Here is a 69245-nt window from a genome sequence, read left to right as displayed (position 1 = left end):
TTATTCCACACCCTTTGAACACAAATTAAGTGGACAGGCATCATTTTCCCTATATATATGCGGAAGGTCTATGTTGTCTCTCCAAAAACATATCGTCCTTTTGAGGATAACATCAATATCACACTGGTTTTGCGATCAAAGAGATCGAAGCCAGTGAAGAGCGAGCGAGAGAGCTAGGAACCTAACATAACATACCACAATGAATCATCGACAACCTTTCCAAGACCACATGATGCTCATGTCTCAGTTACTCCCTGCTGATGCATACACTCAAATTATTGCTCAACAAGGTAATTAGAATACATGCGTGCTCAAACTCAAAAATGTTACTCTGGAGCTCTATTCATAAAAAACGTCACCTTTGTTTTAACTTTTCGTGTCCATGTATCACTATTTTTCAGGAGACACTAAGAAGCCAAGACGCCGTCGTAACAAGAAGAACAAAGGAGGAGAAAACGCTGCCTCGGAAGCCAACAAGAAGAGGAAGCTTAGTGATGACCAAGTTAATCTCCTTGAACAAAACTTTGGAAATGAACACAAACTTGAGTCCGAGAGAAAGGACAGGCTGGCAATGGAGCTTGGTTTGGACCCTCGACAAGTTGCTGTGTGGTTTCAAAACAGAAGAGCTCGTTGGAAGAACAAAAAGTTGGAAGAAGAGTACTCCAACCTTAAAAAAAATCATGAAGCCACCTTGCTCGAGAAATGTCGCCTAGAGACTGAGGTATACCTCTTTTTCTTTTTCATATGTAAGTTTTTTTTTTTTTTTGGTTTTCCTAGAAATTAATAATTATTCTGAGAAATTAACTATATTTAAAAGCCATAGGTATCACGCAATTAACAAGCGAGAGCCATTTTCACTGGCCCATATTAGTTCTTGTGCTTAGGAAACTTTTTGGGTAAAAATAAAAAAAAAACAGTACAAAGAGTTTGACTTTATGGCCTAACCTTGTGGAAACTGAAAGCGCAAGTGGAGGTAGTACGCTTGCCTAGAGAATAGAGAGAGTAAGTTGAAAGTTGAAACTCCTTTTGTTTCCCATCAATTACTTTATATCCAAGCACTGCACAGTTTGCCCTCAACGGTTGTGTCATTTTCTTTAGCTCATAACAGAAACGTCAATTTCTGGCTAGCATGTCACCACGTTACTTCTGTGGTGGCTTTGGTATTTTTTTATTCTCTATTGTTTTCTTTATCTTTTGTAACTGGTTGATTTGTTTGATGAATCTTACTGATCAATGTCCATGAAATATTGATTATAAATTTGAAAGAAAAAATATTTATTATGTAAAATATAGGAGATTCTAAAAAAAGTTATGAGTAGCATATAATTGCATATTTCAATAAAAAAATTTCTTCTTTTAATTTCTTAATTAATGCTCTAAGATCACTGATTAGGTTAGGATTTGTATTTATTTATTTGTTTGTAAATTTTCTTAGTAGTTTATTCCTGTAAATGTTGAAAGAGGTATAGAAGCACCCGCATGCAACCGATTCTTCAGGGCAAAACAAGAAAGAAAAAAAAAAGTAAAGAAAAGTGGAACCAAGACCCACCATATGAACGTGCAGAGAGGAGCTCTGGGCTCGAAGAAACCCAAGTGACACTTGAGTTCTCAGCCATAGATAAGTCATGTGGAAAAATATTCAACAAAAATAATAATAATAACAAAAAAGGGGAAAACCACTAACAAGAAAAGAACAGCAAACTGCCACCTTAGTAGACAACAGAAGGCACTGTTTCTTCCATTTGTTCGATAAGTTCCGTACAATATTATTAGGATAGCACACGTTGGGCCTGCTCAAGGCCCACTTGTGAAGAAGACACGTAACATGTGTTCCCACGTGAAATGCCATTAGCCTCTGATCAATACCTATCATGTGTCTCTATTTAGATATATTCCCTTAACACCCCTTTAAGCTTTATCTTTGGTTAGATATTATCATAAATATATTAACTATTTTCATATTGGCACCTTTGCTTGTAGGTGTTGAAGCTCAAAGAGCAACTTTCTGAGGCAGAGAAAGAGATTCAGAGGCTGCTAGAGAGTGCTGAGAGAGTCCCAAGCAACAGTTCTAGTTCGTCACAGTCACAGTCAATGGAAGCGGTGGACCCACCATTCTTTGGAGAATTTGGAGTTGATGGATATGAGGATGATGTGTTTTACGTGCCTGAGATCCATTACATCAACGGCATGGAATGGATTAATCTGTATATGTAAAACTAGCAATAGGAATTTAGAACTTTGTAGATAATGTGAATGATCCAATGTATATTGTTCCTAGCTAGCTAGGTAGCTAAGCGTGTTTGTTTGACTATGGTTTGGAAATTGGAAAGTATCCATTAACATCATGATTTGCAATTTGACCAGAAATGGCAGTATTTTCCCTTTGTGTGCAATATTAGCTTATGTCGATCAGCTATGAAGACATAGTTGTGCCGTGTGTTTCTTAATTTTACAACAAAATAATAATTGAGCTTACAAATCCTAGCTTTCATTGTTTTTTAGGGGGGAGAAATCAATATTATACCAATATAAAATCAAAGAATAAAGACAAACTGTTCGTCGTTCGATAGCGGGGGCATATAGTAATAATATTGAATCATAACCTAGCGGGACACCTTATCTATTTTATTTTTGGCAATGACTTGTTATCATCATAATTATTAACTCCTTTCGTGTGGCACACCTTATTCAAATTTAATTTTCGGGAATGTATTTGTAATGGAGTGTCTTATTGACTTTGTATTCCTTTATAGCATCAGATGATAGTACCACTAAAAGTGACTTAAGTAACTTCACTTTAGTTGCTCCATTAATAAAGATGTTTTAAGAAATGTGATGTTTCAAACGTCATACTAAAAGATAGAGTTGGATATAATGGTGGTCGTACTAGTAGATGATTAAATTTGAATCTGATTAATTAAATGTATAATTAATTTAATATAATGATAGATTTGTCAATGAGTTATCATCTGTTTCTTAATTTTATATATTGAATTACTTGTTTTGTATAAACGTTATAGTTTGATTGTGATATTTAGGAATGAATCAATTTAATTTTAATTAGTACGACATTATATGATAATATGCATCATTTATAATTTTTTTTCTCTGAATTTATTTATTATTTTTAAGTATATGACTTTTTATTTTATTTATATTAGATTTAATTGTTTTTTTCTTTATAGATAATGAATTTTATATTTATGTGTAATTTTCTGTGTATAAATTGATATGATTATAATTCAATTTAATTTAAATCAAAATATGATTTATCACTTATAAACTTGTTGTCATGAAATATTATCATAATTTTGTTTTTAAGTTTTGGTGCCAATACATTTGTCTCTTTGCAACATGAATTTATTCTCAAAACTATGGTTTTTGCTCACTCTACTAGGCTAGTGCTAATAATATCATGGGTGATTAGCCAATTAGGTATTATCGACAACCTCATCGGATGTTTCAAGTTCGCCATTCCTTCGGGTCCAATCACGAAATTGGTAGTTATAAAAGTTTTAAGAAAAAAAAAATACATAGACACCCAATGCTAATGTCATCTAAAGAGAAATGGATAGAAAAATATAGATATAATAGATATAATAAAAGAAGAGAAATTAGAAAAAAAATTAAAAATATTAATAAAGTGTTTGATATTTAAAAATGTCTAAATATCATTTTTCAAGTTGTAAATATATTTTTAGTGTTTTTGGGTGTAGCTGGTTCATCAAGGATTTGATCTTAATTGGATTGGTAAAAATTAACTAACCATAATTATGAGTGAAATTTGACCCTGCTTATTTAGCTTGTGGCTCACCCGGATGGAACCTGAGCCAGATAGGCTCATGGGTTGAGAGTTTTTTTTTTAAAGACGATACACACTTGAAATAACATTAGGAATCACTGATTTACAACGTTTTTCTTCTTTTCCTCTTCTAGCTGCTCAGCCTCTCGCATAAACACTCGAGATTCATAGTATCCACACAACCGTTGCTGCTGAATGCTGATGATGATATCGATGAATTGATGGTGCTAACTTCAAATAATATGAATTAAAAGATTAGTTTTAAAATATAAGTGACTAAAAATTAAATTATTCCAAATTTTTTTAAGAGAATAAAAATGTATTTAAACCTTATGAAAATTATTCCACTCTATGTACAGAAGAGAGAGCAATTTTGCTTTGAAGATTGTCATGTTCCCTGTATGTATAAAGTCAATGGTTCCTATTGTAGCCATGTGTCAAAGGTCAGTGGAAAAACCTCTTTCACTGGCCTAGTGGCCTTTTTTTCTTAAGAGATTATGATGCAAGGCATAATCTCTTAATTTTTGGGCTGTGCTAAATGGGCTTTTCTTATCATCTCTGTTTATGTTATTTTCGGCTAAAAAACCAGTATCAACGCCAGTCGCCAGTAGATCCTTTTTTGGTACGTTTATTTCAATTATTGTTATAAAAAAAAAGAAAATTAAGAATAGTATATTTTGACAAAAACTGATATTTTTATGTTTACTTCAAAGTTTAAAAAATAATTTTAAATATTTTGTTTCAAGTAGCAGGTATCCATTACAAATTATGTCAGAACAAATCATGCAATTAATTGCAAGATAATTTTTTTTGAATAAATGCAAGATAATCTAAGTATCTAATGTTTACTTCAAAGTGTAAAAATACTTCAAAGGTTATCTAAGTATATGTCTGTACAAATCATCCAATTAAATGCAAGATAATATTCAGGGTACATTAAACTCAATCTTACCTGTGTGAAAACACTTGTTACCGTTACACGGTATTTTGGAGAATAATAGTATTTTTTGTCTTTTTTCTTTTAAAGAGCGAGTGATATTTTGATAGCTAATAATAGATAAATCATCTTTTATTTTAAATATTATATAAGTATCTCTTTTTTTTTAACATTTTTCTTGTGACTTCATAAATCTTATTATATTTTTTTCCTTCTCTCTTTGTTAAATAATATTTTGAGTATTCATCAAATATTTTTCTTTTTGAGAGCTTATGCGGGTGAGAATTTTCTTTGGCATGCGGCAGACAGCAATGCCATAAAAATTCAAAAGTATAGCAGACAACAAGTGGAAACCGGAGGCAAAGTACCGGACAATAGGCATAGCAGAGAAAGAGAAAGTGCGCGCGCGCGTGTAGCAACTGTCATGGCATTCATTGCCACATGCTAAATTAATGAAAACAAAAAAACTATAAGGAAAAATATGTAAATAATAAAGAATTTAAACTTTTAAGATATTGATTAAAAAATTAATATATATATATATATATATATATTGTAAAAATTTAAAAAAAATATACGAAAAAAATTATAAACAGCGTAATTTATATATTCTAATAAAAATATTTTTTGAATTTTTTAATCAATATCCTAAAAATATTAATTAGTATTTATCAATAAATAAATAATGTTATCTTATCATCAATTCTAATAAAATCAAACGCACATAGATAGTCGCGATGGGGCAAACCTAATCCAATGAGACGTGGACAGCTGAATTCCCCTTCTCGCACGTGTTGCACCGAACCCACACTCAACTCAACTATTTGAGTTAAAGTAGTTTCATTCTAACTTCCACGAGGTGTCACGCAAACATTGGTGTTGGTTTCTCATAGCGTACCAAACAAGACCTGAAAACAGAAACCTCTGTGTCTTTGGCTCCTTCCTTTCAACAAAACAAAAGCCGCACACACTTACTTCAAATCATCCTTATCTATCCCACTTCCACTTGGACTTCCACCTCACCGTTTTCAGCCACTTTCTTTGCGCCATGGAAACAGGTCACTCCCTCCCTCTCTCTCTCTCTCTCTCTCTTCATTTTTCTGCAAATTGCTACTATATATTTCTCTGACGGTGATGGTTCACCGTTGTGCTTGCCTTAATTTGTTTTCTCCATTTCGGGATCTCAAACTTTTTCAGCTTCAATTTTGTTTTAGGAACTTGCTGTACTGCTCTTTTTTTTTTTACTTTCCTCTTTAGATTGAAGCTAAACTCTGTTTTCTCGGAGAATTTCAATTTTTCTATAATGTGACATTTCGCTGCTTGGCTGTTAAATCTGTTTGCTGCCATATGTTAATCAATATATCTTGATTAATTCTTAATTAGTTTCTATTTCAATTCTTTCCGCATGAGAAAAGTGAGCGGGAAAAAGTAGAAAGATACTTGGATGAGTTAGAATCTCATGTTGGAATATTTTTAATTTTTATTTCTTATGGGGAAGCTAAAGATTCATAGGTTTATAATTTAAGATAATTTACCAAAATGTTTGATTATTAAGGATTAGATAAAATATGTCGATCCAAAGTTGGTTATTGATCTAAAGTTCTTTGATATTTGTTGTAAAATTTTTGCATTATCCATTAGATCATAGACGATGATGATTTTTTCTCAATTAGAACCTCTTCATTTCTTAAGAAATAGCATCTTCATAACTTTTGAGATGGGGAGAAAAAAAATGATATGTAATCATTCAGTAAATGGTAGACCATAATCTTCGTGTTAATCTAATAAGGTTCTCATTATCCTTCAATGAGTTAGTGACATTTATTTATTTAAGTTCATATATCATGTTATTTAGTTGACTAACAAACTCACTTAATTTGATCATATAAAATAAGATCTATCGGTGATAAATCTCTAATATAATTGTCTTATAATATTAGTCTATATTAATTATTAGAATAGAAAACATTTCATGGTTGTTGTTTGATGCGATTCTCAATTTCTTACGGCTTTAGCAACAATTCAACACGATTTATCTTTGAAATAAGGAGTCTAAAGCCGGATTTGGTTTGTTTCCTGATATAAAAGAACATATTGAAACATAAGATACTAGTGGGTAAGAACGCCTAAAACTGGAGGAAAAGCCTACTTTAGCTTCGGTTGATGATAGATAGGGATACACACACGTATATCCTATATTTGGATATGGGATAAAATTAACAAAGCACTAGTTAAAACTTGAATTTAGATTTTAAAACTTGAAATTGCTTTTTTTTTTTTATCAATGAAAAGTTTAATAATCCAAATTTCAAAAAGGAGTGAACTTATATGTTGACCCATTTGACCTATACCCCATATAGTGATAGGATGGACTAACAAGTTTCTTGTTCTCAATTAAATTAACCTAACCCAGCTTAACCCTATGAATAGAAAAACAAATGAATCAAAAAATTAGCCTAACCCAGCCTCGTCTAATAATATATTGGCTCACATTAGACTAGGCGAATGTGTTGGGCTTGCCCAAATTGATAGTCGTACAAAATGATACCTCCTTTATAAAGAAGACAAATGTTATTAACATAACTTTTGAACGCGTCATACAATAATAAAAAATGCAATTTCTAATGTAAGTGCTGATTGCCGAATATACTCTAATAAAAAAGAATGCATTTAAAAAATGAAGATGTTAATAATATTTTTCAAGGAAGAAAGTTACAACGGTCCAAAATAGTTTTTTTAGGCAAATAAATATTATTAAAAATCAGCCCAATGCACAAGTTCAAAACAGTAGCAGCAGGATATGGTAAAGGTTGGTAGGGCGTCTTATTCCTATTAATTCCACATGCATATATCACCTCAATGGGTGGTAGGTATGTAGTAATAGTGTTTGGAGGTTTATATAGGACTTTAATAAGTGGTGTACATCTTAATTTGAAGTATCGTTAATCTTGCATGTTTTTTCATAAGCAAGTTTAAATAAAAAGGCATGTGATGTTGATTTGATTAAGTAATGTTTGGTTTAAAGTTAGAAGTGTTGTGTAAAGGGGTGTAACTAGATTGTACCTAATCGGTTAACTTGTCTAATTCAATCTTACCTAATCGGTTAACTTGTCTAATTCAATCTTACTTAATTAGGTTAACTTGTCTAATTCAATCTTACTTAATTAGGTTAACTTGTCTAATTCAATCTTACTTAATTAGGTTAACTTGTCTAATTCAATCTTACTTAATTAGGTTAACTTGTCTAATTCAATCTTACCTAATCGGTTAACTTGTCTAATTCAATCTTACTTAATTAGGTTAACTTGTCTAATTCAATCTTACTTAATTAAATTTATTAGATTGGATTGATTTTAGTTTAATAAACCCAATTAAAATTAGATTGGGGGACGAATTTGGAGTTTTGGATTCAACAAAAATTTAACTTAATCCAATTCAATCCGTATACAATTAAATTACTAATATAAAAATACTAAAACTAAGCACATACTCTCGAGTTAATATATTTTTGTCTTAAGGTAATATATTATTTTGGAGTTTTTTTATTTATTTATTTTAAGATAATACATTTTTTTATGAATAATATTGTCAGTATATATTTACCGTTTTTTTTTCAGTTTACCATATGAATAATACAATGTATTATGAATATTGATTTTTGAAAATATCCTTACTATTATGTAAAAAAAAAATATCCTTATTATTTTTGAATTTGAGGATTTTTTTTCTAAAATTTAAAGAAGTAGTAATTTTCTAATGGTCAAACCTGATAACCAACCTAATCCACTCCAATTAAATGATTAGATTGACAATAAAAAACGATATACCCAATCTAATCCAATCCAATTGAGTAGAAAAATAAATAAAATTCAACCCAATCCAAATCATTTACCCCCTTAATTGTGCACACATTTTAATACAAATTCAACGAATAAAAGTAAAATGAAAAAAAAATAGGGTTTTGATCCATAGACAAAAGTACTTTAGTCTCAAAATATATGCCATTTAAATAGGGGTATCATAGAAGTCCCTCAAGACAAACCGTGTTTTAATCATGATATTTCGCTATGTAAGAATGCCCAAGTTTGCAATTCATCTCATTAGAATAGACTACTCATGAGATGACTTGACGCACGATTGTCCTGGTAAAATACAATCAATTATAAACCCAAAATAGCATCACCGGAAAGTAAAATACAATCAATTATAAACCCAAAATAGCATCACCGGAAATTGCACCTGTATATGTGAATACAATCATCCACATATTTACATCTGTAATAAGAAAAATTTCTAGAACATAAATACATTGCCTCCTTGTCTCTTTTCACTTTATCCTTGTGTGAATCGGACTCTAAACATACCATGTGTTGCATGATAAAATATAGCTACGGGTAAGCTATCTCTTGTCTATTTGCTAATCAACGATTATATATAAAGGATAACCACTTCGTGTGAGGCTCAATATTACAAGTCATTGAGATTTTGTAATTTTATTTTTTTTATATTTTTTAATGCTTTAATCATTAATAAAAGTTACTGAACTTAGTTTCCAGAATTGAAAATAATGCTTCATCTTCTCACTTTATATTTGAAAATTCATTCTGTTAAAAAATTCCTTTCTTTGCTATTTGTTTATTGCAATAAGTTTCTGGTAGATAAAAGTTTAAATGTGTTTGATCATCAAACATCAATCCCAAGCAATAACTAAGTTGAATTATCAGACTTGATCACTTCATGTGTTTTGTTGTTTAGGTAATCTGCCAGTTTTTCCATATTTGAAGTAAGGATATTCATCTTATGACCAAGAGTGTCAATCTTTCGGATTAAGAGTTATTGCTTTAGTTTTATCTAGAGTAAAGGACCAGCTAGTGAGATGCTATAGATCCTTAATTCAAATCTCATCAAGAGAAGGGTCAGTTTTGACCTTCATTGATTATATTAATTTGTTTAGTTGTAAAAGAAATGTTTAATTATAGTAATACATATTTCAGGAGAATAAATAGCTTAAAACGATTCCCTAAAATAAGAAGCTTAAAACGTACTGAATGCTTTTAGTGACATGTAATTTTATATTTCTTTATTCAGTACGTTGTCTGGCATGCGTACTTGTTGAAGGTGATATATGACCTAAACAATTATCAGAACTTAATCTGATTTCAAGGCAGTTTTTCTGAGCTGATCTGGATGGGAACTGATGAAGAAAGCACAGCTAAAGTTTCTAAACCATCTTCTACTTCTTCTACTAAGGTTACTATTTCTCTTCACATTTTTTTTTCTTTCTTCTAGTCCTTTTAAGTCCTAATCATTTCTTTTAAATATTAACTGTAGATACCACTGGCACCTTCATATCCTGATTGGTCAAGCTCGGTGCAGGTTAGTGGAAAATGTGATACAGATTACAGACTTTTGTATCTGTGAAAGTTCTTCAACATATAAAAATTTCTAGTATCTAAATGTCTGCTTGTTTATTTAGGCTTACTATGCTCCTGGAGTCACACCACGTGCATTTTTTGCCTCAACTGTTGCTTCCCCAACTCCCCATCCTTATTTGTGGGGAAGCCAGGTCAATAACATATTTCATTGGTGATATATTTTTGCACATTCTGGTAGAGAAAGTTCTGTTGACACGTTTTTTCTATTTTTTTCAGCAGCCTCTAATTCCACCATATGGTACTCCTGTTCCATATCCAGCTATATATCCTCCTGGGAATGTCTATGCTCATCCAAGCATGGCAACGGTATCCAACTTACTCATTCTAATCCCTTTACCCCTCAACCCCTTGGCAGAAAAATGTGAATTCTGTCATTTGCTTATACAAGATGAATTGAATTCACACGTTCCTAAGCAACTTTATTTAGGTATGTTATTGTTTGGCATTTCATTTATAATCTTTGCTTTTGTTCTTTTGGCCTTTTTCATTGTTTTGGTAGACCCCAAGCACCACACAGAATGGTACAGAGTTATTAGGAAAGGAGTCTGATGGAAAAGATCGGGTTTCTGCCAAAAGTTCGAAGGGTGTGTCTACAAACAGTGGTTCCAAAGCAGGAGACAATGGAAAGGCAGGCTCAGGTTCTGGAAATGATGGTGTCTCACAAAGGTTTGGCAAGCCACTGGTCAATTTTAGATCTTTCTGAGACTTCTTTCTCCTCACTTTGCTTCCTTAATATCCACTATTTACAAAATTTCATTAACAGTGCTGAAAGTGGTTCAGAGGGATCTTCAGATGCTAGTGATGAGAATACTGACCAACAGGTGTACTGTTTAGCATCAGTACTTCTGCTCTAAATTGTTTAAAGTAAATTACTAAATATTAATATCCTTCCTAAAATATACTTGATCCACTCATCATTTATACTAACTTTTTCTGTTACTTCAATTTTCTCAGCAAAAGTACTTAATCTGTTTCTTGCAATCTCATGAGTTGTATTTCATTGTAGGAATCAGCTACAAACAAGAAAGGGAGTTTTGACCAAATGCTTGTTGATGGTATGCTGCAACATTATTCATGATTATCTTTCTTTTTCGTGGTTGCTCAAAAAATTTTGTGTTTGCGTGAACCTTTTCAGGAGCCAATGCACGGAAGAATTCTGTGAGCACCATTCCTCATTCTTCAGTACCTGGAAATCCCGCTGTCTCAATGTCTCCAACTAGTCTTAATATTGGAATGGACTTGTGGGACGCATCTCCTGCTGGTGCCGAAGCTGCAAAAATGAGACATAATCAGTCTTCTGCCTCAGAAGCTGTTACTCCTCCAACCATAATGGGACGTGAAGTCCCGCTTGGTGAACAATGGATACAAGTATGATTCCTTGATTAGTTTTTCTTAAAGATTGTTCAAAGCATGTATTACATTTTTTTTTCATAGTTAACATTTATCATTTTCATGGTTATTTTAATAGGTAAGAAAAACATTTTCGTTTTGCTGATACTAAGTATTTCCCATAGACTGACGTTCATTATTATGTTGCAACTTTGCATTCTTTAGTTCCTTTACCCTTGCTGAGCTTTACTTTCCTTTTCCCTTCCCCTATGATTTTTTTACTTTTTAGGACGATCGTGAACTAAAGAAACAGAAAAGGAAACAGTCTAATAGGGAGTCTGCTAGGAGGTCAAGGCTACGCAAGCAGGTACTTTGGAAAATCTACTTCATGCTCCTTAGTCCCTTCTTTAATTGCTTGATATTTGGAGGCCGGAAAGCTGGTTTTATTTGACTATATTCAATGCTACATTTTACAACATTTTGATGTGTTCTGTATTTCTTGCTCCAACCAGGCTGAGTGTGAAGAGTTACAAAAGAGGGTGGAGTCTCTGAGAAGTGAGAATCGAATTCTCAGAGAAGAGCTTCAGAGAGTATCTGAAGAATGCAAGAAACTTACATCTGAAAATGATTCCATCAAGGTAATTTCTCTGACCATTCTGCTTCCAGAAGCATTAGCAGTTTAGCACTTTGTTACACTATGCAAAGTCCAGGTTGTCTTGTTACAAACTCAAATTGTATCGTTTGACAATAATTGCTGTCTACAGGAAGAGTTAGAACGAATGTGTGGTTCAGAAGCAATTGCTAATCTTGAATGAATCAGCTTCTTATTATCATGCCAAAGCAACGGCGAAAAATTATCAACTCCCAAAAGACACGAATTTGCAGCTGAAATTTTATCAATGGCGAAATTGAGCATAGGATATAATTTTTTTCCTTGGTTTACTATTTTTACCATTAACCCTTAATTGTCACTCCCCTTATGTTTTGCCCGTTTAGTATTGTAAAACAAATTATAGCAAAATATTTTTTTCAACACTTTTATTGGGCAGATTTTTATATGTAGGTTATATAGTAAATAACCTTGGCCTACATTATTTATCGAGACTTACATGCAATTCAGTGATAATAAAGATTGTATCGAAGAGACTGTTCCAGTCACAATGTAACTCCAGAAGTAGGTCTTGGACCAAGGATTGTGTGTTGTGCCTTCTTCAGATATGACGGTGCATATTTCTCCAATTCGGGGTTTGGTCAAAATCTTGAAAAAATCGTAATCATGAATCATCCCATGATCGTAAGTTGAGGATAGTGCTTGCCATTGGGTCGAGCTTCTGGAAGGGCATTGGCTTGGCATATTCAGAAGCCAGATAGTGTTCAAAGAAATCCCATATTTTTAGTATTTACTTGTGCCGATGAATAGATGATTTTATGCTAATTGGGCACTTCTGTTCGGTGTTCAGTAGTTTCACTTTCTCAACTTCTGCTGATGTTTACATGCCGCTTTAATTTCCGAGCACCTTGTAAGAGGTAACCATGGAACCATGTGTTTGTTCTACCAATTTATATTTGAGCTGATGGAAAATGTGGGGTTTCTAAACGAAGTTAGTCGACGTCATCCACTGAAGTGTTAAGCTGTGCCTATTGAGGCAAGTTTCATCTCAATGGGCACAGCAATTCTTAACGCTAGGAAAACGTTTGTTAATATATATATATATAAGTTATTGAAAATCACAGTAAAGCCGCATTAATAGCATTAAATGTTATACTAAATAATAAAAAAATGATTTTTAATTCTTTAACTATTACTTTAAGACACTTTTTTATAAACCCAAAAAAAATGAAACTAATTTTATATGTAGGATCAAAGATTCAAGAGAATTTGTAACAACTCAAGCATTTTGCTCAATCAATTGAGCTATAAAGATACACCTTTAAGACACTAAACAACACTATCACTCTTTTATCATAAAAAAATTGAAAAATACAAGATTTCTAATATTGATTACCTTAAAAACGCTAATTAAAAAAATAACATTTGTAGAAAACAACAGAAGTCTAGTCTCTCTTATTCCACGCAGTCCAAGGGCACTAGCACTCATCAGTGATTGTGGTTTTGGTCCGTTTCAGCATCAGAGGCAGGGTCTTCGGGTGAACTATGTTGCGGCGATCTATTATCTGATTCAGCATTGCCTCTCAACATTTGATCCGCTGACCCACAAACAAATTCAATTTGCAGTTTAGTAACATATATGCGCAATGAGCAGTATCAATTGCAGGGGGCAGAAACTTAATATTTCACCTGATCCAGTTATCTTTACTACCATGCTCCTGACAAACTGGATCTCTGCTTGGTATGAACTGACAAGTTTTATCTGCATGTTTAACAAGTCAAATTCCACTGTTAAATACAGCTGTTTCACAAAAGGTGAAAAAATATCGCTATATTTAAAAGTGGAGTCAGAAAATGCTTCCCCTCTACCAGCTAAACACCAATCAATGGGACAGTTTGTTTAATCTTAAAAAAGTGATTCTAAAGAAAGTGTTTTTTAAGATGCAACTAAGATTTGCTACTTAAAAAAAGCAGAAAACTGTTTTTTTAAAAGAAAAAGAAAACAGTTTAAACAAACAAATCGAACAAGCAAAAAAAAACTTATTTTAATAAAAAAAGTACTTTGATGGGATCACAACAAGGCTATTTCTGGATTTTCCCATCTTTGATGGGATCACAAGATTCTTCTTCATAAAGTCAAAAGGCAATGTACCAGACATACCACTTCACAATATGCAAAACCCAAGACTTGATCAACTCGTGCTTGATGCCTCGACAAAAAGGGGCGCAAGTGGTTTGCATATATTTGTTTTGCTCCCTGTTTGAACCAAAGTAGTTTATCAGCAAAATGAAAGAACAGTGTTGAGGCATTAAACAGACAAATTGCCAACCATAAAATGTATAAACAAGGAAGACAGTTTAGTGATATAAATAACAAAAAGCAAACGCAAAATAGGAAGATGGTGGATAAAAAAATTGCTAATAACTTAAAAGGGGGAATTCCTGGGAGAATCACGAGGTATTTGAACAAAAAGATTGAACTTTGTACATGTACCCAAATTCACACCCCTATAATAGTTTACAGGATTAGATTTACACCTAGATTTATGCAGTTTCATGTCAAAACCTTTCTGCCCAACTCCACATGCAATTCAATAATTTTGCATATTAGCTGTCTATATTTGTCTCCAAATCAGAATGCTCTCATTTGCCAAGAAAAAAACAACACATGTCAAGCAGAAGAAACTGATGAAATTCTCAAGTTTCAACTGTGGCAAAGAAGTTAATATGCTTATATAAGAATTGCAGATTTGTTTCAACTACGAAGATACTATGATCAAATCATGGTAAAAGAAAAAGGAGACGAAAGAAAAAAAAGTAAGAACTAAGAAGAGAAATGGCACAAGGAAGGGACATGAAAGGAAAAAAACAGTTACAGATGGGTCAAAAACATCATTATAGAGTCAACCTAATTCTAAGTCTTTATGGAACTCACACTGGTAGTTGGAAGTTGAAGCCAAACAAGAAATGCAAACTTCAGGTGATAGTACATAGGACACCTGAAAAAACCATTAAAATTACATGTGATTTAGTTCACCGTGAGTCTGCAATAATTAGTAATCCAGATGAAAAAGATACCAACAGCCATAAAAAAATAACAACAAAAAAAGGGAGATATTCTTGTTAACAAGAGAATAGTGTACCATACAACCAACATAATGGATTAGCATGTGATCAAACTATACCAAGAAATAAGCTTGTCTGTGAACACTTCAACAAGGCTGAATGAACCATAGGCTGCAAAAATAAAAATGGAGAAAAAACTTCATAATTAATGTAAAACAATATGCTTTATGCTTAATCATGGTAATGCAAAGCGATTGAAAACATGAATTGTATTTGGAGGTGGGGGGTTGAGCATGTTAGGACCAGAATTGTCAAACTTGTGTGCCGACCCGTTGGATCATTCAATCCATAATCCAACAAGTTTTTTCCTCTCCGACAAGTTGCATGTCAAGCAGGATCACAGGCATATGGAGCGATCTGGATTGTCACTCCAAAGCATTGTATCTTTGGAGCAATGCCAAAAAAAAAATGTACCATTGATGTGAATTTGGGTAGGTTGGGTCATGCAATCCGGTTCAGTATGGGAAAAAAATTCTGCATATTTGACTATCTCTGCCTAGGCCATGATTATCTCTGCCTATGGCTTCTGGTTCCCCCTCTCTTCCCTAGTGCCCAATCCTTTCCTAACCATTGAAATCCTTCTCTTTCATAACTGACAACACACTATTCCCTCTTTCCTCACTGTTTCTGCTTCAGTTCATTCCCTTGTGCTTCTTTCATTCCAACAGCACACTATTGCCCATCCCTTTTTTCTTCTTTGGTTGTGTTGCTTCTTTGTGCTGTTACTATGTTGCTGCCACGTGCTCTGTTGTTGGGCTGCTGTGTTATTAGGTTTCTTATCTATGTTATGTTTTATGCATGTGTGTGTATTTGCGCATGTGTTTCAATGTAGTTTTTCATTTTAGTTTAAACTTAAAATTCATGATACGATCCAATGATCATACACCCTCCTTCCATTCCAACGTTGAAACTTGATTTCGACAAACTTGGTTAGAACATTAGGGACTTGTTATCAGCTATCAGAATAGGAAGTGGTGTGTTGGCTGTAGGAAACTGTAATACTTGAGGGTAGGAATTGCACCTCAGTTTTATGATCTAATTTTCATCTTCTGATAAATCAATTAGTATGTTGGGTTGGGCCAATATGTGGTTCCTACATTCTTCTTGCAACACCTAAAGATGCTCAGGAACAAATGTTTCATGACAGCAAGTCCAACGTACAGAAAGATGCATAAAAAAGCAGGGGGATAAATTGATATAATTGTATTAATCTATCTAGGAGGCAAATGTAACAATTGGATATTTGGATTATTGGAACAAATCTACTCCTATATTGTAAATTAGAATACACGCCTTAGAGAGTAAAACTCTCACTCTCCCCACTATCTCATATAAAAGACTCCATTAAACCTCCCCACTCATTGGCAATGTAGTCACCCCAGGTAGCTTCTCCCCAAAAAAGAGAGCTGGGTACACCACTGCCGTGTCAGATAGCCACCCCATCAATCAAAATGTTGTAATCACTTGACATAGTTTCTCTTTTTCATCTATCTATTAGTCTCTAAAACAAGGGTTGGTGAAAAGAGATCAAAAAAGAAAATGAAGAAGTTAGGAAAATTCGCACCTGCCCAGTAGAGAAGACACCTATGTTGAGCATCTTGATCTTTACTTTCTATTGCCTTGAACGTAGTGTACACAGGCATAGCAACTCCGACAGTACAGCTGCAAAAACAGAAGATCAATAGCTAAATAACAAATTTAACCACAAACATCCTTAAAATCATAACTGTTAATAGTAAAATGAAAATTTCTGACCATGCTGTTCTAATTACAACGTTGGAACCAAGTGGACAAAGGAGCAATCGGAGTCCAACCTGCACCAAATAGCTCACACATCAATCTAAGCACACATGACAGACAAAAAAAATTCTGGGCAATGATACCTGAGATAATTTCAATAGTTCTTTTATATGAGAAAACAATAAAAAGCGTGTTTAATTGCAATCAATATTAAGAAGTACAAATTGAAATGTAGAATTTGGGTAGGATGCAGAATCAAAACCCTAAATGAAGAAAAATTAAATAAAAAAATGAGGAAATATAAATAAGAGAAAAAGAAGAGCGATGCGTACTTCGCTTGTTATGTTTGATCCGAGGAGAGCCATTCTAATTCCCAAGGCACCATTCCCTTAGTTTCCGACATGCTATGTAAATTCCTGCGAAATTTATAAGCTTTTGGTTTTATGCTAACCGTCAATCACCGAAAAAAAAATGAGAAGAATAACAAAAACCAAAAAAAAGTTGAATAAAAAAAACTTCTAGCTACTTACACCTCTTCTTCCTAAGTACACCCTCACACCCTCCTTATACCATTTTTCTTAAAGAAGTACACCCATTTTGCTTTTGAAGATGTCTTTCCAGAATTATATATACTTATTCCAAAAATGTATTGCCCAAACTATGATTCATGGTTTTCGAAATATACTTCCAAAATAAGTATATATTTTTAATAAAATATCACTTAAGAATTAAGGTGGTTGGTGAGAAATAGAAAAAGAGATGATAAACGTTTATTTTATACTCATGTTCGTTAGTCTTATTTTCATCCCATCATTATTATTCTTTAAATCCCAAATTTAAATTATTTTCATCATATATTCATTATATAATATTGTGTTTTTATCATTATTATACAATATTTTGTGTTTTTCTTCATGTGACACTAAATTTCTGGGTATATTCATCACTAACTTCATATATTAAACACCTTAAGTACAAAACAAAACTTTTGGCAATGGTTTCTTTTCTTTAAGTGTGTTTATATTCATTTTCTAATCCAAGTTTACGTCAACAATTCAGTGTCACATAAAGTTAGCAATGAATGTACCTTAAAAAATATTATCAAATGAAGGAAATCATAAAATATTGTATAATAATGATGAAAATGCAATATTATATAATGAATATATGGTGAAGATGGTTTAAAATTAGGATTTAAAGAATAATAAAGATAAGATGAATATTTTAAACAATACTAATGATAAAATGAAAATAAGACTAAAAACTTGAATATAAGATAAGTGTTTATCATTTTTTTTATTTTTCGTAAATCATCTTAATTCTTAACTGATATTTTATTAAAAATATATATACTTACTCGAGAAGTATATCTCCCAAAATATAAATCATAGTTCTAGAGATACATTTCTAAAATAGTTATATATAATTCCAGAAATACATTTATGGAAAGCAAAAGGGGTGTACTTTTTTAATAAAAAAGGTAAAATTGGTGGTATGGAGTGTACTTAGTAAAATGTGTGTATATAGCAAGATCCGAAAAAACTGATATCGTAAAATGGGTCAAGCCCAAGACTAACATAACAGGCTCCTGCCCAAAAATGACACAGGTCTCTTCTCAATGACCCATCGCATGTAGAATTTTTGTTTGAGAGACAGAATCTAGATATAACATAACAAATATTTATAGTATTGTTTTTAATTAAAATTAATCAAGTGTTGTATTTTAAAATTGAAATATCACTACATAGTGTTATTTTTTATGTGGTTAATTTTGATTGAAGATAGTTTTTAAGTTTTGTCAATTTTTAGTTGTAAATTCAAACCTAAATTTAGATTGCATGGATTTTTTTTTAAAAAAGCAAGAGACAATAAATACATTCTAAAAATATATTACAAATATAGTAAAAAGAATTAATTCAGAGCATGAATTTCTTATCTCGTGAGTTAATTGTTGCATGTCTAAAGTTAATATAATTCATGTTATATTTACACTATTAAAAGAGAACGAGTATAGTATTTATAAGTCACAAGTTTACTGATTTTTATATTTATTTGAAAGTTTAATTTTGCCAAGTTTTTTTTTAACTTCAATAGACTTTCTTTTACAAGTATTATTATAATTCAAGAGATAATTATGTTTGAAACGCAATGGAATATTAAATGTAAGCATCTTTATTAACCGAGATTTGAACTTTTAGATTGCGTCTGAATAAAGAATTTTAATTGAGGAAAATAATTTGTCAGAGAATTTAAATTTCTTTGATCCAAAATTCATTGTTTTAATATTTTTTTTATGAAAGAATTTAAATTTTTGAAATTTTAAAACAGAATTTTAAACAACTAAAAATGTAAAAATTTAATTAAATTGAAATTCTCTTTTTGATAGAAGAACCTTGCAAAATGTTTGCGTATTTTTCATCCTCTCTTCCACATGAAAGTTTCTGAAATCTCGTTTTTGAACTCGCAACTCTCCCCTCACGCCGATGATTCCCTTCTTCAAGAAATATCGTCTAAGCTCGCAAAGTGTCGATCGGTTGCGGACGTAGGGGGACATGTAGAATTGCATCCGCCAGTTAGGGGAATAGCCGTCGCTGCCTATCACACGGCTGAGGTAAAAGAATTTCAATTGAAGTATTTAAAATTTTTAAAATTTTAAATTTCTCAAAATTTTAAATTCCCTCATCCAAACACACACACTCAGATTGTTTCTTTATATATTTTTTTTAAAAATTAATTATTTTAAAAAACACACACACTCAGATTGTTTCAATGTGGTTGTATTAAGTTTTTTAAAATAATTAATTTTTTAAAAAAATATATAAAGAAACTTTTCTCAATAACAACTAGAGGTGTTATAATAAAATAAATCTTTCACAATGAATTTAAAATGCCATTAGGATATAGTGAAATCATTCCTGATGGTAATTGAAGTTGTTGAAAAGTCTTCATTTCGCTTGTAGGGAAGTCTTTTCACAATTAATGATGTTGTCATTAAGATAAAAATTGACTTATGTATATTTTCCAACAACTTTATAGTGATATTGACACATTGTGAAATTTTTCCAAACAACAACTAAATTCGTTGACAATTGTTCGTTTGTTTTCACATTCAATGTTCATCGAAATAATTTCAACAATAAATTAAAAAATCTATTATATGTCTAGAGATGACTTACAAATTCAGAAAAAAGAATAGTTGTTTCACATAACAACCCAAAATATAAGTAGGTCTTACTTCTTCATTTTTGTGTGTGGATGATATAATTAAGCAGGTCTTACTAAGTTTCTATCCAATAATATATTACCTACTCATGAGACAATCAAAGAATAGACTATATGTTACCATCATATATAAAATGTTGAAGTAAACTTAGGTGGGTAACTGTCCTGAACCCATCATATATAAGTTACATTTACTACGGCCAATATTCAAGTTTTAGGAGATTTGAAGACTCAGCATGTAGCCATGTACAATCATATATCATGATGCACGATAAGTGCACCAATCGTGTCTCCTAAATTATTACCCCCACCTCACCCAGATTATTATCGTAAGAGGAAAGCCTCTACTCTACCATGAGAAAGATCCAACTCTAAGACTCTTGACCAATTGTTATTTATAGCATATATACTTGAAAATTCATTAAGCAAAGCATCGGAAATTGCCTTTTAAATATTCTCATCCCCATTAATTCACCAAGGCGAGACACCATCGTCGGAAGTTGGCACAAAAGGAAAAGGAAGAAGATCCATTTCAGAACGAACAAGAAGCATACACAGTAAAGTTATTGCCTGCTATGTTTACTATGCTTTTCTGCATTACAGGTGAATACGAAAAAAATTACAGGTAACAATATACTTAAAAAGAATAAAATTCACGTTATCATCACTATCTGAAATCTCAAGAAGCATGAAATTGCTAGACTAGTGGTAGTGTGGTACAAGATGTTTACATTTAGTTTCCTACCCTTTGCTTTTTCTATATTGAAGATAAGATGATTTCACTTGGTGTTTTCTATATATAGAATGTCCTAGTTCTTGATAAACATGTATCTTCAAAAGATCAACGTCGGTGCAGTTTGGCATTAGAACTTATTTCATACCGCTAATAACAAAAGGAGAAGGACATGAGTCGGTGGGAAAACAGTATAAATAAAAAGTGGATGACGAACTAATAATATTCGTAATTGAATATGCTCGTCATATAAACCTTTGATATTTCTCATTTTGCAGCAAAATACTCCATACCATCAGGAATAAAAGGTAGAAATAAGTCAAAGAACCATTTAATCTGCCAAACCCTTTGATTAGAAAACCAGTAGTAAAGTTCATCAGGATAACAAAGAGTCCATCCAACAAAGAAGGACAACAAAATGGTACAGAAAAATACAAGTTTATCTTATCTACCACCCCCTCCCCACCTTTTCCTTTTGCCAAAGATACCTAGATTTTTTCCATCATAGCAATAGTTTGAACGAGTGTAGTGGACTTCGAAATTGGAACCTAAATTTACTTTCGTTGCAGTTTATTATAATTACTACATTATTACATAATCCCCTCTGCCAATAATAACACTCCATGTTCTAACAGCGCCATGCTGACGTGGCAACAATGGCCCTATCATGCCAGAAAAGCACCAGTTCGTTCTGGCGTTTTGCCACGTGAAATCCTCTGATTTGAGACTTCGCTAACAGGCACTCTGCTTGAAAATCCGCAAACTGGCTTAACTGCACCGGCCTCATTCCGGCGCCGTAAAACGCCTCCCTCCACGGCGGAACCCGCCGCCACGCACTCTCCACCGCCGCCAAAATCTTCGGCCGCAGCTGCATCATCTCGATTCTCCTCACCCACTCCCCTCCGCCTCCCACCGTCGACGCGTCCAGCGACTCCAGCATCATCGAGTAGTACTCCAAACTGCTCACAACGCCGCGCCGGAACGACGCCGCCGACGCCGTGGCAGTCTCCGCCCACCCCTCGCCGTCCACAAAAACCACCACGCTCGGCGAGATCCTCCGCACGTCCGCCAGGAACGCGGCGGCGTTGCCGAGGTGGCGAAAAATCGCCGGCGACAGGAGCACGGCGGTGTTCTCCCCGTTGACGAACTTCACGGCCTTGAAGGAGAGATTCTCGAAGGTTCGAAGCGGCACGAACTCGACCTGCACGCGGATCCTGAGATCTAGGGCGAACTGCGCGAGGTTGTCGCGGACGAGCGTGCTCTCGACGGCGTATTCTTCCGGAACGACGGCGGTGATTCGGAGCACCGGCGAATCCGCCGCCTTCTCCGCAATCTCCTTCATTAGGGAAGCGTATTGGATCCCAAGACCGATGTCGAAGTCGATGACGTGCATGAAGGAGCTCGCCGCGTGATCCAGAACTATTTGATTGGTGGTGAAGATCGAGAACATTGGGATCGGCGAAATTCCCGAAAAGGCCTTGAAGGTTCTGATACTGTGCACGATTTCCACCAGGGATGAAATCCTCGGAGTCCGGTTCGAACCGGAGAGAAGACTCTGGAGAGCTTCTTTGAGGTAAAACGCTGCGCGATGGAGTGGTTTTCCGACGGGCGATCGTAGTCGTTGATTGAGCCGCTCCAATATCAGTTGCGCCACGTGTAACTGCTTGGTGTCGAAGCAGTCGGCGGCGCGGATGAGCTCTTCGATGAAATCGAAGCCGTTGAGGTGGTTGAAGTCGTGAGGCAAGTGGTTGAAATCGAAAGCGAAGTTTTGGTTGGAGTAGATGTCGGAGAGAGTGGTGAATTCAAGCGCGTGGTCGAAGAGTGTGAAGTCGTCGCATGATGGGTTGTTGTTGTTGTCGTCGTCGTCGTCGTCGTCGGGGTGGAGAAAAGTTTTCAAAACGGGGGTGGCGGAGTCGTCGTGTAAGCCCAAGTCCTTCATGATGGAGTCCCAGTCCAAGTTGTGCAACGCATGGTCTTCCAGGTCGAGATAGTCTTGGGAGTTGGTGACGAGAACGGAGTGATCGGTGGTGGGCTTTTCGGTGCCCGGGCTCGGGCTCCGGCACAGGTCAAGGACAGAAGTGGGCTCGTAGCACAGGCCCGTGGGGGGCGTGGTGCTATTGTTGAGGTTGGGAAGGGCAATGGTACGGACAACGTTATTGGTGGGTTTTGGGTTGGCCTGTGGGGATGAGGGAACGGGAACTCTCATCGCTTGGTGAGGACTAACAAAAGCTGTTGTGGTGTACCCTTGTCTGAACGATGCTTAGAGGAATTGTTGTTGAAAATGGAGGGGTTGGAAGGAGAAGGGGGCTTTTTGGTTGTTATGATTGTGGGCCTTTTATCTTTGCTTGTGTGCACGTAAAGGGGTAGGGTTACTTATTTATGGTCATGTCATGTATGCATGCCAATGCCTTCAAATAAAAAAACAAAAATATAGATAGATACATAACTAACTACTGTCATACATTTGTACTCTATGTGACCTGAAATGACCATGCTTGACCCTAGTCGATGAATCATAGTAGATGTGTTTTTTTAAGGAAATATGGGGTCATATTTTTTCACACACTCTTTTAAATATTTTTTCTGAGTTGAATTTTTTTAGAAATTATACAAATTATGGATTCTATAACTTATTTAATGATTCCTTCACATATTTTTAATAAATTTTAATCAATATGTTTTAAGAGAATGTATGTATTGTTAACACTCATTTTTTAGGGTCGTGTTTGAAAGAGAAGAAAGAAGTAAGATGAATAAAAATAAAAATAATGAGTGAAAATGAATGAAAAATTAAAAATAATGAGGAGATACATAGAAAAAAAAGAAAAAAATATGTAATAAATTGTTTAATGGATCTATATTTTTTTAAATAAAATAATCGACAATAAGTACATGTTTAAGTTAAATTAAACTTAAGTTTGTAGATTGAATTTGTAAAGTATTACAAATCTATTTAAAATCAAATTTTCAGACAAAATTTTACTACTTTTGTGATATAACAAAATATTATGACTTTAAATTAATTTTACTTTCAAAATACTCTACCATCTATCATGAATCCAAGCATGCCCTAAAACCTTTTTATCACCTTGAGGCTTCAAGGCGATGCCAGGCTAGCTTGTCTTCTCTGTTTTCTTTGCTTTTCTTGGTTGAACTTCATAGCTGAACGCTCAATGCTCTGGGTAAAGACATGTTTAGTCATGTAGCTATATTCTATATAATAAGCTCTGACTTTTCGTCATGAATTGCTGTACATACACGATATGCTTTGTGGATGAAAATTATCCATCATTTCGAAGTAAACTGTAATATTAATATGTCTTTTAGACAAGACTCCAAAAATTAGTTATGTCCACTCACCTTTCAAAATCAAGACAAACGGACGAAATTGAAGAAGACTTGCACAAAGCCAATTGGAATTTCTTTATGACAAAAATTAGGTATAATAAATTAAGTATTGTAGTACTATTTTTAATTAAAATAAAAAATTATTTCATAAATCTACTGATCAATGAAAGTTAATCTTAAACGCTGAAGTTAACCTTGAAAATAAAACTCTAATTTTACTTAAAAAATAAGATAACAAATATTAAAAATGTGCACCTAATTTTTATTCATAAAACTAGTTAAGAGTATATTTGTTATAGCTAGCTACACGTTAGATATAATTATTTTTCGAGTAGTGATACACGAATCATTCATGATTTTATATACTCTATACTAACATCCCTCACGATCTCATTTTTTTCCTATCTTTTTTATTATTATATCATAAATATCATACTTATATTTTTTTTCTCTAGATGTTGGATAAGATGTTGGGTGTGCACCAAACATTTTTCTTATTTTGCAATTCATAATTATGGTGTATGAAAAATAACTTAATTCTTCTCTAGTTTAATTACCTTTTTTATATTTTACCTATTCTTGTCATGTATCATGTATTTGACTTAACTTTTTTATTTAAAAGTTGAATAAAAATATAAATAAAGTAAAATACATTCCATCCAAATAAAATAAATCAAATAGATAGGAACACCCAATGTAATTCAGTGTACTACGCTCGATTTATTTTCACGTATCTAAACACGGTCTCTTTAATATGTCAAAGGATCTTTCACTGTAAAACGACAAAAGAGTCAAATAGTGGGCGTTAAAGGCTTAAAGCAGCTAGTTAAGTCGTGCTTTCTTTCTTTAAATTGGGCCCACAAAAGTTCTAAATGGACCCCAAGACAAGCATAGCACCACCCTACTTTAATTCTTTTATTTATACCCGAAGAAAAAAGCTTTGGGAAAGGTCCATCATTAACTACTTTGTAAGGGAGGCACAGTACGCGGAAAGTTTTTGCCATAGCTACGTTCCTACGTAACTTCTAATATTAGCCGTTAGAAATATACAGTTTTGTCAATCGAGTCTCCCTTCCCAGAACCGCATTTATAATGTCGCAAATATGAATAGGGATCGATCCACCAAGGTAAAAAATAGGTCTCCAATCTTCAGGAATCAGGCCATCAGGGCACTTTTGACTAACTCAATGTTTTTGGCAAAGTTGAGCAGTAAAAGATGTGGGGGAATTCGTATCTTGCAAAATTGTTTCCTCGAGTTCCATTGAATCATGTCAATTAGTTCCTACCAAGGAAGGAAAGTTAACCTTTTATATTATTCAATAGTTTAATTTTGATATATTTTTATAATATTACCATTTAATTATATGAGTTTCAAAGTATGACTTTGATATATTCTTATGTCTATTTACATGCATATTTCTCACATATATGAATTACTTTTCTCACCTCTTTTTTTACTTATTTATTGTTTTCTTCCCAACTTTCCCACTCATTCGCATTTTTGTTTATAGATTAGAATTTTTTTCCCTCCAATTTTTTACTTATTTACATGGTGTTTTGCTTCCTCGTTCATTTGTAAGTTTTTTATTCATAAATTTCAAATATTTCGCTGTAAAAAAAAAACATTTCAAGTATTTATTTTCTGTCCATCTGTATGATGTTTTTCTTTATACTTATTTAAATATTTTTTGCTACTAATATTTCCTACCTATTATTTTCATTTCTCACTCAATTGCATTATATTTTTTCCCGGCTTTTGTGTAATCCTTTTTAAGAAAATTATATTTTAAATGGTGATTTTGTATGAATATAAAATGCAGATCATCGTCAGATTGGGATTATTTGTGAAGAATTATATTTTATATTAAAAAAAATTCTAGAAGGTAAAATATATAATTGTTTAACCTTGCTAGGCAGAAAATTAAATAATAGATCCATGGCTCTGTGACAAATTTTTCACGGCATTGTTTGTTTCATATTTCTGTTGGAATACTATTACCCAGCTTTGCTTACCCTTTTTTCCTTGTTTGACATTTTAATTCCATGTCCCTTTTAAGTTCTAAGGTAAATCAGTTTAATTTTTTTCTACGTGGGCCTTCTTTTAGCCGACAGTGTAGTTTTACATGGAATTTCAGCGTTTCTTGTTTTTTTAGTTAATAAAATTTAGGTAAGTTAGATTTAAGACTTACCAAGATCAGAATATACCTTAAAAATACTTACAAATAGCCTGCATAAATAAGGAGATTTGAACCCACATTAAGTGTTAGTTGAGCTGCTGTTATATTGTCGTCTTATCTAATTTGGTTGGGTATTTCATTTGTGCCATATAGCTAATTAGTTACTAATAAATGCTTACAATAGTGTATATATCTTGATATATATGTAATTATATGTATAATTAACTTAAATAAATTATAATAACATTTTGGAAGGAATATGAATCTATGCATTTCTTTTATGACAATTATTGTACACTTGGAAATAAGTAAGGAACACTCTTGTTTCCCATGGCTTTTTCTGTCTTCATTTTATTATTTTAATTATATATTTTGTTGAGGAACATGTTATTATTAATTTATTATATTTTACGGGGCAAACTAAACGAAAAAACGAGGGGAACATAGGCGTACTTGTCAAGAATCCAGCAGCTAGCGTTCACACTCCACAGGGGAATTCGTTGTGCTACGTAGGAGACGACACAGTGAATGATTTTACTTTTGTTTAACTTTATATTAGTTTCATATTTAATATAAATATTAATCTTTTATTGTGTATTAAGCGTACTTTCCAATTAATAATTAGAGATTTTCTTTTTAAAATGTAGTTCTGTATTAAAGGAAAGTAAACTTTACCTCTTTTAATATCTAAGACTGTTTCTACATACACAACCAATTAGTAATGTCACACATATTCATTGCTGGTCTATTATAAAGTACGCCAACTTCCTCTTTATTTATATATATTAATACAATGACATGCCATCACCTTTTTTTTTTTTGTAAAACAATGTTATAATTTGAGTATAAACTTGTGAGTTACAACATTAGTTTATTGATTTCTCAAACCTTATACTCACTCCGATGTTGACTATAAGAAAAGAAAAACTAACTTACACTTCTTAACAAAGTTGATAAACATTATTTAATTATTATACTATTCCATTTAATATTTTTTTCTTAAACTACCATAAACTTGATATCAATAATAATAAAGAAAGACATTGAAAATAAAACCCCACTAAATTTTTATTTATAATTGTGCATCCAAATAAAATATTTATTAAAATAGAACATTAAATAAAGCTGGAAACAAAAACTTTATCATGCAATATTAGATTATACTATTGGAAACAAAAGCTTTATCATGGAAACGAAAACTATTATAGGATTTACTGTATTTTTCTTAAAATTAACACACACTTTTTCTTGATATTTAATATATAGTTATAAGAATGATCATTAATGAAAATTAAGTTTCTTCATAAAAGAGACACATTTTTTTATCAGCTATTTAAAAGAGACACATTTACAAATAAAAAAAAAAAAGAAACCTCAATACAACAATATATATCCAAAAGATAATATATTACTTGTAGGAATATCTTGTTTTTTTTAATAAAAAAAATATAGTAAAGCATGATCCGGATCCATTAGAATTTTCATTTTTTTTTTCTCTTTGAGATGGGTCTTAGTAGTATGGCGAGGAGTTGACGTGTCAGTGGACCCCACTGGACGGCTTTTTGTTAGATATACATGCAGGATATTGGTGGTTTAATGAGTAGGCGCGTGTAAAGACGGCACGTGGTTAGTTAATTAAACAACAAAAAGTAGTGATGAAGGAATATGTTCCAAGCCATGAATCGTTACAGGGCATCAATTTTCCTCTTGTTGTTAGAAAAATAAATATGCCTGTGGATTATTATTATTATTATTATTAAATTTTGTTGATTGTTATTTTTTTTACGAGGTTGTTTGTTATTGGTAATGGACACTTTAAGAGAAAGTTTGTTCTCTTGTAAAATAAAGTTTCTTTATGTCCATTTGCTCATGCCTCATGGGAAATATAATAAACAGCAGTCACTTCATTTTTATTTTATTTCATGTAACATCCTTTTGTGTTGATATGACCAGCTTTATAGGATTATGTTTATTTTTGGAGTCTTTTACAGAATTGATTGTTGTGAATTAGTTGTGAGCAATTTCTAGATATTCTAATAACAGGCATAAGGCATGTGGCGTAAATGATTACTCTAGCAAGTAGCCTATATACTCTAGTCAGTGTTATAAGTGATCCAATGTTTACTATAAGAAAATATAATATTATATTGTTATTGATCTTCATTTCTTCCTATACGTTCTTCTCTAACCATGCATTACTTTTAGAGTTATAATATTCATATGATTTTTTCTTTTATTTTTATCCTCTCTATTTATTGTATGTTTTTTTGTATAAAATTTATACATAAATACCATTTCTCTTACTTTTAGAAATGGTGAGGAAAACTTTTGTAATCATACTGTCCTTCCTCTTCCTTAGGATGAATGAAAGCATTACTTATTAATTGTCTATAAACATAGTGCAATTTATTTCTACGAAACTTTCTTATCAAAAATTAAAATTTATTTCTCCTTAATCAGATACTCATAAATTTATAACATAAGATTAAGTAAGTTGGATAAAAGGGTTCAATATTGTATTATGTTTGATATATATATTAAAAAAAAGAAAAAAAATACAACTTAACTCTTTAATTTATTATACTGTTAGTTTGCTGTTTGTTAAACCTGTAAATCTAGACCTATGTTGCTACTCACTATAACAACTCAGATGAAATAAATTATACAAAAGAGACAGAGAATATATCAAAACCAGGCATGTTTCATCTTTCAAAATAAAATAAAAAACAAATGGATATCTCAATCTTGATTAAAGTACACAAGATTGAAATTATCCGGGTCAATTAATACATGATTTCATCATGATTCCAAAATCATTGTAAAAGGTAGCGTGTGAGGCTCGTGTGTATGTGCATGTGTAGGTATGCGCGTGTCTCTGTATATTGCCTTAGCGATTAAGGTTGTAAGGGACACGGTGGATATAAAGAAGCTTGAGGATTACAAAAGAGGAGAGGTGGGGGTGTATGAGGAATAGAGATTCTAGTTTATATATCATGGGTCATATAAAGAGGTCCATTCACACCCACTTCCATTCCAAAAGGTAAGGGGGGAAAAGCTAAAGGGTGTTTTTGAAGAAGTGGAGGATGTGATTTTTCATATTAGGGGAATAATATTAGAGAAGGATCTTCTATCTTCTCTATGGTATAATGGCACACCCTATGCTTTACAACAGGGGATCCATGAGGATATGTTGTTGCTTTGAGAAGTATAAAATGCGACCCTCGATTCAAATTTCATTTTTTTCTTCTTTTTTTTCCCCTACTATGACAGCTATTCATTTTCTCATTTTGAGCATGTGAGATTCCTCCACATTTTTATATAATATACGTGGTCTTCTTGATACTTACTAGTTGATGTGAGACATTATGGCACAGGTTTGTGGTCTGAGGTGAAAGTCCGAAAGATTACTTTGTGCTTCTGGTGTTGTTTTGAGCCACTTCAATGCACGACGTTACCAACTCAAACGGCTCACTTTAATAAGGAATTTTTGTCGTCCGATCACAAACAAATGAGTTTCATTGGAGATAAAAAGGGGCTGGATAATGATTTTTTTTTTCTAAAATAGAAAAACATATCTCTATTATAATATTATTAGATAATAACTGGGAGAACAGGCACTCAGTCTAACTGTTCTTTCGTGGTTGTTTAAAATAAAAAAATATAATATAAGTAGATGGATAATTTGTAAAGATCATTATAAGAATAAATAATAATTTATGAATGTAATTATTGAAGGAAATTCAAAATGGACATAAAAATGTGTACACAAGTGATGCTATATTTTTTTTTATATATAATTATTGATCAAAATTCAAAATGGACATCCCGAGGATATAAATACTAAGGATATTTTTTAATTCACACTACTAGAAAAGTTGTTTTCTACGTCGCGACAACTACATCAGTTCTCGAAAACCGCTTTAGTAGAAGGCGCGGTGACAATTTTGTAAATAGGTGAAAAAAATTAGTTTTTACGTCATATATTCTAAGGCGGTTGTAAACAACCGCCTTCGAATATTGAAAAAAATTAAGTCAACAACGGTTTTGACCTACAACCGTCGTAGATATGGTTATATAAATGCTGCTTGGTTCCTCAGGCATTCACTGTCTTTCGCTGAACCCTCGCGCCTCCTGAACCTCTTTCCCTAAACCTTTTTCGTTGAACCCTCGCGCCTCCTGCACCGTCAAACGCACCCTGAACCTCTTTCCCTAAAGCTCGCGCACCCTGAACTCTCTTTCCCTAAAGGTCGTGCACGCTGAACCTCGAGGTCGCACACATTTTGTCTGTCAAAGTCAGGCACTACCTCAAACCCTAACTCAGGTTGTCAAACAGGTAATGTCGACAACCCTAACTCTATTTACAAAATTTTTATATATAGGAACACTCGCGAACCCTTGGTCGCACACATTGAGTAGCATTTAGAGACCAAGCTAAGTTAGTTGAAGTTTAGAAGCCATTAAGGATCAGACCAAGTTTTGTGTTTTGTGTAATTTGTTATGACTTGTTCATTTTCAATCTCTGCATAAGTGAGAGTTAGGGATCTTTGTAGCTTCCTAGGAGAGAATGTGTGAACTTCAACCATATATGTGGCAGTCACTGATCGGACTTTTGCTCTTTTGTGATCATCAATGTCTTGTGTCGCCTTTCTCCCTTCGTTTTCTTTATAAATACTAAGGATATTTTTTAATTCACGTTTATTGTGCGGTAGCGAGCTAGCGTCCCCGTGTTAGTTGAGCAAACAAACACAGAAAATAAGTTCTTGATCCGTTGAAAAACGCTATTTCGATCACGCGAATGGTTTCTCAAACATTTACTTAATTTTTCTCCCATGCATATAGGCCAAGTTTCATATGCACATGCACGTTAAAAAAGGTATCTTCCTTATTTTTCTTCCGTCCAAACCAAACCGAGGGAGGCTATGAATAACTAATTAATCTAGTGATAAAAATATTTGTAAAATTGCATTTGGTCAGTGGAAGGCATTACAAAATAAAATGTATTATTATGGGTCTAAAGTTCATAATATGCAAAGCCAACACTAATAGATACTTTAGTGTAATTGAAGCGACAATAAAGGCATTGTTATCAAATATTTCCTCCGCTTTATATTTTTTTATATAAAGTTTTTATGTAGAAATCAAAAAGATACAATTTAATAAAATGGATCTAAAGTTTCTTATTTTATTCCTTTTCATTTCAACTTCACAATAAATGCATCCATATAAAATAATTAAATATTAGATAAAAATAAATATATAATTGATAAAAGAATAATTAATATTATTCTAAACTTTAAAAACAAAAAATAAAAATCTTCCAAAAATTGGCATTTAATATTGTGGACTAAGTCGATGCTTCAAGTCGAGGTTATATGTGAGAATAGAACAAAGAAAAAAGAAAAAAAAATATCATTGTTATCGGTAACGCATTTCTCTCTCTTGAAACAACCACCACAATAACATAGCTCGACAAAAAAAAAAAAAAAAAAATCTCACCCACCATGGTCCAACTTCCCACCATCATCAATATACTCTTAGAGATCGAAGAAAACTTTAGTCCAAATATGTTAGCTAAGAAAAGTGTCTTATTATTGGTACCATCATCACATATCTAGATGACGCCACACCCAGCAACTTCTTGAACTGCCATTAAGTTAAAATCCCACCATCAAAGATAGATATGGCAATGTGCGTGAGTTTAGATTTTAAAGAGACAAATTTCAAATTTTAAAACTCAACCTTATCTCTATTAGTTTTTATGGGAATGAGAAAAATTCAAGGAAAACTCATCACACCATTTTTTTAAAAGTTAATTATATATTTAAAAATAATACATGGTGTTAGCATGTAATTCGAGGAGACTTGATTGACTATGTAAGGGTATTATGAATTATCCTGGTTGATTTATGAATTCGAGGAGACTTGTGTCATATAATCAACTCTATAATATAATTACACTTACTGAACTCAATTCAGTCAAAATAGATTTGCTTCCATCAAGTTTAGCCTAGGGTCGACTGAATACCTACGAATTTAAGTTTACTTAGCATGCCTAGTTACAAACCTGAACCGTGCAAGCCACCCACCCAAGAACTAGTAACCAAACACCCACAAATTGCAGCGAATGAAAAAGAAAAGAACAAACTTTTTTTTTTTACTTTCGTGACTGGATGTTTTTTATAACTAGTTATAAAAAAAATTAAAGGAGAAAAATAAACTAAATATATGTATAATTAGATTATAAGTTTTTTAAATTTAATTTATAAAAAAAATAATACATGTTACATTTTACAAATAAACAATTAAGTCTAAGAATATCTAGAAGAGGGACACAAGTAGATACTTGCCCATCAAATAAATGTTCTTCTCTTGTTTGTCCTCATAATAACTGTCCTAGATACATGTATGGCGACAAATTGATCAAAGGGGGTTTCTTTTAGAAACTTATTTTAAAAAGGGGTCTGTTTTGAAACATATTACGGAGGGAGTCCTTTTTTATAAGCATTTTGCTAGTCCTGTTGGCGAAATAGGACACGTGGCAGCGGACAGTGGGTTTCACCAGTCCTGTTGGCGAAATAGGACACATGGCATGGATTTCGCCGGTCCTGTTGGCAAAACAGGGGACACGTGGTGTATTTCGCCATTCCCGTTAGCGAAATATTGTTGGCTGTACGGAAATTATAAGCTTCAAACGGTTGTAACTTTTGATAGAAATGTCCGTTTGAGGTCCATAATATGTCAAAACACTCGAAATTGAATGAGGAATCCCTTGACGAATTCCCGAAGGGGATTTTGGAAAAATGAGTTAACCAAATCCCCTTCGTAAATTCGTCAGGGGATTCCTTATTCAATTTCGAGTGTTTTGACATATTATGAGCCTCAAACGGACATTTCTATCAAAAGTTACAACCATTTGAAGCCTATAATTTTCATACAGCCAAAAGTATTTCACCAACGAAAATGACGAAATACACCATGTGTCCCCTGTTTCGCCAACAGGACTGGCGAAATCCACCCCACATGTCTTGTTTCGCCAACAGGACTGGTGAAACCCACTGTCCGCTACCACGTGTCCTGTTTTGCCAATAGCGAAATGCTTACAAAAAAGGACTCCCTCCTTAATATGTTTCAAAACAGACCCTTTATGAAAATAAGTTTCCAAAAGAAACCTTCTTTAGTCAATTTGCGCACGTGTCCTGTTTCTAAGTTGAGGTTTTATCCTGCATCACACTTTCTGTTTTGACACGTTTCTATAGAAGTTTTATTTGGCTTCTCAATGAAAAGATATTTCTTAAGTCAAAACATGTTGGAGTTTCTCTCACAAATGATTATATCAACTATTTCCATGAAGTTAGAAACTTTGAATAATATTTGTTCAAATTTCAACATTTCAGATTATGGGTTACTCTTGAAGCAAGGTTTGGTGGGGGTAAAAAAGGAATTTGATTTGTTAATTCAAATCACACCCAAGGTTTCACATTATTCTTAAGTGGGAAACTGAATTTAGATCATGCCTGGCATTCTCTCATGGCTGAACGCTACCATTTACTGTCGCATTCGGGAAGCAATAACACGACAACAAGGAGCGCCAACATCCTTGCACAGAAGTTCTGCTTTGTCTCTTGGTTCGCTGTATTCAACTTCCATTTTGCCCGGTTCCACATATTGCTCTTCAAGTCACACACTTGACACAAAATCAATGGTTACTGCCTCACATTCCAATGCTATGCTGGGAGATGTTTATGCTTATGGCTCAATCTCAAGTTTTGGTAGTGTGCTAGACTTCACAAAGCCTGCTGTAGTGTACTTCAAAGATAGAGCACATACAGGTTGCTGGAGGGATAGTGTGAATCTAAGGAGACTACAACCTTTGTATGGTCCTTTGAGTTTTGGGTGTTCTACTTTTGATGCTTAATAGGAGGATCCGTGATTCGAGTTTGCTTCATGGATTATGGCTCAAGAATTTCTCAACCTCTTCTTCTGCCTGCTACTCAGACGGGGCTGCACATGCTGTCTCATTTGATGGCAGCCCTCCTGATGAACAGCTTGCAAATTCCTTTTTTTCACCTGACCCGTATGTGATTGTTGTTCTTTATATTTTGAATTCTATTTCTCCATGAATTTCTTCAAATAATATAATTTGGATGCCGATTTCAATGCCATGAAGGAAGCTTACCCTATTTATTCCGTGTTTGGAAGAGTGGGGTAATGATTCTGCAGCAAGTTCCACAAGTGTGACTTGCTATTTCCATTTTCCACACTCTTGAGTATTTCCATGAGAGTCCAATTTTGCTTTTCACCAATTATATCTGTAAACATTATTTTATATTTCTTGCAGCTGATACTTATCCTGACCATTAAATACTGTTATTTTCAGAATTATTGTTGGTGGCAAGCCCTTGAAGATGTTATCAGGATCTTGTTACCTACCGCATCCAGATAAGGAGGACACTGGAGGAGAGGATGCTCATTTTATTTGCACGGATGAACAAGCAATTGGTGTTGCTGATGGTGTAGGTGGCTGGGCGGATGTTGGTGTTAATGCAGGACTGTTTGCACCGGAACTTATATCCAATTCAGTGAGAGCAATTCAAAAGGAGCCTAAAGGTTCTTTTAATCCAACAAGGGTGTTAGAGAAAGCTCACGCAAATACAAAGGTCAAGGGTTCATCAACAGCTTGTATTCTCTTACTGAAAAGGTAATTTAATCATCATACACGTTTCATGCCTACGGAATATTAAATGGTTTGTTTTCTTCTCATATGCATAAACATGAAAGTTTTCTACATTTTCACCTATGTCTGATATAATGGAGATTGTTTTTGGTATAATGCATCCCCTAACACTTATTGTGTTTCATAATTCATGTTGTTTGAAGTAATTGTGTACAATACCAAATGGGGTTGAAGATTACGTCATTACAACTATTACCATATTGAACATGTCTTCCACCAAGCTATTTTAAAGTCAAAAGTTAAAATACTTAAGCTTAGAAATGGATTTAAAGCACGCTGGGAGCTCTACCAGCTTCTGCTTCGTCTACAATACTGACATGTGAATTTGTGATCATGTATGCAGATACTTAAGTATTGTCCAACCAGTTCATAAGTCTCAAGTTCTTATGTATAATGTCTGATTGGTTTATTGGTCCAGGGACTGCATGCTATTAATTTGAGTGACAGTGGATTCATTGTGGTTAGAGATGGACTCACCATTTTCGAGTTCCCTGTTCAACAGCACGACTTCAATTTCCCGTATCAGTTGGAGAGTGGCAATGGCGCTGATCTACCCAGTTCTGGTGAGGTAAAGTTGACGCATCAACTTTTTAATAAGATCTAATTTTATTTGGCCTGGCTTTCACATTCGGTAGGGGCAACAAAGTCTGATTTGTTTCCTAATAGCATGTTTTCTACTGGATGCAATCCATGGTAGAGGGGCGACAATTGCTTCATGTTATCCCTTTTGTGCAAGATTTCATGGAAAATATGGAGGGGAGTGAAAATGGAGAGATTTTGATTTTTGCTCAACGTTACTTGGTAGAAAGGGTGAAAAATGAAAATAAGGTGCATCCATTAGTCATCCTTCCCACATTTTTCCTAGCTCCAATTTCTTCATTCCATTGTCTGATAGACCATTTTTTTTTGTTTCTCCCTTCATTATGATGTTATTACTTAGGATTCCTTAATGGAAGATGAAGTTGGTGTTCTTTTTAGTAAAAATGAGTTTGCCAATTGTGTGCCTTTAATCTGTATGGAAAGTCAAACAAACTAAGCATATGTTTTTGCAATAATGCATCCAGGTTTTTACCATACCTGTTGCTTCAGGAGATGCGGTCATTGCTGGAACAGATGGGTTATTTGACAATTTGTACAATAGTGAGATCACCGGAGTTGTTGTACATGCAATTAGGGCTCAGAAGATAGCAGCACTGGCTCGTCAGCGAGCACTGTCCAAGAGTAGTCGGACACCATTTTCTACTGCTGCTCAAAAAGCTGGATTCTGTTATTATGGTGGCAAACTTGATGACATAACTGTTGTTGTCTCATACATATCAGGCTCCGTGAGTGAGTGAGTCTCATTTTTTGTATATTCATATTTGTTCGGGCGCATGCAACTGTTATCCCTGAGGTTATTATGTTTGAACTGGTGCAAGAGAATGAAATGTAACGATATTTTGGTCCATTTTTTGGTTTGGTATAACGAAGATGATATAATGGCATACTCCACTGTTCATCATTAATTATCTTTTTCCCTAGTTTGGAAAGAATAAGATGGAACAGAGCTTTTGTTCTGTTCTATTTCTATAGTATAATAATTATCTAAAGTAGCACGCCCCAATTTAGAGAAGCCAGATTCACTTATTTGTGCTAAATGACTAATCAACTACAAGCTTCATGAAACATTGGTCTTCAACTTTGTAACAACCAGTCATAAAAAACAAACGGAAGCAAAAACGTGACAAAGACATAAAAAGAAGCTCTTATTGTAATACATACCAGGAGTCTAAGTCTTAAGAGGGAATCAAACGTTCCTTATTTTCAAAGCTCTCCTTCCTTCAAAGCTGTTCCTGTGGCTTTGCTCTTCCACTTGTCTATCACTCTCTGCTTGCTGTCTCCTGGCTTCTTCTTGCTCCCATTCTACTCCTTCTGGACTTTTCCCCTTCTCTCTTCTTCCTCTTCTCTCCCACCGTGTTGGTTCTTCTTCATCTTCTTCTTCTTGCCGTCTCCTTTCTCTCCTTTCTTGCTCTCTTTTAGCTTGTTCTTGTTCCCTCTGTGCTGCTGCTTCTGCTTCTCTTTTAGCTTGTTCTTGCTCCCTTTCTGCCTCCTCTTCTCTTTCCCTTTCTTTCTCTCTCCTAGCTTCCTCCTCCTCTCGCTTCTTTTCCCTCTCTTCTTGTTGCCTTTTAGCCTCTTCCTCCTCTCTCTTTCTCTTCTCTTCCTCCTCTTCCTTCTTCTTCTCCTCCTCTTCCTCCTCTCTCCTTCTCTTCTTCTCGTCCTCTTCCTCCTCTCTCTTTCTCTCCTCTTCCTCCTCTCTCTTTCTCTTCTCTTCCTCCTCTTCCTTCTTCTTCTCCTTCTCTTCCTCCTCTCTCTTTCTATTCTCTTCCTCATCCTTCATTATCTTCTCCTCTTCCTCTGCACAGGAACTGCACCCAAAAATGATGGAATCCTCGGGAGAACGCAGAAGCTGGTCAATGGTTCTGTTACTCACACCGAAAGAGGTAGCCAGTATCCTTTTGTCTAGAATATGAAGCACTGACCCCTTTCCCGCCAAAAATTGAGGATGGTTTTTCTTTGCTGAAGTGCTGAAGCCGAGAAAAACAAATGGTCCATCATTGAATGACATCTGAGCCATTGGATGAAACCTAGGCACCAGAAAAGCATCACCTTCCTTAACCTTAAACCTCATGTTTTGGCATTCTGTCTCATCTTCATTGCTGCTTCCACATACTACTCGGACCATGCCTCCCCCATCTACTCCCACTACCAACTCTGTTGCCTTCGGGTTCCAATGAGGCCCCAATATTGATCCCTTCAATTATATAGTTTGAAAATTAATTTTAATATAACTTCATAAGCATTGTATGTGTGCAATGACAAGTATCAATGTTTTTATTATAATCACTAACCATGGCCAAATTCACCATCAGAAATCCAATGTTGGTCCGCTTCAATGACTTTAGTTGCTTTTTGGTCACTGCTGTGCTCCAACCATTGGGATTTTTGAAGTCAGGGTCATGATCAAAGATGTTGTATGTTTTGAGTTTCTTGGAGTTGGACCCAATGCCTAAAAAGTTCTTAAGAAACGAAGCCTCCAGCTCCTGGAGGATATTCCGCTTCTCTGGAACTGCATGCACTATAGCTGGAGTCTCCGTCTTGTTAATGATTGCTTCAATCAAATCTTCCGGCACCTTCAAAAGATCACAATTTAGAGTTTTGTAACTAGTAAATATTTATATTTGTGTCAAAGCCTTCATTTTAAATCCCCAAATAATGCATAACAAAACAAAAATTTGAGTAAAAATATAGTCATTGACATTGTGCTTGCACAGTTTCACATTGAGGGTAAGTAATACCTTTAAAGCTGCTTGCATGATTTTCGTATCAAAGCCTTTGACCAGTTCATTGATCCTTGAGTAAGCACCGATTGATGGATCCTGCATTTGTGGTTAACATTAACAACTACAGCAAACAAACCTTACATTTTTGTATAAGTTCAATGAAAAAGAGTACATGTACAGCCAGCACTTACGTAAGTATTGTCGTCCGTATTGGTAAACATTGCATAAATCCTAAGTTTCCTTCTCTCAGCCTCTAGGTTGCTCTGTATATAGAAAACAGATCCTTCCTTGAGACTGCAGACATCTCCTTCGCGTAAACGAATCGTACTAGTACCATCATCATTTGCCCAAGTCAGCTTTCCACTCCCTGAAGCCATATTGAGTTGAATGTGTTGAAATTAAAATGCTTATTATAGCCTTGTAAGTTATACCACAAGTATTATACATGTTTCTCTATGTTGTCTTGGAAATATAAAGAAAATGATTATTGTTAAAGTGTCTATAATAACACATTAGGAATATTGCAACTGAAAATACATTTCACTAAATCATACCGCTGACCACAATTTAAAACCTTGAAATATGATGTGATTAGAGGTTAGAAATTCAAAAGGGTATGTTACTATGTTATATGTATGAACCTGTATGAACATAAAAGACCATATCTGCATGGAGAAGCACAGGGAGAAATAGCGAGTTTGGCTCCAATGTGATGAACCGAAGATGGTAGGGCAGTTCCTTTTGTCCTTCCTTGATGTCAATGGCAGTGATCTCTCCGAATTCAGTGACAAGTAATGTCCTCCTTTGATCCCTTTCCACCACAGGTCCTTCTTGAGATTTGGCATGGTGCTGCTCTTCACTTAATACCTTAACTCCACTCAAGGAAATGCTAAGGAAGAAGATCAAGACCCACGATAATGGTGAAGCTTTGCGAGGCTCCATTATGTTACTTGGATGAAAACTGTGATTATGCAGTTTGCAAAGGTGGCTCTATATAGCGTAAGGTGACAAACATTTGGAGAGGTGCGTGTCTTGTTTTCAGACACGTCATGAATATTAGTACATGTGGCATTTTATTAGATGATTGACTATCGCAAAATTCAATACACTTGAGAATGAGATCACTATGAATCTGTGATGTGATCTGAAAATAGTAGTTTTACTCAATTTTTCAGTGTTTTACTTTCTTAAATAAAAACTCAGATAACCTCCAAGTTTCGTAATAATAGGGCTATGTTTTACTCTTTCATGGTGGGGTGAATACGTTAACCCGAATAAAAATAAAAATAGTTTAACATAAAAGTGGGAACAAATAGATATTAAGAATCTAAAAGTAAAGGTTAGAGAAATGCTAACAGTCCTGTTAGAAGTTGTCCCACTAAGGTTATCAATGATCATGCTATAAGAGCCAAGTGATACTTTTGAAAATGCTGAAATACTTCATGATCTTAAAAGAGAGATCAGATTTTCATGGGTCGCGTATTTTTTTTAATAAATAACTTACATTTTGAAATTATTTTTCATTTTCATTTATATGTATAAATTAATTTGAATTTATAAAATTCATGTCATTACTTTAATCACTTAAAAAATAATACAAAAAATAATTGTGTGTGACCATTATTTTTTCTATTTTCTTTCCCGTCTATTTTCTCTCCTCTTCTATTTTTTTTCTTATACTGACGTACCTTAATTTACAATTTTACATGTGAGAAAATCTGGCATTTAAACTTGTTTGTTTATTCTTTATTTTTGAAAAAAATATTTTTAAAATAAAAAAAAAAACTTGTTTGATAAGAATAATGTTTAAAAAATATTTTAAAATTATATTTTTCAGTTTTTAAAATAAAATATTTAATTTATTTTAATTTTGATTTTCTATTTTCTATTAATCGTTTTTATTCTTATACTACCTCATTTTTTCCCCAACTCTTATTTTTTTTAAAAAAAATTCGTAAATAATTTTTGAAAACTAAAAAACAAAAAATACAATCAAACACATTTCTAAAATAAGTATTCAAATTTGATAAACTATAAAATTTAAAACTTTCGTTTTATCCAACACCAAGAATGTTAGGCCCAGGCCCAGTAGTCCATCGACAGGGTCTTCCTTCTCCTTCTCGGTGTGTTAGGGTATTATGCAGAGTTGCATTTTCCACCTTAGACTTCGTCACACTCACTCACCACTCACCACTCACCACTCACCAATACACTTCCTCAGAGGTCAATTATCGCGCGACTCGGTAAAATATTTCTTGCACACTCTCAATTTGCTGCCATTATTTTCGCATATGAATTGCTACTTTCACCCTTTGTTTCGTGTTAGTTAGGGTAAGAGAAAGCGCTACCGAAAATGAATTTTACATTTCTACACTTTACAATTTTACTCTATTTTTGTTTCATTTCTAGCATTTAAATTGCTTTGGTTTTGTTTCTCTTTCATTGTTGCGTCTATTGGATGATTTATTACTATTTTTCATTCAATTTAGGTAGGTTGTGGATTTTGAGAGTGGCTTTGATTTAATTCTAGCACTAGTTGCAGAGAGCTGCATGGTGAATACAAAACAGATGGTAAATTACCAGGACTTTATGATGATAATTTCTCTTCATTCTTTTCCCCACTATAATCTGATTGATTTGTTACTTTATTATTTAACATTTGGTTATCTCAGTATCCATCATCACGCCTTTCCTTTTGCTCTGTTTATTCTTTGATTTGGGGGTGTTGTTGATTATATGCTTGGTGCAACTTATGAACAGGTTCACATGGCAGCATCTCGAGGAGGGGTTCATAAACTTGTATCCTCCTCTCGAATTGAAAAACTAGTTTCCCTTTTATATTCCAAACAATATCTGCCTCCGTGGCTTGAGACTGTGCGCCATTTTAGCTTTACCGATGATCGCAGTGGCAGAAGCAAACAACCTGTTGGAGAATCTGATGACTTTTTCCGTGAACAGTCAGACTCAAGTTTTAAAGACAATGGTAGCAACCGAACCCAGGAGTCATACAATGTTGAACAGTCTTTGTCAGAACCAATTCCAAGTAGGCCTTTGAGAGGTAAGAAGCCAATTAATCAGCCTCCTCCACGTTTCCGAGAATATGATAGAGGTTCCCATTCCTTCCCTCCGAGATTTGATGACAACCATGGTGGGCCTGATGAATTGGACAAAATAAATAAATCTTCCCAAATTGATCTTGCATTTCAGGGCACAACAAATGTGGCAGAAACGAATAGGGATGTTGGCAAATCAGGAGGCAGTTTCCTTGATAAATTTAAGCTTGGTTTTGATGATAAAACAGTTAATCTGTCAGAGGTTGCAGCAAGCAAGCAATCTGAAGAAGCAAAGAGGTCAAATCCCAATCAACCGGCTCAAGAGTCTATGCCCCAAGATGCCAACGAGATCTTCAAGAAGATGAAGGAGACTGGCCTTATCCCCAATGCTGTTGCTATGCTCGATGGTTTATGTAAAGATGGTTTGGTTCAAGAAGCTTTGAAACTTTTTGGTTTGATTCGGGAGAAGGGAACCATTCCAGAGATTGTCATATACACAGCGGTAGTGGAGGGATACACAAAGGCCCACAAGGCTGATGACGCCAAAAGGATTTTCAGGAAAATGCAGAGTAGTGGTATTTCACCCAATGCTTTCAGTTACACAGTCCTTATACAAGGACTCTACAAGTGTAATAGATTACATGATGCTTTTGAATTTTGTGTGGAGATGTTAGAAGCAGGTCATTCTCCAAATGTGACAGCTTTTGTTGGCCTAGTGGATGGTTTCTGCAATGAAAAAGGTGTCGAAGAAGCTAAGAGTGCTATCAAAACATTAACAGAAAAGGGTTTTGTTGTTAATGAGAAAGCTGTTGGACAGTTTTTGGACAAGAAAGCACCATTTTCACCCTCTGTTTGGGAGGCCATCTTTGGGAAGAAAGCCCCACAGAGACCATTTTAAATATCTTTCAGACTATGTAAGGTTTATTCTTAATTCTTTTACTGATTTGTCGGACTGTTTTCTGTCATTTTGTAGTTTATTGTTAATTGTTAATTTTGGTTCGCCTATTGAAATTTGCTAAAAAGGGTTCAACAGGTAATTGTTTACTTCTTGATATCAAGCCTCATTTTCACTTTTGAATGTAGTTGTCTTAAATTAATTAGCGTTTGAACTTTGAATGATTTCTTCACTATTTTAATAATAAAACTTTCCTCAATCTAGATTTCTGCTAGCAGTTGTTAACACAATCTTTAAAAGAGATCTGTGTTTCATCAGACTCAGTAGGATCTGTCACATTTGATATGTATAAAATATAAATACAATAACCCTTCTCAGGGTTGATTTTATGAAATGAAATGACAGACCACTGAAACTTTCTCTCAATTTCTCATGCTGTTCTTGTTTTCTCACTCTCAATTATTCAATTCTTGCATGGATCACATGACCTTGAGTTCATCCTGGTCATGCCTAACTTGCCCAATCCTTACCTCAATTTTAGTGACCCTAACTCAATCATCACTTGGTTGCTTCTCATTTTGTCTCTGAAACTTGATGAAAAAGGAAACAAGTAGAAGCTATGATCTAAGGAGACAGACTTCACAGATTCCTAGTGAATCCAAAAATACCTTTGTGTTTCCTTTCTGATGTTGATCGTGACTGTAGTGGAATCAAATATGCAATGGAAGTAATGGGGATCAGATCCTGTTCTTGGGGCTCCTTTCTTCACTTTTAGAGTCATTTCTCACTAGTGTAGTTCGTTGCACCCTTGTGGTAGGCTGGTAGCTTTGGGATGAAATACACTGATACACAATTTCTTCAAATTCCAAACTTGTGCTAAGGTTCATCAGTTTGGATCTGAATTGCCAAGAATAAAGACAGGCTCGCCCACTGTTTCTTAATTCTTGTGGATCAAGGCTCTGATTGATTCCTTGATCTTCATAGGTTTTCCTGTGCTACCTCATGAACACATTGATGTGATCCTTGATGGATTATTGAGGGAATGTGTTGCCTGTTGTTGACTTGTGGCTTCCATCAATAATAGATTGGACCCTTGTTGAGTGAAATTGAATCTCTCCTTACAAGTGAAGCTCGGGTTGAAAAGCAATCTCTCAAATACTTCCTGTGTTATTACTTATTTTAGCTCTCAAGGAGCAAGTAGTTGTGTTTCATTGTGTTTATAACAATTTTCAAAAATTATTTTTTTACATAGAGTAGGAATGGAAGAAGATGCAACAGTATAAGGAAAAGTATGAGTAATAGAAAATTGAAAGTAGAAAATCAAAACAATTTTAAAATGTTTAATTTTTATTTTAAAAATTAAAAGTAATACTTTTAAGGTACTGTAACTTATAAAAATAAGTCCTATCAAGCAAGTCTTTATATTTTTATTTTTTAGAAAAGCAAATATCTGAAATTAAAATTAAAAATAAGACAATTGAGTGCCGGTTTGTCCCTCGTTTTTGTCTCTAGCAATAAATAAGTTTTGGTGCTAAATCTGGTTCCAACTTCAGTTACTTCCGAGGTAGTAGTGATAAAATGATTGAGTTGGGTTAAATTTATTTTGAGAGTGAATTACAAATTTCAATTCACCTCAATCTTCGGTGGGTTGTAGCCTGGTGGGTTGAGTTTATTATAATTTTTTTTAAAAAAATGGGTTAGAAAATGTAACTTATGAATTGACTCTTCAAAAAATTAAGTAAATCGAAGAAGAAGAAAAAAACGAGACATAAATAATTGAATCAGTAAGGGTATGGTCGGTGAAGTGGAAGAAAATGAAATGAAATAAAAAAAAATTTGATTTAAAGTTATATGATAGGTGTCAAATCCATTTATAATTTTTAAAACTTTTTCTTTCTTTCCGCTCTATTTCAATACTATCAAACACAAGGTAAATTATATTACAATAGTTAATTATGTTTTTATCTTTTAAATTTAAATTTTCGAAATTTTAAATCTTTTAAGCACTTTAATTTTTTTAGCCTTTGAGAAATCAAGATAAGATGAATATTGACTTTGACTAACTTATAAGAGTTAGAATCTCGAGATAGCAATATTTTTTTACCTTATACAAGTAATTTAAATAAAATGAATTAGGATATAATTTTTTTATTAATTATTAATAATGAAGGAAAAATATATTAAAGATAATTTTTTTCTGCTTTAGATAGGACTTAGGAGTGTCTGCCACCGAGCATAGGGTGTAATCTCTTTTGGGATATTGAAGACAAACGGTAGTCTTCTACTAATTTGATTTAGGGTTTACTAATTTTTTTTTATCCCCAGACCTTTTTTGCAGTTTCTAATCTAATATTTTACCAATCAAAATTCTTTTAATTTTTTTTCACCACTTTTAGTTTTGTTCAAGTAACAATATTAATTAACAATAAAATAATGTTAACAGTCAAATGACTGTCGTGCCAGTAAAGAATTTGTCAAAATAATAATTTTTTTTTTTACAAATTCTTTGAATATTTTAAAGAAAATAAAATACAATTTTTACCCTGAAAAGAATCCCAAAATGAATAAATAAACAATTATTTAAGACACGTACACCCAGGCCATACTCACCCTACCCACTCAGCCTTCTTCTTCGCTCTCTCGCTCTGACTGCCGCCGCCGTGCGTTCGTCTCTCTCTGGCGTTGACTTTTTTTTTTTGCCTGTGAGAGAGTAACGCAATGGAACAACCACCCACCGAAGCCGTCGAATCGTTGTCCGTCTCCGACCCTCAGATCCCCCAATCATCCAATCCCAGTCCAACTCATCTGTAAGTTTCTTTCCCTCACTAACTCCGTTTTCTAGGGTTTCAATTTCATCGTTGAATTTGCCCCCAGTTTGACTCCGGAAGAGAAATTTCAAATTGTGAGAAGCGTCGGAGAAGAATGCATTCAGGAAGACGAACTCCTTAACCTCCTCACCAAAAAACCCGAACCAGTTTGCTACGATGGCTTCGAACCCTCCGGACGAATGCACATTGCTCAGGTCAGTAAATCCCAATTCTCAATTTTTTTTAATATTCATATTATGTACTTATATTGAGTAGTTGATTACTTGAATTCTCTAAGGTGAATGGAATGGAATCTTTTGAAGGTGGTGTGGATTACATAATAGGTACTTTCTTTTACTTGTATATGTTATTATAGGGTGTTATGAAGACAATCAATGTGAACAAGCTAACTTCTGCCGGTTGCATCGTCAAAATATGGATTGCTGATTGGTTTGCCAAGCTCAACAACAAGATGGGAGGAGATTTGAAGAAAATTGAGACCGTGGGCCGTTACTTGATCGAGATTTGGAAGGCTGTTGGGATGGATCTGGAGAGTGGGAAAGTTGAGTTTCTGTGGTCCTCCAAAGAGATTAACGCCAGAGCTGATGAGTACTGGCCTCTTGTGTTGGATATAGCTCAGAAGAACAATCTTAAAAGGATTATCAGGTTCCTTTCCTTTTTAAAATTCCCTTTCATGTGTTCTTGTAAATAGTGGATTTGGACTTGAAACATTGTTTTTCCGTGTTTTTTTTTTCTGATTTATAGGTGTAGCCAAATAATGGGACGAAGTGAACAGGATGAATTAACTGCTGCTCAGATATTCTATCCATGCATGCAGTGTGCTGACATATTTTTCCTCAAGGTGTGTTTCAGGTTTTTTCTATATGTTTGTGCTTGCATCAATTATTTTATGTATACATACATTATTAGCTTGCCATTTGTACAAAATCATTCTAAAATAACCTTATAAAAGCTCACAATGGATGTTGTTAGTTTACTGTAGAGAACTGTCCGAAAATAAATTGATGCTTGATTTTTACAATGTTCATTAAAAATGGAAATCATGGTAGATGTTCACAGCCTTGAATGTGTTAGTTACATCTACCAAGAATGGATGATTTCTTCTACTAACTTCAATTGTGTTGTTCTTGTTTTTTTTTTCCTTGTCTTTATCTAAGCTATGTATTATTTATTTTCAATATTTGAAGATTCACATGTTGTGCTGTTTCTTATGTCCTAACCTCTAAAACAACTTGTCAATTTGCTTCTAACATGTTAGTGAATAATAATATGCATCAATGTTTGTATTGCAAAATAGGCCGACATTTGCCAATTGGGAATGGATCAGCGGAAAGTGAACGTACTTGCCAGAGAGTATTGTGATGACATTAAGAGGAAGAACAAGCCCATTATCTTGTCACACCGTATTCTTCGAATCTCCTTTTGAATAGTGTATATTGAAGTTGTGTATCTCTCACTAACTTATTTAGGGGTGATTTGCAGACATGTTACCTGGTCTTCAGCAAGGGCAAGAAAAGATGTCAAAAAGTGACCCATCATCTTCCATTTTCATGGAAGATGAGGAGGTAAGTTGTTTATAGGGTTATCAAATTTGTGTCATTATTACAAAGGCTAAGACCTATCTAGTTGCGTTCTGTTTTAATTCAAAGGATGGCTAAGAATTTTTTCCATTTTGTGAAAATTGCAAAAAATATAAAAATGGAATAAAATATTAACCATGAAGAAATATATGGTTGTGCTTTTTGTGGCAAAGTATAGGTATTTGTTCCTTAATGATAAATATATTTTAAGTGGTTCCTTTTATTTGTAATTTTCCTTCATATTTTTAAAATAAAACTTGTGTTGTGTCTGTTTAACTTTATATTTGGATATAGGCTGAAGTGAATGTGAAAATAAAAAAGGCTTATTGCCCTCCCAAGACTGTGGAAGGAAACCCATGCTTGGAGTACATTAAATATCTTGTCTTACCTTGGTTTAATGAGTTCACAGTGGAGCGTAGTGCAGATAATGGTGGGAATAAGTAAGTTTTGCTATTTTCCCTCTTTGAACTTCTGACGCCTTTAAAGTAGCAACTTCTTTGGTAATTTTGTTTACCTTTATTCCGTCTTACAATTTTTTTACCTTTTCTTCTGCAAAAATGTTTACTTGATACATGTTCTTTCTTCCATTCAATCTAGGACTTTCACAAGCTTTGCTGAGCTGACTGCAGCCTATGAAAGTGGAGAGTTACATCCTGGTGACCTTAAACCAGCATTGGCAAAGTCATTGAATAAAATTCTGGAGGTGACGATTTCTGATTATGTTCGTGTGTTGTATTTTTTCTTCCAAGTTTTAAAAGCACAATTTCAATCATGTATACTAGGTTGTAGTGTTATTACTTTGCATTGAAACAGGGCATTAGAAGGCTTTTGAACATATATACTGCAAGCCTATTGCTTTTCAGATTCCTATAATCGTATTGATTTGTGTGTTTATAATTTGTTGGGCTTAAAATTTTAATGTGGTTTCAATCTGCAAATATCAATGTGGTAGTTAAAATAATTCAAATTGTTTAATCCAACAGATTCTCCAAGTTAAATAATTCTGTTTAAATAGTGTACTGTTTACACTTCATCCTTCTGCATTTTTATGATCAAACCCTAACGTTTTTATTGGGACTCAAGTGGCTTCGTATATTTGCTTCAATTATTAGCTTTAGGTATGTTCATGTCTCTAGTAAGTTTTTTCACCTGGGAGAGGAATTGATAATTAGACACCAGAGCTGCTACCCTCATGTTTAGGCTGCTCTGGACATTATATCCTACTGGTGCTGGTAGCATCTTACTATTCATTGTGAACTTGTACAAACCAAGACTAGTGGTGTTATAGCTTATATTTTATGTGAACTATGGTATTTTTTCTTTTTATTTCTTCATTTCTAGTATGTGGCACAAGCTCAACTATTGTTTCTTGGACTCTGCAGCCTGTTAGGGAACACTTTAGGAAGGACAGCAATGCTAAAGAGCTACTGAAAAGGGTCAAGGTGAGCCTTGTTTCGAATTAGTAAAATACATAAAACAATCAATTGGGTGTTATACACACTAAATTTGGTTTTGGTTTGCAGGCTTACAGAGTCACCAAATAATATGCTCGTTAAAGACTTCAGGCTAATTTCTATTCTTTGCCAAACAGTCGTTCTTTCACGTTATGAGATTATACACTTCTGGACTTCTAAAATGTGGCGGAGGTTTTCTTTAGAATGAGTAATGTGATTTTTGTTTACTTAAAATATAGATGTGTCTATTTATATTTATATTTTTATTTATGCCATGAATTTTTAATTATCCATAATACAAATACTACCGACTTGCCTAAAAAATTAAGAGTAACAAATTTTAATTTAGTATTTTAGGCTATGTTTGACAAGGTAGCGTCTAGTTGTTTTATTAGCCGGAAAACTTGTTTATCTATTTGGTAAAGAAGATTTTTTTAATAACTTTTAACATATTTTAAAACTAGCTTCTAGTTGTTTATATTTTCTTCTATTTTTATCATCAATATATTTTATCAAATTTTTTAGCTATCATTTTAAATAAATTATAATTTTTTTTTCATTTTATACTTTTTAGTTAGTTTTATCGAATACTTGTAATTTAATGAATACATGTAATTTAATAAGTTGGTTTTATAATTTTTAGTTAATTTTTTAGTTAGTTTTGTTGAATGTAGTGTTAACATAACAAAAGAGAATAATTTGAGAGAATTAAAAGTGCGTAACAAGCAAATAGCTATAGTTGGATTGTTTTTCATGTCAATTTTTTAAAAAACGAAACTAAGTTCTTAGTATATCAATGTCAATAGGTGGTACGAATTTATTCTTGAACAACATTAATGATTATTAAATGACAAAATGAACATATATTCGGAAAAAAGAATGGATATAGATGTGGGGTTTTTTTTTTTTTTTTGGAATCGAACTTGTGTTTAGATGTAACAACCTAACGCTAATTGGTCAACATCTTAGTGATGGTCTAGATGTGAATTGTGTTAATGTTAGTATAATAACAAGTATATGTTGTGTTTTAGAATTAGATGGGCAGTTTCTAATCTTAAGTATAATTTAAAAAAATCTCTGTAAATTATACTAATTATTTATCTTAAATGATAGCCTTTTGAACAGTTATTTTTCAACTAGTGTTTTTAGGAAAACATATATAAGAAAAAAATCAATTTGAAATTTTTTTTAACAATAATTGACTCGAGTATCAATAACTTTGATTTGAAACAATAGAATTTTTAATACAAGAAATAAAAGTTTTAAACTAATAAAATTGAAATCTAGGGGGAGGGGGAGGAAGACAGATCTCAAAATAAGAGATATGAAACACATAAAATAATGTATATAACATTAATTTTTGTATCTATCCCTCTCTTTTCATTATGTCATTGATTACATTTCAAATTTAAATTCTTCTCTTTTGTCTGTTCCTCTCTTGATTGTAAACTTTGTTGTAAAGTATCCTTTCTAAAAAAAATGATTAATAATTTACTTTTTTAAATATAAAAATAAATAGGTTAAATTATTCATTTGGTACTTAAAGTTCATTAATACTTTTTAGTTTCTATAGTTTGAAAGTAATTTTTTTAGTCCCTATGATTTACATTTTAATCCTCTTTTAGTTCATATAATTTAAAAATGATATTTTTAATATTTTTGTAATTAAATATAATTGATAATATTATTCATATTTTGATGATAAGGACTAAAATGAAATTAAAATATAAAGTATAAGAACTAAAAGATCACTTTCAAACTAAAGAGACTAAGAAAGAATTAAAATGTAAATTATAAGAACTAAAAAAATCACTTTCAAACTATATAAACTAAAAAAGAATTAAAATGAAAATTAAAGACTAAAAAAATCACTTTAAAACTAGAACTAGAACTAAAAGATACAGATGATCCAAATGAATAATTAAATCAAATAAATATTAAACAAGGATAAAGTTGCATGTTACAGACAGAGAATAGTAAGAAACGATTTAATAACAATGTATTAATAATATAAAGATTTTTTATGCTACATTTAATTAAATAGTTATATATGATAATGATTATCCAAATGTTGTAGGGATAATTAGATGTAAATAAAATAAAAATACAGCGGCGAGTGTGCATGTGTGTAGAGAGGGTGTAATACGAATAGAGCAATCTACTTGTTAAAGACTACTACTTAAAGACTACTACTATAATTCTTAGATGCTCAGCACTATTCTTTAGTTGGACTATGTGATTTGATAGGCTTTTAAAGAAACAAGGGCAAAAGACAGACAACTATATGTTTATTGGGTTTGCATGTATTAGCCCAATATTTGAGACAAAATTATTGTAAGAACCCAGAAGAGAATGTGAGAAAAGAAAGGTCACTATCATGACATCTGGGTTATATATATTTCTCCAGAACTGATGTTAGCTCATTGCTTTTCCCCTCAACCTTTTTCTTTCCAGAATAATTTGATAATGTCTATGAAGCATCACTGCATCAGAGAGATAAATAGCACCGACTCTTTAGTCTGGAACACTGTCGAGAACAGGAGTTTTGGCTTAGAACCTAGCTTCTTTTTCCTGCCACAGATTAGCGAAATAGCTACTGCAATTTGAGAGAATCGTAGTTAGAAATATATTGCATTGTTGTGTGTGAAAGATCTCTGGTATACCAATGATCTGTGTTTATCACCTCAAAATAACATTTAACTAGTCAAACAAATTAGCAGACAAGCCATTTATTTTATATTTGTGAACTTGGCCGAAGATTAATTCGTTATCAATACCATGAAATGGTCAGACAACATGACAATGCCGACGCAGTTTATATCATTTGTATGCCAGCTGTTGAGTCTCCATTGATAAAAAAAAAAAAAAAAAACAAGCGATTATAAACATATAAAACAAAAGTAATGCATGACTATAATATTTTTGTTAACTAAAAGCAAAAAACTGATCATAATGGGTGCCAACAAAGTCAAGTACATAAATAATTTAACTCCATGAATTAACAAAAAATGAGTAGTAGGTTGTCAATATTTTTTACTATTGATAAACCAATAAAATTTCAAAAAGATTATGGCTTACATCAATATGTCTAAAATATAAGCAGTCACTTCAGTTAATCAGATACTTAATGATAAAATGACTAAAACCTAGTAGAATTTGTGAACCTTGAACATATAAATTACATATTCACAGCAGTGTCTATGTCTTCATAAAGACAGAGTCATCAAACAAAGAGCATCACCAGTAAGTGAAGTCATTATGCTCGACATAGCTAACAAGCGACTGCATAAAGTATAAGTCTATAAGAATAGGTGGTACCGACCTAGTTCTGCTCTGCCTTTCCCTCATAGTCAATATGTCATCATTGTCATCTTGCTGCAAGGAACCACAATTCAAGAACAGGAGCAACATAATTTATTTTATAACCATTAAAAGCAGGTGAAAGTAAAAGTAGCAACAAAAAAAAAAATCCAACTACTTACCAAGAAAATGGGAGAATAAGAAGTTGAAACCAGTCTAAGGGATCAACAACAACCAGACAATCATAGCAAAATGCAATATCCTGAATACTCAAAAATCCATCTCAGTTAAACCACAAACCTAGCAACTGAGAAGCTTGTTAGGTGATGAATGTGTGTGAAAAGTCGCAGACATTAGGCACTGGTTGTTATTGGCTATTGTGCATCAACAGAAGTGTATCAAGGAAATTGGAGCCAAAATCTCGGCCTTGAACTCTATGCATGCCAAACATTATTGAAGCAAAGACATTTCCCTCCGTCATAATTAAAATAATGGAAAAAGGTAGGCACTTCCTCCTCAATAAAGGAAATACCTTTCACATTTTATAGGGTCTTCCATAACTACAGCAATAATGACTCTCATTTTGGACAGAATTTCAATGTTTGTGGCAGATGTTGTTAAGCTGACATTGTAATCTAAATGAGCATATTCAATTCACATATCTCTGACCTCAATTAAACTGTGAGCAGGTAGTTTTCTTAATCCTACCTCATTTACCATATCTCTAACCCTCTCTGCATCTCCCCACCTTCCTACAGCAGCATAAAGTTTTGCCAACAAAACATAATTTCCAGTATTTTCAGGCTCAAGCTTAAAAGTCCACCTAGCAGCCACCTCTCCCAGTTCAACATTTTCATGAATCACACAAGCACCGAGTAGTGCACCCCATACGGCATGGTTAGGTGTTATAGGCATTGTTCGAATAAGGTTATAAGCATCATTCAGTCTACCAGCACGTCCAAGAAGATCAATCATGCAAGTATAATGATCAACATGGGAAATAATTTGATGTTGCTTGAGCATAAAGTTGAACAAAGAAAAACCCTCGTTAACCAAACCTGCATGGCTGCAAGCATGCAGAACAGAGGTGAAGGTGACATGATTTGGTTTTACTCCAGATTGAACCATCTGATTGAAAAGTTTCACAGCCATTTTGCCATGTCCATGCTTTCCATAAGCAGCAATTATTGCACTCCAAATAATAATATCCTTGTCCTTCAGAGAAATTATATTGAAAATCTGGTGAGCATATCCTAAACTTCCACACTTTGAGTATATATCAACTAGAATACTTGCTACTTCAAGTCTGTAAAGAAAACCAGATCTTATAAGGTAACAATGTATGTTCATTGCCTGTTGGAGATCAGCAAGAATAGCATACGCAGGGAGAAGACTATTAAAGGTTGCATGGTCGGGCTGTACATCTTTCACTAGCATTTGCTTAAAGAGTTCTATTGCTTCTCTTGCAAGCCTATTTTGTATGAACCCAGATAGAAGAGCATTCCATGGGGCCGTTCTCTTTTTAGAGGTTCCCATAAACACTTTATAACTGAGGTTGCCACAATTACATTTGGCATACATATTAATCAAGGCAGTTTCCACAATGACCTCAGACTCAATCTTTTGCCTTATTGCCCATGCGTGCAGGCACTTGCCATGGTTCAAATAAACCAAACTGCCACATGCTGATAGTAAAGAAGCTATACTTACTGAATTTGGTTTCACTCCTTCACACTGCATCATCCCACAAAGCATCAAAGCACTTCTAGCATCCCCATTCAGAATGTATCCATTGATCAAAGTTGTCCATGTCACCACATCTTTATCATCCATCCCCTTCGCTAGTAACCATGCTTCTTTCATCTGACCACACTTAACATACATGTCCACCAACGCATTCCTAACTACAATATTTCCCCAAAACCCTTTCTCTTGAACTAACGTGTGAACCTCTCTCCCAAGCTCCACATTCTTCAAAAGGCCACAAGCAGGCAACACTGAAACCACAGTTGCACAATCAGGCTCCACACCCACATCCATCATTCTACCATAAACATTCACTGCATCTTCGGCACAGTTATTCCGAAAGTACCCATTAATCATGGTATTCCAAGAAATCACGGTCCGTTCCTGCATCGGGTCAAAAACAAGTTGTGCTGCTTCTTTCTCCCCAGCATTCATATACATTGCCAACAAAGTGTTCTGAACAAATGTGTCGGAATCGTAGCCAAACTTAAAGGTCTGCCCATGAATTCCAACACCCACATCGATCAGAGACAAGTCACCACAAGCCTTGATAACAACCGGGTATGTGAATTTGTCAGGCAGGGTACGACCAGAGCCGAGCATTTCCACAAACAAGTTGAGGGCATCAAAGGGGCGCCCAATTTGGACATACATCCTCATCATAGCGTTCCATGAGAACAAACATGGCTGAGACAACTTATCAAACAGGTGGGATGCATAGGACGCGTGGTGGCATTGCGCGTATGTTGTGGCAAGCTTAGAGCAAAGGTTGGAGGAGGAGAAAATACCTAGGGTGAGGATGAGGGCGTGCAGCCTTTTGGTTTCAGAATGAGATTGAGAAGCTGAAAATTTTCCCAATAGCGATTCACACTGTGCTGCAGTGGTCGCAAACATCATGCCTTTCTTCATTGGATCGTTCGTTTATACAGTGGTCGCAAACATAATGCCTCCCTGTTTGAACCAAAGTAGTTTATCAGCAAAATGAAGGAACAGTGTTGAGGCATTAAACAGACAAATTGCCAACCATAAAATGTATAAACAAGGAAGACAGTTTAGTGATATAAATAACAAAAAGCAAATGCAAAATAGGAAGATGGTGGATAAAAAAATTGCTAATAACTTAAAAGGGCGAATTCCTGGGAGAATCACGAGGTATTTGAACAAAAAGATTGAACCTTGTACATGTACCCAAATTCACACCCCTATAATAGTTTAAAGGATTAGATTTACACCTAGATTTATGCAGTTTCATGTCAAAACCTTTCTGCCCAACTCCACATGCAATTCAATAATTTTGCATATTAGCTGTCTATATTTGTCTCCAAATCAGAATGCTCTCATTTGCCAAGAAAAAAACAACACACGTCAAGCAGAAGAAACTGATGAAATTCTCAAGTTTCAACTGTGGCAAAGAAGTTAATATGCTTATATAAGAATTGCAGATTTGTTTCAACTACGAAGATACTATGATCAAATCATGGTAAAAGAAAAAGGACACGAAAGAAAAAAAAGTAAGAACTAAGAAGAGAAATGGCACAAGGAAGGGACGTGAAAGGAAAAAAACAGTTACAGATGGGTCAAAAACATCATTATAGACACAAATTAGCGGCTAAGCATCTCAGAAAAAGTGCAGGCTTGAATTCAAATGTGGGGCGCGTAAGAACTAAGAACCACCTGATCCCACCGTAAATTAATATCAGCAAGAAAAAGAAGATGGGTTCTAATGTTCTGTGGCGTACCTGTTGAAGGAGGCGTTTCGTGTTGAAAGAGCAGCAAGAATTTCCCCTGCAACAACAAGAACAAACGCGGCCGAGAATGAAAGTGGGATAGTGGGTAACAATCAATGGCATCTCTGTATTTTTACTCGGCAAGTTTTCCCAACCTCGTATTTCCTAAATTCTCTTAAGATATTAGCAGAAATATGCTAAGATATGATGGGATTATATTGAGATATGACGGAAATGTGTTCTCTCTGTGTTATAATTATCGTTATTAAACATTAATAAATAGATGAAAAAAATAATAATTTTATAAATTAATATTATTATCGTTAATTTATTTTTTGTTTTATAATCTATTATATGATATATAAGTAAAAATAGTAATAATATATTAAAAAGTTAAAATGAAAAATATTTTGAAATATTTTTTTTAGAGGGCGATTATTATTATGAACGAAAAAAATATAAGATATGATTAAGATATAAAACAAGAGGGTCACTTATAAACAAAGAAAAAATAATTATTTGCTTTTTTTTTAAACAACCATAATTTGATTCCCATTCTCGGGCACCATCTTCCTTCGGATATTGTTTTTGACTTGAAATCTTCAAGGTTTCACTCAAACCTTTTTTTTTATTTTCTTATAATTTTCTTTCAGCAAGTTTTGGGAAATGGATACTTCATTTGCAAAGTTGTGTGAAATTTCCTGTGTTTATGTCCTTTTGATATATATTAAATACATTAGTGTGATTAAAAATTATGATAAATAAATATAATTTTTTCACATCTATGACATAAAAAGACTTACAAAAAAACAGTGACACAAAAGACATTTTTTATATATATTTCATGAGAATCACAACAAACAAATCTATTATTATGAGTTGGACTTGCTGCCCTTATAAATGTGACCTAAACAATATCTATAGGCGAGTTACTTGAATTGGTTGAAAAACAACATCGCAGAAAAATCTGAGGCTAATCTCGCCATGTGAATTGTTCAATTTTTTACCTGCATGTGAATGTTACAATCTATGAAGATGGACTTGATTTGCTTTGGTTCTTACGACCAAACTTCAAAAGACCAGGGCATACTTGCAGAAAAAAGATGCATTCTATGCTAAAAATATAGAAGACACAAATGAAGAGGTGAAAAGCACGTATTCTTCAAGAAGCCAAGACGAGTAAGAAAGAATGATAGAGTGTCGTTTTTATCAATACGTAATGGGAATGACAAAGAAAATTATCATTCCAACGTAAAATCAAAACAGGTCGGTCGTTGAACCTCACCAAACCCGCTACGTCAGTGTCAATGAATGCAGCTCAGTCATTTTACTAAAAAGTAAAAATTAAGGGCCACCGCACTCGCACACCAATTTCGGCTATGGATTTGCAAAGGTTTCTTCATGCTTAAATGTCAAACAAATGTCAAGTGTCATGTTGCTTATGCAACTTGGGGACCGAAGAAAAGCTACCTACTAGGGAAGCTATTATTTGCATCCTTTTTTATTGCGAGGAATTACACCATTACAATCTTATAGGCAACGGTTGCAATTTTGCATCCTAGGGGATGCTAGAATAACGTGGAATTTGATTCATGGGGAAAAAATTGAACTTCAATGGAATACAATTTTACAACATAATGACAATATTCTTCGCGATAAACATTCAACCACCCATTTACTGCTTAACAGTAGAAGAAAACATAGAAGTTTCCTGATTTATGTCTACAGGCTACTATTATGGACCAACCAAATCATCCAACAGCAGAATTAATTCAAAACTGTAGATGCCCGATAAGCAAAAGATCTCTAGATGAAGTCTTCAAATTCACCATTGTCGCTACAACCAATGAAACCAACCCAACATCAATTTCAACCTTCTGCACAACACCAAATCCAGTGGTCCAGAGTAAACATAATATTGTAACTCGTGCCATTACTCATGGAAAGAAGGCTCTCTGGGCCTCTTCTTTGATATAATAAAAAATATACATTCTTTTCCGCCCACATTAGAGGCATAGGATAATCCAAAACGACCCGTTCAGAATTGCCTGTAGCACTGCTCAATAGGAGCATACTATATCTTCTTACTAATTCTCCCCCAATTGAACTGCAACTTCACAATGTGCAAGGACCACATAACACTGTACAACCAGAACTTATCGCCCCGAAAAATATAGTCCTTGCACCCAAAATATCAAGTGCTCCTCCTTCCAATATCTTTGCCAGGGAATTCTCCACTAGCAAAGGATGCCGCCGCAGTAGTAACATCCAGACCACCACCAATGGAGGTGATGAGTGCCGATAAGCCTCCACCAGGGGTGCCCCCAGCAGCCATCCCCAACCCGAGAAAATCGAGGGTGGTTTGCTTTGGACCAAACATGGAGGGAGTCCCCATCATTAACTCCTTTAGTCCAGAGCTACTGTCGCAGGGAAGCCCAAGTCCAAGACCTGCAGGAACTGAGGCACTCTCTGGTTCCACTGGCTGATGGCCCCATTGCAAATTATCTTGCTGAACTGATGACGTTGATGCAGAAGATGATACAATGCCTAACCCACGAAGAAAAGAGGCATTTGTTGCAGCTGCACCCATTTGGGCGGCTTTCTGCAGCAATGCAGTGGCAGACATGGCTGGCTGTGGCGGTGGGGCATACTGACGGCGTTCCTGCCTTCCCGTTCCAAAAATGGATGAGCCATGATTGGTGGCTAGGCACAGAGAAATGGGCTCTGAAGATGAAGGCCTTGAGAGGTCTGCTGGATGATCCGGATGCCCCATGGCCCTAATTAGGTCAGTGAATGCTGGTGTTTGAGAGTGGAGGCTTGCAGTTGCGGATGCTGATGATGAGGCAAACAAGCTTGCAAATACACTGCTGCTAGCACCACTGTTGCTGTTGCTTGTTGAGCTGGTAGTGCTGGTACTGGTACTGCTACAGCTCCCATTCATAGCAGTATTGACCTTTGGTTCTTCTATGATTTGTGGGGAATTTTCAGGCAACTCTGAAAGATCAAAACAGGGGGGAAAATTGTAGTAATTAAGAAGATGAAGAATGATATTACTATTAACTATTGATAATAATTAAGGGGAGTAAAGAAGCAGCCACTTACGATGCATAGACTTGCAAAGTATGTGCCTTTTCTTTCTGTGTTAAAGTTGGGAAGAAAAGAACAAATAATGGTTTCCTTTCTCAAATCCATTCCCCCTTCCACCCCCCAAAAAACAAAGCTTTTCTTTCCCTTTTTAGCTTTTGAATCTTTTGAGTTTCTTTGTCCACAATTGCATAGTTTACATACCACAGTTCCAAAGAACACCTTTTCCGCGGTTTACTTTTATAATTCCATTACTTAATTACTTTCACAATATTATTACTTAAATTAACTCTCCGAATCTTATATCACTTACTCTGATGTTATGAATATACAAAGCACACAACACACAGATGAAAACAAAGAACGGTAGCAGACAAAAACCAGTAAGCTCCAAGATCACAGAGACAAAAAAAAAAAAAGAAGAAAAACACCACCCACAAAAACAACAAATGTTTTGTTGGTCTAGTTTTAACCCTATCAAACGCGACAAAAGAAACGACCGAGAAGATTTCAATGTTTTCCAGATTCGGGTATTATCTACCTGGTTTTTGTGTCTGCAAGCTAGATGATGGTACAACAACACTGTTTGACTGAGAACTAACAGGCGGTACAAGTGGCGGCGGAGCCTCCACCGCCACCGGAGGCGACGAATCACCGGTCACAGCCTTCGAATCTGACTCTGAACTAGCCTTTGCAACAGTCTGAGGCTGAGATCTCGCACTTTCCTCTGCTAACGCATCACAAAAAGCCCTATGCGTGATGAAGCTATCCCTCCTTCAGAAAAAAACAAAAAAACAAAACAAAACTTTCATAAACCCCAAATCCCCAAATAGAAACTTTGTCAATAGTATCACAAAGGGTAAGGGTGAATGAAAGCCAAAAGGGTAAAACCTCGAGAACAAAGTGCCACAATCGCATTTATACTCTCGGGTACCGCAAATCTTGGAGTGAGCCTTCCAATCGGATTGAACCGCGTATTTCTTAGAGCACTTGTCGCATTTCCACTTCTTCTCGCCGTGTTTTCTGCAGAAGTGCTTCTTAATCCCCGTGAGATCCCCCAACGCTCTAGAAGGATCGTGGTGAACGCACGTTGGTTCGGGACACACGTACACCCTCTTTCTCACCTCCTTGCTCGACCTCTGCCTCAGCTTCCACGGAAGGTTGTGACCCCTCCGATGAAGCTGAAGGTTCTGGTCCCTCTGAAACCCCTTGTTGCAAATTTCACACACGAAACGGTTCGTGGCCATCAGGGTCTTCGGAGACAGAGCAATCACCTCTGCATCCGGATCTGAATAACCCCATAAAAAGTAAAATAAGAAAAACAACACAAGATGATGATGATTGATTGAAAAAAAATGAATTTTTTTGTGGTACCTGGCATTCCTGGAAGGTTTCGCTTCTTCTTTGTTGTGGGTTTTGGGGGCACTGTCAGATTGCCAGAGGAAGACACGCTAGCTTCCCCTGAAGCTGTGGAAACATTGTCCAAGTCAACCGGCATGGGAACCTTAAACGACTCGAGGATTTCTTAGAGGGAAAATAACCTTAAGGGCATTTAACCTCACGGAGAAAGTTTTGGTTTTAGATCCTTTTTCTTATATGGGGATTGCTTCTTTTTCTTCTTCTTCTTCTAGGGTTTCTACTCTCCTTTGCTATATCTACCGGTCAACCTGCAAATTTTCTTTTACCCGCCACCTGCCAGCTCTGATGATGAGGTCTCTGACCCAAATTCACGTTAATCGAAGAACTCGAATGATTAGACCCAATAGGGTAGTGCCTCGGGAAACTCTAGCCGGCGAGTGAAGTTGGATCCAATAGAAAAAAACGCAGAAATTAAGGTTTGATTTTTCAGACAAAAAGGGGTTTGGACGGAATGAGTGTAGGTGGGCAGCACCGAAGCGCGAAGGAAAAGGCGGAAGCAGAAGCAGAAGAAGGTCCTCGATCTCGTTGGTTCTTCTCTTGGGCGTTTCCAAAGGTGTAACTTTTTTCATCAGAAAATGAGGTGATAAATGGGAAAGTCGCAGGGCAATGAAAATGAGAAGATGTTAAGTTTGATTAATTAGTAGTAATGAGGAAGGGTGATGTCAGACTTGTTTTTTTGGGGGGGTTGGAAGGTGTCGTGCGTGAAGATTATTAGATATTAGAGATTAGTATAATAATAGTACAATACACTATACGAAGTACAATATAGTAAGACGAGAGCGAGAGAGAAAGAGGATTTTTTTTTTTTGCGCGTTGAAGTTGCTGTTATCCTCATTTCTCAACTTATTGAGGCCAATGGTTCGTTCAATTTGCAAGGAGAGTACAGCAGTGTTGGACACATGAACGAGGGTTTACTCCAATGTTTGTCGTTTTGTGATTTGTTTGAATGCGAGTTCTGTAAGAACCGACAGCGACTGGTCATTCACAGTTTTGGGTAAACAATAAATAAATTACTTTTTTAAAAAGTATATTGAGAAAAAAAAATTAAGAACATTTTACTTATTAAAATTGAATATGTAGCGTGAAATTCATTATCCAAAATATATATATATATATATATATATATATATACATATATATAGTGTGAAATTTAAAAGTTGTGGAATTACATTGATAATAACGTTTAGGGTTAAATATGATTTAGGTTATTGAAATATAAATCTATATGAACTTTAATCCTCCAAAATTAATTTCATTGCATTTGGTTAAATTTTAAACTTTTTCTTCTAAATCCTTTTTTATAACAATAGTTGAAACCAAACTCACTTTTTTTTTTTTACCAAGGAACCAAACTCAAACTTAATAAATAAGGATGTAATAAAAAAAACTCTTATCTTATTAAATGTCTATCAATAAAATTTGAATTCGATTCCTCTAATTTATCAAAAATCAATTCAGAAGACACATGATTCTTATAAAATATAACATGAAATCAAACATACACTTAATAAATAAATTAATGCAATAAAATATTCATATCTTATTAAATGTTTGTATACAAATTTGAATTTGATTTGTATTAAAGAAGTACGTTTTAGAGAATCAAGCTCACACACAATTATTGATTAAAAATTTAATGGTTTCTGTACAAAATAGTAATGGTCAAAATTATGATAAAGCCATATATATAACAATTTAAAGTTAATTATAATCTTAACTGTGCCGACATAGTTTAGATGAATGATCTTAACGTGATGTGCTTATGCCTAGTTTCATAAAAAATTATAATCTTAATTATTAATTTTTAATTAATTATCATTGAAATTTATATTTTAAAATATATTTTTCTCATGTAGCAAAGCCAAAACAAAAAATAAAAAACCAAATATACATATAAATTAAATTTGTTAGAGCATCTACAATGCATCTTACTTAAATGAGTTGTTTATTTTAATTTTTGTAAGTCCTATAATACCACAATTCAATAATTTATCTCTTTCAAAGGGTAAAAAAATATTTTATTTCTTAAAAAAATTAAAGAAAGTTACTTATATAAACATCAGTGTTTATATAAATAATGTCAAAGTCAACGATTAATTCTACTGGACAATATTGTTTAATTCAAAATAACATTTAACCAATAAATGAATTGTTGTAAAAAATAAATTACATTGAAAATAAACTTTTATCAAAACCTTATTATCATACTCAAATTAAGATAATTGGATAATATATTGAAATTAAAATTAAATTATTTAAATATTACTTAAGATCAATCGTTGACAAAAATAATTATAATTATTGATCATGTTTTAAATATTTTCTGACCGAACTTATTAATTGAAGTCTATTTCGCATAATCAAAAGGATTATGAAAAACCCAAAACCAATTTTCAAAGAAAGAACTAGTAAACTAAAAAAGTGCAATACAGTTAACAAATAATGCTGATAAAAAAAGCAGTTAACAAATAATAAAATTCTTTAAATATGTTAATAGAAATTTTATTAAAAGAGATATATGCTTATTTCTACAAGACTGGTCTACAATTAAAAGCTTACCTTCTTATTAAAAAAAAAAAAAAAGTCAAACAACTTTGAATATAGTACAACGAAAACTTTTCAGTGTTCTGTGGATTTGCCACGTTTCCTCCTTGGCTTCCTGTGATCCACCACTCCTGATTGCTGCTATTTCTTCCTCTCTTTAATCTTCTTTCTTTCCTCGAGTGGATGATGAGAAGAACCCTATTGCATTCCATGCTAGAGTCTCTTGGGCCATGGCCTCCTTCGGTTTCTGTGGCACACCACACCACAAGTTAAAATTAGTTACCTGAATTAGAACAAAAGAAAAAAGTTTTTTTTTAATACCAATTTTGGGCTTCTAGATGTGTCAACAAGACAAGATAGAGATCATAAGTATTATTTTCTTTATTTTTCATTCAATGATATATTTTAAAAGATTAATGTTATTTTCACTTAAAATTTTAGAATATCTTTTATAACTTTTTTTCCTTTTATCACACTATTCTTTTTACCTTACATTTTTCTATTAAAAAAATGGATCTTGTTGTCATAAAATATATTGTGAGAATTTCAAGTAAAAATATGGCTACTCTACATTTAATGGCTCCTTGTTCATCCATTGCCCTTGCCATTGAAGAAACAGCGCATTCTGTTTCTGCCATTTTTTCTCTCTTCCCTTTTTCTTTATTGATTCATTATCTTGATTTGGGCTATGTTGTGCTGTGTAAACACTCTGCAGTGTGAGACGCTTTCTATGGCCAACTTGGGGTAGCGGGCGACCACATTAGATCAATATCGAATATTATTGTATTATTTTGTGCATGATTAATCAAAATATATGAATTCATTCTCTCATCGTTGACATAATAACATTATCTACTAATTGTATAGTTTGGCATCATTCGGTTTAGATGACGAACGATTCAAACGAATCAAAACTTGGGAATCTATTTATAAGAAGAAAAAAAAAGGCTTACACCTAATCAATCATGTACAAGTCCTATCCTATTTCCCTTGGTAGGTTTCTCTGTACTGTAAAGCATGTTAGTATTTTGCATGTTACTCTGCGTGAAGCATACAAGACACCACTTGAATTAACTAGTGTGTGGTAGTTTTATTTAATTGATAGTTTTAAATTTAAATTTTAAATATGTAACTGTATTAAATATTTAAGAGATATTTGTATTAAATATTTAAAGAGATAATTTTACCATTTATAATAATTTTATTTGATCCTAATGTAATTTTTCCTCATAAAAGATACTTGTAGTGTATGTAAGCCCACTCACTTGCTCTTGAGTCTATATTATAATGTTATTTTAAACTTCAACGATTTTTAAAGCATAAATTAATTAATCTCAACTTTAACTTCAAAGTTTAAGGCTGATCTTTTGTGATTTTGTCTTGTCCCTTTGAGCGTGTAGCTAAGAATGTGACGAATCATAATCGTAATCCTCTAACTATTAAATGCTACGTTCACTACCCCCCCAAGGCATGCATAAACCTTGTTGTTGTTACTTATTACCGTAATGATATGGCGTGTTATTATTCCAAGTTCAATTATTGTACCGGTTGATAAAAATATTTAAAAAAATGCGTGGTATAAAATTTTTAATGAACTCAAGAGCTATAAAACCCTGTTTAAGTTATATACACATTCAATTATCATATAGGCATCTAACATTTATATTCTAGTTAGTTTTTTTTTTTTTTAATTTTACGAATTGTAGTTAGTTTGTTGAGTCATCTAATTATTTGAAGATGCATTTCACATTAATTAATAAGTTTAACAGTATTTTTGATCATTTTTAAAAACTCCTCCATTTTGGCTACTACTCTATTCAATTTATCTTGTATTTTCCTATTTTGTTTTTGTTTTTTATTCTACTAAATAACCAATAACAGCAACCCATTTAAATCTAATTGATTGATTACAATATGTAAAATATTATAAATATTTAATACCTATCTTCGATAGTAACACTTAAAATTTTAATAAAATTATAATTTATTTTTACATATATTTATATTTTATTATATTGTTAACCATCGATTTTTTATTCAAGATTAGACATAATTAGGTTTACTTCTACAGCTTTCAGATCGGTTTAATGGTCTTTTCAAGTCTTTTAATAATTCAAAATTCATGGTATTTGGCCTTGTCCAAGTGCACAGCAGGCCAGGCAGCGGTTGCTTTGTAATGCGTCCTTCAAATTTGATGTGAAAATAATCATTATTAATTTTATGCACTGTGATTAGCATCTAGGCAAAAGATTACGAATGGTTGTGAATATTCATGAGTTTAAATTAAGCAAGTTTAACGATAAGGACGAGCTAGGCTTGAAATTTTGGAATACAACACCCAAAAGGCCGGCACGTGTTCTATTTTTATTTTTTTTTCTTTTCCTCCTGCCTGCACTGTGTCCATCATGGTTAGCATTGACTTGGATTGCATTTTCTTTTCCAATTCAAACAATGCATTATTTTTGGCATAAAGATGGGACCCTTCACTTGTTTTTCGGGTTTTCAACTTTTTCTGTCTACAGCCAAGAGGGGACCAATCACTGTCTTTTGAGTCAGCACTCAACATAGCTATATGCACATTCAATTACACATTTAAGCCCATGGGATACGTTTACAGGGAAATAAATATCCAAATCCAATCATGCCAATAAAGTCCTTTTTAGCATATGTGGTGGGTTGGAATTATGGCATCAAACTATTTTTAGTAGAACGAAAACGAAGAATTAAGCCCGTATCATTGTTTTGATTTGTTTTGTTTAGGTGGAGAAACTCAAACTATACAAGGAAACTTTGGTGTGTAAATGATCTTTGATACGGTACTCCTACCTCAATGACATTACTGAGAATGAACGGGTCTTGCTTGAGTATCACATTCACATGCCATTAATTGTAATGGTTCTTCCAGGCAGCACACCATGGACTATTAAGAGTTTTTCTTTGTCACAATTAAATACGGGAAATTTCTGAGTAAAAGTAACTTATATTATTAGGTTACTTAAAATTAATTAAAAATATGATTAAATGTGTTTTATTTATGGGTTAGAAAATATTGAACAAGTTAATACTTATATATTTAGCTAACTTGTTCAGAGCTACATAACCAATTATTAATTAAAAAAAGCATTTTAACCGAACAATATTATTTATTTCCACCATTATTGCTCGTAAAACGGGAGAAGAAAAGGAGAAAACTCCAATACATTTAGAAAATTTTAATCCTCATCTTCCACTTAACTGAAATGAAAAGGCATAGGGTTGATATGACTAAATACTACTAAACGATTATAAAAAGTCTTCCATAATCTTTCGGCCAAAGAAAAGAATTAGAATTTAGGACAGAAGAAGTTCATTGATTCGCCAAATAAAGGGACGCGCTGCATGTGACTACTTGGAAAAATTCCAAAATTCCAATTAGAATCCAAATATAGCTCATGGTACAAAATCGTCATTAAAATTAAACTACCTAAGTCAACCGTAATAAGGTTAGATGGTGAAAAACGTTGCCTTTGCCTAAAAAAAAAGGTTACAACAGTATTATTATTTATTAAACGTTTCTTAAAACATCAATAATTTTAAAATAAACATCAATTATTTTAGAACAGAAAGAATACTAGCTATATTTTTATTTTACCATTTATACTTTTCTTTTAGTTTTTGTGTTAAGTTCAGAAGCTGCGTAAAATGATGATAACATGTCAATGACCACTTCATTACAAGTTCCCTTCCCACCACATAGATATGGATAAGACTAAGAATTTGGACGGTGAATGTAACCACCCTTTTTAGAAGCCCGGCATATCTATATCTATATCTATATATATATAACATAAAAACATTTGAAAAAGGAGAATTATATTCTATCATTTTCTTTTGTGAGATGCGATGGCGACTATAGGTGGCCACAGTTTCAACTTTCAACACTGGCCCCCTCTTTGTAATCATGCTTCAGCTCTTGGTAGCTGTACCACGAGTATATTCTTCAAATTGAAGGCAAACTCAAGATCGGATGTGTTTTTTTTTTTTTCCTTTTCTACTATCTAGTGCAACTTGTTTTAGGCCGGCCGGGGGAAAAAGCTAGGGATGCAAATAACTTTCACGTTTGATTAGACACATGAAAATTCAGTTTCAGCAGATGGTCCATTTTCAAAGAAAATGACATTTTACAAAGGGTAATAGGTCTAAGGAGCATTCACAAATAGTAAGTCACACTCCTTAATTTGCACTTGCAGTGGTCATGAATGAGTCAAATTAATTATATTTTTCCCCCTTCAAAATCCAACTCATATCGGTGCTGAATCCTTGACAACATGTGTAAGATGATGTTATTTGTTAACCGTATCACACCATATTGGTTGGAACAATATACACTAAACTTCACATTAGAAGCTTGAATAGTTGAATATTTGATTTTAAAACATGATTCAAAACATACATTGAGAACATGAAACTATGATATGAAACTGAAAGATCCATAGATATTGCAATAAGCCAATAAGGGCAACAAAAAAGAGTGGACGCCACTTTCAGCATCGTTATTTTTTTTTTTAAGGTACATGCTAGTTTGTGTAGTTAGCTAAATGTAGAAGGAAATCGGCATGGAAGTATAGCAGTTTCTGAAGCAAAGAAAAGAGTGAAGAGGTATAATTAGTTTGTAGTGCTTGGTGTGTCTTGAAAGAGGCTCAATTGTCAAAGGCATAGTGATGAAATATACAATCACCTTTTAGTCCCATTCTAGTAGCAATGATAAGTTCTTTTACAATGTTGAAACTATATAAGAAATCCCAATAGGAAATCCATATATAACCTGATTGAACCAGAAAGTTAAACCAGAATAGTCATCGTTCACGAGTTACCAATTTTGCTTTTACCTTTTGTCATGGTTGGGGACCCAGCTGATTTTGGGGCCTCTAGATATGATAATAAACATCTGTAAAATCAAATAGCAATCATCATGGATGGGCAAACGTGTTTATGAGAGGCAGTGAGCAAGAGAGTCTTGAGTAACGTTTAGAATTCCTTTATAATAAAAGTCACCTTGCTATGACACGTACGTAAGTTTCATCTAGGAAATCAATAACATATCACTGTAAAAGTACAGCTTATTGTTTTTTTACTGTTACCGAGACATTTTGAACATTGTGAATAGGGGGTGGTGCTGAAAATCTTTAGTTCTTTCATATTGTATTCAATCTGTTGTAAGTAGGTCATAGATTATTCTAAAAATTTGTCAATTGTCAGGTAAAGTGAAGTTATATATTCAATGTAAATTTTCAACCATAGTAAGTAGAGTGAAATTAGTCGAAACATTATGAACTTTTCTCAAAAGGCTAAGCAAACCCGTGCATGGGACTTAATGAGGGAAAACACATATAAAATTGAGATAAAACTTAAATAGTATACCGTAGACGCCTTATGAAAAAGATCAAATTACCTTGGTATATTCATTGCTAGTGACCTACCTACTGAGTTTTCTCTTTGCACCTTCAAGTATCTCAGCCTTCTTCAGCTTGGCATTGGGTCCACTTCCACGAAGCATATCAATTACAACATCTGTGCAAAGACTAATAATACAGTCTTGAGCATTACATAACAAGTAGAATGCTACTTTTTTTTAAAAAAAAATCTTTGACCTCCCATGGAGTGAAAACAATGTTCTCTTTTCCTCTTGGAGGTGGGGCGGGGAAGACAAAAACAACTTGAATGGATCATCTGTGATGATTTCAACACATAATCACAATGGATATCATATCACATGCAACTTCACTTATGATAGCCATCAACTCATTATGTGGACCATCAAGATTATGCATCCACGACAATTTTAGAATCTCCCTTTGAAAGCTTAGTTTTGGAAACTACCAATTCGCTCAATCCTTGGCATATCATTTGGAAGCTGCCAAGATAAATTGAAGCAGCATAAGACAACCGTCACCCAAACAAGAAGATAAAAATATAGAACTTCTGTTGGGCCAAATTCACTATAAGGGAATGTCAATTGTAGGAATTTCCCCCTCGTGCAATTCCCATCAGCCTGACTAAGTGATAAACTAAGTGATCAGAAAGTTGCATATATAACCTAAGATGAATTTCAAGGGCTGACCTTAGTGGAAAAGATTGATAACCTGAGACGAATTTCAAGGGCTGGCATTAGTGGAAAAGATTGTTGGTTTGGCATCCCAACCTATCCAAATCTAAACCAGATTTAATCCAAATAACCAATTGTCATGAATAATTTTGTTTCTAAAGGAAACCACCACTGACTTTCAGCTGCCACAGAAGTAATTTTAGAGAACAACTTGAGATGACTTTCGGCACTGAAAGTTCACGAACATTGACATCAGAAGAATGAACTTGCAAACTCTTGCTAAACAATATGGACAAAGTTTCCACGCCATCATGAGGATATAGCAATGAACTTTTTGCAGTCCATAGTCCCCACACCAATATGGCATCCTGCTGCAGGAATCCTAGAAGTTCCTCCTCAGAGTATTCATTCTGGAGCAGAGTGCAATTTCCTTTGATGTTAATTCAAATTTTTGCATTAAAGTGCAATATACATTTTTTATGATTTTATTTTAATTTAATACTTACAAAAATGTATATTTATTCAATTATCACCTGGTCAACCACAGTTAAATCATAAACTGTGAATCAATGTCTCTATCAATCCAATAACCAATCTAATTTTAAAGATATTAGTTGTGATGAGTGTACCACCACCCAAATATGCAATTTCCTTTTCTTGTTTGTTTCTCTCACTATTTTTTTTTGTTATTGCCATGCTTTGAGTTACACTCTAATGCACACACATACATAGAGACATCAAAACTACAAACACTTTAATAATTAATTTAACAGGAAACCTATAATCTTTTGAAATATATTGTACTACACATGTTAAAAATATTTAGATAACAATGACATATTGCCTATAAACCCGGTAGCATCCTGGTAAAATACAAACACTTTTCATAAGAAAGCAGAAACTTCAGTTTTTGACATTTTATGAATGAGCAACTTGGTGCACATGCCCAAGTTATTTGCTGAGAAATATGTCCACTAATAACATAACAGTTAACATACATATAAAACAGCAGTATTG

General features: G+C 33.8%; 9 protein-coding genes and 1 pseudogene across 21 annotated transcripts; 5 read left to right on the top strand and 5 right to left on the bottom strand.

The window, feature by feature from the left end:
- Positions 1-74: 74 nt before the first annotated feature.
- LOC100809616 (homeobox-leucine zipper protein ATHB-40) lies at positions 75-2468 on the top strand. Its single transcript, XM_003517197.4, has 3 exons — positions 75-290; positions 402-721; positions 1981-2468. Exons 1-3 carry the CDS (start codon positions 200-202, stop codon positions 2212-2214), a joined length of 645 nt encoding a protein of 214 aa, XP_003517245.1. The 5' UTR covers positions 75-199; the 3' UTR covers positions 2215-2468.
- A 3125-nt stretch (positions 2469-5593) lies between these two features.
- LOC100808533 (G-box-binding factor 1) lies at positions 5594-12945 on the top strand. 6 transcript variants are annotated; one of them, XM_006573531.3, is made up of 13 exons: positions 5595-5797; positions 9495-9654; positions 9828-9989; positions 10071-10115; positions 10216-10305; positions 10391-10480; positions 10674-10840; positions 10938-10995; positions 11181-11229; positions 11310-11542; positions 11793-11870; positions 12016-12141; positions 12268-12945. In XM_006573531.3, exons 3-13 carry the CDS (start codon positions 9927-9929, stop codon positions 12316-12318), a joined length of 1050 nt encoding a protein of 349 aa, XP_006573594.1. In that variant the 5' UTR covers positions 5595-5797; positions 9495-9654; positions 9828-9926; the 3' UTR covers positions 12319-12945. The 6 variants fall into 6 exon arrangements, with proteins under 6 accessions (XP_040872253.1, XP_006573592.1, XP_006573594.1 ...); XM_041016319.1 differs by lacking the exon at positions 9495-9654 and having other exon boundaries at positions 5594-5797; positions 9908-9989; positions 10394-10480; XM_006573529.3 differs by lacking the exon at positions 9495-9654 and having other exon boundaries at positions 5594-5797; positions 9904-9989; positions 10394-10480.
- Positions 12946-13326: 381 nt separating this feature from the next.
- LOC100808008 (HVA22-like protein k) lies at positions 13327-17426 on the bottom strand. The gene is made up of 8 exons (XM_003517194.4): positions 17312-17426; positions 16995-17053; positions 16804-16901; positions 15299-15350; positions 15049-15112; positions 14275-14370; positions 13803-13875; positions 13327-13711 (listed from the first exon to the last, which is right to left on the bottom strand). Exons 1-8 carry the CDS (start codon positions 17342-17344, stop codon positions 13602-13604), a joined length of 585 nt encoding a protein of 194 aa, XP_003517242.1. The 5' UTR covers positions 17345-17426; the 3' UTR covers positions 13327-13601.
- A 3861-nt stretch (positions 17427-21287) lies between these two features.
- On the bottom strand, positions 21288-23370 carry LOC100807470 (scarecrow-like protein 15). The gene has a single exon (XM_003517193.5). The coding sequence runs from the start codon at positions 23138-23140 to the stop codon at positions 21563-21565; it is 1578 nt and encodes a 525-aa protein (XP_003517241.1). The 5' UTR covers positions 23141-23370; the 3' UTR covers positions 21288-21562.
- Positions 23371-33702: 10332 nt separating this feature from the next.
- Positions 33703-36656, top strand: LOC100781429 (probable protein phosphatase 2C 55; annotated as a pseudogene).
- Positions 36657-36796: 140 nt separating this feature from the next.
- Positions 36797-39487, bottom strand: LOC100780895 (vicilin-like seed storage protein At2g18540). The gene is made up of 5 exons (XM_003516529.5): positions 39155-39487; positions 38705-38880; positions 38529-38609; positions 38082-38363; positions 36797-37984 (listed from the first exon to the last, which is right to left on the bottom strand). The coding sequence occupies exons 1-5, from the start codon at positions 39453-39455 to the stop codon at positions 36980-36982; spliced, it is 1845 nt and encodes a 614-aa protein (XP_003516577.1). The 5' UTR covers positions 39456-39487; the 3' UTR covers positions 36797-36979.
- A 1089-nt stretch (positions 39488-40576) lies between these two features.
- LOC100780355 (pentatricopeptide repeat-containing protein At4g38150) lies at positions 40577-42603 on the top strand. 4 transcript variants are annotated; one of them, XM_003516528.4, is made up of 3 exons: positions 40592-40756; positions 41007-41084; positions 41274-42603. In XM_003516528.4, exons 1-3 carry the CDS (start codon positions 40652-40654, stop codon positions 42462-42464), a joined length of 1374 nt encoding a protein of 457 aa, XP_003516576.2. In that variant the 5' UTR covers positions 40592-40651; the 3' UTR covers positions 42465-42603. The 4 variants fall into 4 exon arrangements, with proteins under 4 accessions (XP_006573588.1, XP_003516576.2, XP_006573589.1 ...); XM_006573526.4 differs by having other exon boundaries at positions 40616-40756; positions 41003-41084; XM_006573527.3 differs by having other exon boundaries at positions 40683-40844; positions 41003-41084.
- Positions 42604-45053: 2450 nt separating this feature from the next.
- Positions 45054-48557, top strand: LOC100806939 (tyrosine--tRNA ligase 1, cytoplasmic). The gene is made up of 10 exons (XM_003517192.5): positions 45054-45268; positions 45336-45483; positions 45645-45934; positions 46034-46130; positions 46587-46692; positions 46772-46854; positions 47164-47309; positions 47467-47572; positions 48252-48311; positions 48393-48557. The coding sequence occupies exons 1-10, from the start codon at positions 45180-45182 to the stop codon at positions 48411-48413; spliced, it is 1146 nt and encodes a 381-aa protein (XP_003517240.1). The 5' UTR covers positions 45054-45179; the 3' UTR covers positions 48414-48557.
- A 1992-nt stretch (positions 48558-50549) lies between these two features.
- LOC100779821 (pentatricopeptide repeat-containing protein At5g39350) lies at positions 50550-55307 on the bottom strand. Of its 5 annotated transcripts, none has more exons than XM_014775946.3 (5): positions 55109-55307; positions 51806-54320; positions 51646-51698; positions 51007-51167; positions 50550-50919 (listed from the first exon to the last, which is right to left on the bottom strand). In XM_014775946.3, exon 2 carries the CDS (start codon positions 54276-54278, stop codon positions 52278-52280), a length of 2001 nt encoding a protein of 666 aa, XP_014631432.1. In that variant the 5' UTR covers positions 54279-54320; positions 55109-55307; the 3' UTR covers positions 50550-50919; positions 51007-51167; positions 51646-51698; positions 51806-52277. The 5 variants fall into 5 exon arrangements, with proteins under 5 accessions (XP_014631432.1, XP_006573587.1, XP_003516575.1 ...); XM_006573524.4 differs by having other exon boundaries at positions 51101-51167; XM_003516527.5 differs by lacking the exon at positions 51007-51167 and having other exon boundaries at positions 54602-55307.
- Positions 55308-56685: 1378 nt separating this feature from the next.
- Positions 56686-60415, bottom strand: LOC100806404 (zinc finger protein GAI-ASSOCIATED FACTOR 1). The gene is made up of 4 exons (XM_003517191.5): positions 59555-60415; positions 59072-59468; positions 58722-58954; positions 56686-58090 (listed from the first exon to the last, which is right to left on the bottom strand). Exons 1-4 carry the CDS (start codon positions 59676-59678, stop codon positions 57291-57293), a joined length of 1554 nt encoding a protein of 517 aa, XP_003517239.1. The 5' UTR covers positions 59679-60415; the 3' UTR covers positions 56686-57290.
- Positions 60416-69245: the final 8830 nt, after the last annotated feature.

This window comes from Glycine max, chromosome 1 (genome assembly GCF_000004515.6).
Source record: "Glycine max cultivar Williams 82 chromosome 1, Glycine_max_v4.0, whole genome shotgun sequence".
Taxonomy (NCBI): domain Eukaryota; kingdom Viridiplantae; phylum Streptophyta; class Magnoliopsida; order Fabales; family Fabaceae; genus Glycine; species Glycine max.
The sequence above is the reverse complement of the archived record's forward strand: the minus strand, read 5'-3'. Positions and strand labels throughout refer to the sequence as shown.

Bases quoted from the DNA above. Each gene is read 5' to 3' on its own strand.
- LOC100807470 (XM_003517193.5), bottom strand. From the start codon at position 23,140: ATGAGAGTTCCCGTTCCCTCATCCCCACAGGCCAACCCAAAACCCACC.
- LOC100779821 (XM_003516527.5), bottom strand. From the start codon at position 54,278: ATGAAGAAAGGCATGATGTTTGCGACCACTGCAGCACAGTGTGAATCG.
- LOC100780355 (XM_003516528.4), top strand. From the start codon at position 40,652: ATGCAGAGTTGCATTTTCCACCTTAGACTTCGTCACACTCACTCACCA. The intron at 40,757-41,006 runs GTAAAATATTTC...CAATTTAGGTAG, and splicing joins GTCAATTATCGCGCGACTCG to GTTGTGGATTTTGAGAGTGG. The intron at 41,085-41,273 runs GTAAATTACCAG...ACTTATGAACAG, and splicing joins TGGTGAATACAAAACAGATG to GTTCACATGGCAGCATCTCG.
- LOC100806404 (XM_003517191.5), bottom strand. From the start codon at position 59,678: ATGCCGGTTGACTTGGACAATGTTTCCACAGCTTCAGGGGAAGCTAGC. The intron at 59,469-59,554 runs GTACCACAAAAA...GGGGTTATTCAG, and splicing joins AAACCTTCCAGGAATGCCAG to ATCCGGATGCAGAGGTGATT. The intron at 58,955-59,071 runs GTTTTACCCTTT...TTTTTTCTGAAG, and splicing joins TGTGGCACTTTGTTCTCGAG to GAGGGATAGCTTCATCACGC.
- LOC100780895 (XM_003516529.5), bottom strand. From the start codon at position 39,455: ATGGAGCCTCGCAAAGCTTCACCATTATCGTGGGTCTTGATCTTCTTC. The intron at 38,610-38,704 runs GTAAGTGCTGGC...CCACAAATGCAG, and splicing joins ATACGGACGACAATACTTAC to GATCCATCAATCGGTGCTTA. The intron at 37,985-38,081 runs GTTAGTGATTAT...ATATAATTGAAG, and splicing joins TGATGGTGAATTTGGCCATG to GGATCAATATTGGGGCCTCA.
- LOC100806939 (XM_003517192.5), top strand. From the start codon at position 45,180: ATGGAACAACCACCCACCGAAGCCGTCGAATCGTTGTCCGTCTCCGAC. The intron at 45,269-45,335 runs GTAAGTTTCTTT...ATTTGCCCCCAG, and splicing joins AATCCCAGTCCAACTCATCT to TTTGACTCCGGAAGAGAAAT. The intron at 47,310-47,466 runs GTAAGTTTTGCT...CATTCAATCTAG, and splicing joins GCAGATAATGGTGGGAATAA to GACTTTCACAAGCTTTGCTG.
- LOC100808533 (XM_006573528.3), top strand. The intron at 10,841-10,937 runs GTTTGGCAAGCC...TTTCATTAACAG, and splicing joins AATGATGGTGTCTCACAAAG to TGCTGAAAGTGGTTCAGAGG. The intron at 11,230-11,309 runs GTATGCTGCAAC...GAACCTTTTCAG, and splicing joins TGACCAAATGCTTGTTGATG to GAGCCAATGCACGGAAGAAT.
- LOC100809616 (XM_003517197.4), top strand. From the start codon at position 200: ATGAATCATCGACAACCTTTCCAAGACCACATGATGCTCATGTCTCAG. The intron at 291-401 runs GTAATTAGAATA...ACTATTTTTCAG, and splicing joins TCAAATTATTGCTCAACAAG to GAGACACTAAGAAGCCAAGA. The intron at 722-1,980 runs GTATACCTCTTT...CTTTGCTTGTAG, and splicing joins AATGTCGCCTAGAGACTGAG to GTGTTGAAGCTCAAAGAGCA.
- LOC100808008 (XM_003517194.4), bottom strand. From the start codon at position 17,344: ATGGCTCTCCTCGGATCAAACATAACAAGCGAA. The intron at 15,113-15,298 runs GTATAGTTTGAT...TGGTTTTTTCAG, and splicing joins ACAGACAAGCTTATTTCTTG to GTGTCCTATGTACTATCACC. The intron at 13,712-13,802 runs GTGAAATATTAA...TTTGTGGGTCAG, and splicing joins AGTAAAGATAACTGGATCAG to CGGATCAAATGTTGAGAGGC.